We start from the raw sequence: 72,089 nt of genomic DNA, 5'->3' as shown, positions 1-72,089 counted from the left end.
GTGACTCCCTGAGATTACCAAACTCAAATACTGAACAAGGCTTTATCAGTGGTTGAACCTTAAGGGAGTCGACAGGTGGCAGCAGGGCTCAGGGTGTCATGATTTTTGCAGAGTTATCTCAGGCCTGGTAGTGGTGGAAGCCGTCCTCAGTTCACAGCATGGCCTCTCCCACATGTCTCCAACTTTAGCACAGGTGTCAAACAACCGTGGATTGCTTTGTAGCTCCTACCAGGTAGTCCTGGCTGGTCACAGGCAGTGGGTTACCTGGACCTGCACCGAAGCTCCTCCTAAAAGGCACCAGAACCAACATACTTGGAGGTTGACTTCAGACCACAGCAAAGCACTGTCAAATTAGCCCCACAAGTGCACACACAAAGGGTAGCACCAGAGCCTGTTGGGGCAAATCCCACTCAGTGGGGTAAGCCTCCCCCACCCTGGCACAGCAGCCTGTAAGCTTTGGATGTGGCCAAACCCCACAGCCAATCAACCTGAGGGCCAGCGCCACTCACTGATGTGCCAATAGCAATCAAGGCTCAACTATAACAGAAGAGAACACATAACCAACACAAGGGACACTCCTGGAGCACCCAGAGCAGGTGACCATGGAGACTGTGCCAGGGCTCCACAGGGTACCCACTACATAAGGACACCCAGCCAAGACTGGGAGACATAGCAGAGCTACCTAATACATAAAAACAAACACAGAGAGGCAGCCAAAATGGGGAAACAAAGAAATACATCCCAAATGAAAGAATAAGAGAAAAAAGCAGACGGGATTAATAAGTACAAATTGGTTGTTAGAATATAGTCATGGAGATATAAAATACAGTGTAAGGAATATAATCAATAATATTGTAACAACTATGTATGGTGTCAAATGGGTACTAGTTTTATCAGGGGATCACTTCATAAGTTAGATATATCTAATCACTAGGTTATACACCCAAAACTAATTTAATATTGTATGTCAAGTGTAACTGAAAATTTTAGATTTTTTTCTAAATAAATTAATTTAAAAAAACAAAACAAAACAAAGTAACTCCAATCAAAATGCTAGCAATTTTGGGCAATGTAGGGAATGATTATAAAATAGCCAAGATTGGGCGGCCGGATGGCTCACTTGGTTAGAGTGTGACCTCTCAACAACAGGGTTGCCCGTTCGATTCCCACATGGGCCAGTGAGATGCGCCCTCCACAATTTAACAAGCTGCCGCTGAGCTGCCAGAGGGGCAGCCAGGTGGCTCAGTTGGTTAGAGCGCAAGCTCTCAACAACAAGGTTGCCAGTTCAATTCCCACATAGGGTGGTGGGCTGCGCCCCCTGCAACTACAGATTGAAAACGGCGATTGGACTCAGAGTTGAGCTGCACCCTCCACAGCTAGATTGAAGGACAATGACTTGGAGCTGACGGGCCCTGGAGAAACACACTGTTCCCCCAATATTCCCCAATAAAATTAAAAAAATAATAATAAATGTAATGCCTGTCTGTGAGGTCAGAGGGATAGTGGATGGGGGCCAGGGGGTTGACACAGTGTGAGGGATATAAATGATAAACGTCTAACTATTACTTTGTTTTGTGCACCTAAAACTAATAAAAATAAATAAATAAATATAAAAAAAATAAAATAAAATAGCCAAGATCATCTTCAAAGTTGAAGGACTTCACTACCAGATATCAAGATGTATTACAAAGATATAGAAATTAAAATTGGTTATCCATATAAGAATAGACAAATGGGGGGAAAAATTAAGTCCAGAAATAGACCTAGATATTTACAGTCACCTAATTTATAATAAAAATGTCATTGCAATACTGTGGAGAAAGATTGATTATATCAACAAACGGTTCTAGATCAACTGAAGGTAGGAAATGTTGATCTCTACCTCACACCATGTATGTGAACATTCATTCCTAATGAATCACAGACCTAAATGTGAAAGTCAAAGCATTAATCCTCCCAGAAGATTGATTACACAGGAAAATGTCTTCCTGATCTTAAATCAGGCAAAAAATTTTTTCAAAGAAACACAAAAATGTTAAGCATAAAGGGAAAAAAAAACTAAGTATAAGGAAAAGATCAATAAACTAGACTTCACTTAACTTTACAATTTCTCTTAATTAAGAAAGTGAAAAAAAACCCAGCAAATGTGGGAAATAATAATAATTATTATTATTACTATTGCTTTCTCTTTGTGTGTCAGTCTCTATTTCTCATTTTCTACTTTATGCAAATTTCCAGTAGAAGCAAAAACCTAATATTATATACATAAACATAGATATAAAAGTTGTGTATAAAAATCACAAATGTTTTAGAAGACGAAGAGAGAAACCAAAGAAGGCGGGGTCATCAGGGAAAATCTCAACTAAAAGGCAAAATCTGAGCATGAACATTAAACAATGAGTAGGATTTTGATGGACTGAAGAGTAGGCATCCCAATGACAGAACAAACACAAACAAGGGCCCAGAACTTGAAGCCCAGCAAAGAGTGGCCTGACCATAAAGAGGTTAAATGCAAGAAAGGAGTGAGGGCTACAATTAGAAAGAAGGGGTGATTCCAAGTATAGCAATCTTTAAAAGGCATTAAAATAAATATGGATTTGATGTGGGAAAAAGTAGAAAGCCATTGAAAATGTCCCGCTGGAGCCACTTTAGTTGGGAGGTTCAATATGATCAGGTATGTGTAAGTTGAGTAATGGCCCACCGAATAAATTCACCTCCTAATCCCAGGAACCTGAGAATATGTTACCATACAGTGCAAAAGGGACTTTGTAGATGTGATTATGCCAAGGAACCTGAAACAGGGAGATAGATTATCCTGGATTATACAGGTGGGGTTAATGTAATCATAAGGATCGTTATAAGTGAATGAGGGAGACAGGAGAGTCAGAGTCGGAGAAGGAAGTGTGACAATGGAAGCAAAGGTCAGAGTGACGTGGCAATGAGTCAAAGAAGGTGGGCAGCCTCTCCCAACTGGAAAAATTAAGGAATAAATTCTCCCTGGCGCCCAGAAGACAGGCAGCCCTGCTGATACCTTGATGTTAGTCCCATGAGATATATTTCATACCTTCTCACCTCCAGAACAATAAGGTAATAAATTTGTGTTCTTTTAAGTCACTAGGTTTTCGGAAATCTGACACAATAGGAAAAGAATACAGATTTTGATACCTGGAAGTGATGTGCTGCTATAAAAATAAAAAATAAAAAAATGTGGAAGTGATTTTGGAATTGGGCAATGAGGAGAATGATAGAAAAAGCCTAGATTGCCTACAGACTGTTAATAGAAATATGGGTGCCAATGATTCTGCTAGTGAGGACTCAGAAGGAAGAAAACACATATAGTCTCAGAGAATACCTAAATTTTCATGAAGAGACTATTGGTACAAATATGGGCATTAAAGGTGCTGCTGTTGTGGGCTCAGATGGAAATTAGGAACATATTACTGAAGGCTAGAGGAAGAGGGATGCTTCTTATATAATGTCAAAAAACTTAGGTGAATTGTATCCTGCAGTTACGCATATGTAGAAAGCAAACTTACAAAGGAAGGACTAAGCTATGAAGCTGAGATTTCCAAGCAAAGCATTGAAGGTATGGCCTGGTTTCTTCTTGCTGCTTATAGTAAATATTAGAGGAAAAAGATAGATTGAAAGAATTGTTCAGCTAAAGAGAAACTAGGACTTGATGATTTGGGAAATACTTTACCTATCCAGATTTCAAAAGACACTAGAATTAGGAGATTTAAGGTCAGGAAATCATTCTCTGAAGAAAAAGTTGAAGGTGTGGCTAGACAGCTTTTGCTTGAGATTCAGAAGGTTCAGAAGTTCACAACAGTCAGTCACACAGAGAATTCTTTAACAAGATTAGGCTTGGAACTCATGGATCCTCAGCAGAAATCAGGAATAGGAAATAGAGCTTGTATTATCCAGGACTGCAGAGTAGCTTCTTGTCTAATGAAGGAAATCTCCATGACATACATAGGAGATCCACAAGATGCTTGACAATATTAAAGCAACAGAAACACTGCCAGGTTGGACTAAGGGGACAGAGGGAAAATGAAATGAAGGAAGGTTGTCAGATCCCCAAAGTTCCACAGGCAGGAAACAGGCTTATGAAATTACTCATCTGCAAACACAGGCTATCCTTCCCGAACAAGAAGAAAGAATGACTCCAAGGGCAGAGCCCTGAGTCCAGAGGGTGAAGGGACAAACCACAGAGGATTGTTCCCAGGCCTTGAAACCTAATGTTTGCCCAGCCAGATTTCAAAGTTGCTTGGGACTGGTGACTCTTTTATTCTTTCCATTTTCTCCCCTTTTAAACTGGAATGCCTACATCTGTTATCCTATGCCTAGCCCACCATTGTATTTGGGGAGCAGGTAACTTGTTTCTTGAATCACAGATGGAGGTTAATTGTACCTCAGGAGTACCCAGAGCCTCGCCCATACCAGATGAGATTTGGGATTTTTAAGCTGATAAGCTTTTGGACTTTGAGTTGAGGCTGTTATGGGATGATATTTTTGGAGATGTTGGGATGGGGGTGAATGTATTTTCCTTGTAGGATGGAGGGAAATCTTTAGGGGACAAAGAGTGGACTATGGTAGGTGGAATAATGGCCCCCGATGATGTCCACATCCTCGTCCCCAAAACTTGTGAATATGTTATTTTATATGGCAAAAGTGACTTTACAGATATGATGATATTAAGGGTCTTGAGATGTGGGGATTACCTGGATGGACCCATTTTAGGAGTTACAGCAGCAATAAAAACCAATGCAAGTGCCCACCAAAGACACTTTTTATAAAATACCCTCCATCTGCGAGTTTTGTGTTGAATAGGATTATGAGAGCAACTGATTTCTGAATATGAGTGACATTTTTGCATAGAACTAACTTTATTAACAGTAAAGCATTAAAATTTAATGTAACACTCTGAGGACACAGGAATACTTAATAGATTGTATCTGGATAGAGTCTATATGTATACCTGAGAGTGCGTTTTCTTACTCCAAGCCAATTCTTGGCACCTTACCAACACCACACCACCTCTAGAAGGAAGAGAATTACAAAGCTGGACATCTCTACCAAGAGGGTTGAAATTCAACGTCCAAGAGCAAAGGGGAATCAGAAGCCAGTTCAACGTATAATCACTGTCAAGGCCTCCCAGGAAAATAGAACAGCAATTTATCTTCCACCCCAACCAGAATATCAAAGCCATCAAATGAAAGGTGAGAGGAGGGAGAAATGGGGGGTGGGAGGGGAAAGCCTAGTAAAGCAACTGCTTGTTCTTACAGTGCAGGAAAGGAACATGGCATTTGTTTGGATTTTCTTTTCACTCTGAGCCCAAGGTCCTGGCTATAAACATCTGGAAGCTTGTCCACTATAAATTGTTTGGTTTCTTCCCGCCTGTTTCATGAGGCCATGGTGATATTATACTCTTGGAATTCCTCCTTTCATCTGCTTCCTTTCCACTGACAGTTCATAAAGGATGGGCCACACTGGGAATGAAAGTTAAGCAGTTATTTCTTAACATACCAAGAGAATGTAGTCGCTATATACCTATAAGTGGGATACTAGAGACAGAACCTTTTTTCTAAATTATAACAGTTTGTTTCCTGGGGCTGCACCCAAATTCCCTTGTGGTCCTGCAAGACCTGATCTAATAACTTGGGAAGTCCTAGGGAAAAGGTCCAATAACCACATGCAAAAATTACATATGTGGCTTTTTCTGCTTTTGTTATTCTGAATAAAAATGGTTGACATTTACTTGTTTTATACAAAGGGCCAAATTGCCTTTGTGCACTTTCTCTATATATTCTGTTTACCCTCCCCAAAACATTTTAGATATTACTGCCTCTGTTTTATATATAAGAAAATGGAAATTTCAAAAAACAAATTTGTACCTGATCCCTACTAGAAAGATACAGCGGCAGGATTAGAACAATGGCTTATCTAAATCCAGAAACCACATTCGTAACCACTGTTTACCTACTGCTTCCCTAACTTATTTCTGTATGAGAAGCAAGTGGTAAGTTTACATTAAAATTATTCAATATCTATTATTCAATAGATAACATTTTATTATATTAATTGATGACAACACTTCTTCATAATTCCTTAACCCTTGACCCTCCTCTGCATCCAGCACTCTGAAGGACTTTGGGCGTGTTTATGCCATAAGCAATCATTATAGAAGATTATTTGCTAAGACTGCCCACCCGAGCAGACAGAGACACCACAGGCTTCAGGGAGAGATGATGGATATTGTGCTATTTCCTTAAGAAGGGGACGTGTGTATGTCCCTCTGTTCTGAGAATGTCCTGAAGCCCCAGATTTGTAAAGAGATTGGAAAGCAGAAAGTAATTGTGTCTTTGTCCCCAAATAGAGCCTGTGGAGAGGCAAGTGTCCTAAAGAAATCCCTCAGGGCCTTCCATGACAAAGAGTACAGTAGAAATGGCTAAGCAGCCAGGGTAAGGAAGCCAGGAAAACCTCTGGATGTTTTTTTTCCCATTCCAAGAGAGGTTTGGCAATAATGGGGAGAGGCAGATCTGGAGAGGTCTTGCTGATGATTATCAAGCAACGTGGCTGTCACCTGCAGGACAAACTGACAGGAGAGATTGTCTTTCTGTATGTCTGACTACAGAGGCGACAATCCAGGACCTCAACCATCACTACTTCCCACTCACTGGCTTTCGCTCAGCAATTCTACTGGATGTAGACCCTGCAGTGCAGATGGAGGTGGGAAAAGCCAGAATTAACTAACATTATCCTGAGTGAAGTTTTTGACTCAGTGCAATGTGAGATTACTCTTAATTAAATGATATTTAGTTTCTGATTGCTAGTAGAATAGAAACTCAAAATATTAATTAAATAATAGGGTTGTAGGGGTGGAAAATAAATTTTCCCTCAAGCCTTCTGAGTTCTCAGCTGAGACCCCTGTAATAAAAGACAGATTAACAAGAGAAAAACAAACAGAAGTTTATTAACATGAATAACTCATATATACATGAGAGATACCCAGGGAAAAATGAATACTCCTCAAGATAGCTTAGGATGCAGCCTTAAATGCCACTTTAATCGGGAAAGGGAAGGAGGGTGGCAGGCCTCTTAGGGCGGAGTAAATGATTTTTTTAAAAAAAAAGATGAATGGGCCCTTAGAAGAATAGATGGGAGATCTGATAGTGTGTGACAAATTTTGTCTGGGTGCGGTGTAGACGTCTAGTCTCCTCTCCTGTGGTCAGAGTTAATCTTCCCAGGTTGATGAAACTCCTGAGAGGGAATGTATGGCAATTGAGTTCCTTTTAGAGGAACTCAATTTAGGCAGGTAAGGGGACTTGGAGAAAGTGTCTCCCTGCACTTGCTGTTTTTCAAGTTCCTACAGCTCAAAATAATCAATATACCAAAGCTGCATATTTTGGGGTAGAATGTCTTAAACTCCTGCAGTCATATTTTGGAATGGCATATTCTGCCATCCTTCAGGGGAGATTATTCTTTTCTTGTATACCTGAGTTTGTAACCTGAGAAATATACATCAGCCATAAATTATCATAAATTAGACCATCAGTATAAATTGTGAGAAAATAATGTTTGTGCTTTTTTATTTTTACTTTTAATGGAAATTTTCCAACGCCCACAAAAGTAGAACAAGTAATATAATGAACCCTAGTTCCAGCAATTATTGAGATGTCAATCTTGTTTCATCTATTATTTCATACACACATACAGACACACATACTTTATTGTGGAATATTTTATAATGAATTATAGGTATCATAATTTTGTGCAAAAATTCTTCCACATGTATCTTTAATATAATTTAAAAGGAATTTTTTAGCAGTAACAAGATACCATTAGCACACCAAATAAAATTAACAATACTTCCATAAATATAATATTCACTGCCCATTCAACTGTCCCTAGGTGTCCCACAAATCTTTTTAAGGCTGGTTTGTTTGAATCAGGATCCAAACAAGGTCCATAGTTTGTATTTAGATAATAGGTCTCTTAAGACCCTTCTAATGCATAACAGGCTACTCTCTAAATTCTGTGATTTTAAATTTCAAATAGATATGTAATCACATCTGTGGACTGAGATGAGCACTGAATTCGCAAATTTACAAGCTGATCTAAATGTGGGTTAGAGTTGTGCTCCAGATCCAGGACAATAAAAAAAAAAAAAACAAACAAACAAAAAATACTTCACAAAGGGTTCTGGCTCCCTCTAGTGCTTTTCCAAATTGTAACTGTCTTTAATTCTCAAACCAATTAAGAAACAGAAAAATAATCCTGATGTAAATAGTTCCATGCTCCATGACCTTGTAGCTGCATATTTCTTACAACACGCTACTCAGCAATGAGAAAGGAATTATTTTCTTCTTTATTGTAATGAAAGATAAACGACAGTTTGTAAATGCCACGGTCAGAGTCAATTCCTTATGATATTTTCTATAATGGAAGATGTCCTAGTCCATCATTCAAAGCAACATTACTATCCTTTACACTAGAATGTCCTGCTGCCATTTGTAAGATACCCCTATTGTTTCACCAGCCCCTTTATTTCAAACTGCTACTGTTCCATTTTATTCATTACTGTATTTGCAGGGTAAACAGGAGTTTCTCTAAAAGCAATTGGACATCTATAGTTGCTTTTGTCATTGCACAGGATGATGAAAGAACAGGAAAGATGAGATTTTAAAAAAACCATACACGCAGATTATAACAATCCTTAAGACAGAGACATAGCACCAGTCGCAAGAAAAGGGAGGCATAGACACTTAAATATAATCAACATATACTAAATTAATATACTTGAAAATAATAATTGATTATACCAAGTGTTATTGGTATAAAAAAGAAAGCAAGGGCAAGAAAAGATACACATAATCAAACAAGTCTTGTTTACCTTGAATAAATTTCACATCTGTGAGTATATGAATATGCATGTATTTCCTGCTAAAATGTTAAGCTATAAAAATATTTTTGTTTATGTTTTAAGATTGTCATTGCTCTGCCACAAGCCATTTTTTTAAAAATGCATTCCTGGAAGAAGCTGAATTAAAGTGGAAAGGGAGAAGATATACAGCTATTGTACCCCATCTCTTGAAAAGTGAGTGATTGTCCTCAAAGTTCCTCATACATAAATACTCAGCGTAGAATAAGTTAGCAATTCAAGACTGGTCTCTTATACATATGAGAAATCTTTTCAACTATGTCGAGAGAATTCCACATTTAGAACATTGCCACTTTTGCATCCTTTATTAAAAGCTAAGGTTCAGTAACAAATCCAATAGAGTTTGATTAAACATTAATTCAATCTCCAGCCCGGCTCAAACCTGACTTGAGTGTGTGCAGTGTTGATTTACTCCTGGCTCTGCAATAAAGCCTCAGGTTTTATTCTAGGAATAATATGAATAGGACCTCCGGATAACTGTTTTTAGTGTTTAAATCATTCTCTATCAGGGTGACATTGGCTACAACTGGACAGACAGCTCTGATCTTGGGCAATGTACCAGTGTCAGATTGCTTTATTTTTTGCAATTATATGTAGGGGAGATGAGAGCAAGACAGTAAATATTCCCAATAGAAATCACTCTAAGGCCAGAATGAGGAATCTTCTCTATATCTGAGCCCAAAGGAGAGACCAGAGGAGTGGGGCTGGTGGAAGGCTGCCTGAGAGAGGCGAGCTGCACTCACTCCTCCCACCCGTGCCACACCTCCCACCACCCACCCCAGCTAGTGGCAGTGGCAAGGAAGACAGAGCCCCTTCCATGGTACCAGCCCACTGGAGATGTCATGCGGGGCATCAGGCAGGGTCTCTGGTCCCGCTCCCCACACAAGAACACAGGATATGGCTAGGCCAAAAAGGAACACCCACGGAGCCATAGGTAGGGGAGTCATATCACTATGGTCTCACTGGAGGCTGGGTTTACACGACGTGCGACCTGCTGTCCGCTTTGCTGCCAACCGACCGACTCTCCTCCACTCTCCTCCACTCTCCTTCAGTCTCCTCCTCTCTCCTCCTCTCTCCTCGACTTCCCTCCGTAGCCACGGCAGTTATATTAGTGGCCAATGGCTCAATGGTTACAGCTGACGGCCAACCAGCCACAGCTGATGGCTATCTACTACCTGAGCCAGCACCTTTCCTCATGAGGCTGAGAGCCTGGAAACTGCTTTCTGGGGCTCTGTCCCCACAGGAGAACAGCAAGAGGGGCAGGCTGACACTCTGGAAACTAAAAGAGTCTGGTTCTCCCACAAGTCTTCCAGAAGGATAATTTCTGACTCATTCTCCCTGACACTTAGGAAAATGACTGCATTAATGTCAGTTCTCTTTGTTCCAGGTAGTCCTGTCCTATCAAGTTACCAGGAACATTGAACTGGCGGATAATACTGAGCCATCACTCCTAGGAGAAATACAGGGTTAGGTGCCAACAAGCCTCGATCACGACACTTTCATCAACCCATCAATACGTTACCTTGCTTTATGTGTCTTCCTGCTTAATGATGCCCTATTTAATATCTATTGCTGATTCATTAACATTGAACTCATGTCCGACAGCACTGTAACTCACGCCTCACTGACGTGTATCACCACGTGTTTCTCCGTAAAGCTCGTCACAGTCTTCTCACATTTAGGAACACTAGATGGCACTACACTGGGCGGCCATGTTACATGGCAAAATTACCCCTAAAAAAGCACAGAAATGTGAAAAACATGGCACTAAATGCCATGAAAGGACACTTGTTTACGGTGAGAGAGCTGAAATAAGAAGACAGAGGGTCACCTTATTCAGCCCCAGCTGGGAATGTGCTTGTCAGGCCACTCAATTCATTTTTAAGTTTTGAGCGTGTCTGGGCATGGGTGTTACAAATAAATGTTATCAAGTAGGTGAACCCACAAACACAGAATCCACGAATAATGACAACCAACTATAATGTAAGAGGAGAGAGCGCTGTCCCTAAAGATGCATATCACTGGGAACCGGCCTCCCTGGGCATGTAGTGAAGATTGCCCAGGCAGAGTCTTCTTGCCTCACCAGCAGAAACTATTACTATTACCAGATCAGCGATGGTCACAGGTCTTGATCCCCTGGAGGACAACGACCGCACTAATGAAAGGATTTCAACCTGAAATGGAAGCGGAGGATAGGAAATGGAGAATCTCACACATGCGCCCTAAGAAGAACAGAAGGTAAGAACTGAGAAGCTGATTTCCCATAAATGCCTGATTTATAAAAGACCCCGACTTATCTACTGATCGATGAACATCCCAGAAGATTCCCTTCTCATCTTCAAGCCAATGAATTTACTGCTTGGATTCTGGCGAGACTTCCCCCTTTTTGCACTCCTTGTCACAAATACAGCCCTCCCCAAACCTGCAATAGACTCATCTGTAGCTTGCTGGGGCATGCGGTTTTTCAAATTACAGTTCCTCTGCTATTCCCCAATAAACTAAGTTTCTGGTCATTTGAGCTTGCTTCAGTTTACCTCTTTATTTCGGTTAACACGCTGAAATGACAGACCACTAGAGACAACCTGTGAACCGGATGAGTTCTTGTGGCAAGCTGGCAGGCTTCCCAGGTTTTCTTTCCATCAGGCCTTAACGATTCTACTAAGGAAGTATCCCTGGGCTTTTAGAGTTACAGACACTGGAGCCCAGAAAAAAAGAAGGGCCTTCTCACAATGGGGATAAAACGATTGGTATCATTCGTTTAAATATTTTAAAAGAATATAATCTTATTTTATACCCCAAATGATAAAACAACAGATCAGTGAAAGGGATTAAAGCAATTTCCTGACTGTGTGGCATGGTTTACGACATTATGCCAGCTGTGGGAGTCCAGTGCCTTGCCCCCTGCCTCTCAGTGCTAGAAAGAAAGGAAAGAAGGAAGGGAGGGAGGAAGGGAGGGAGGGAGGGAGGGAGGGAGGTAGGGAGGGAGGGAGCGAGGAAGGAAGATCAAAGGGGAAATTTGAAAACTAAGACAATCCGTAAACTGGAGGCAGAAAGTTAGGAGTCAAGTGTGGCTTCACATAATAAAGCCAGAACTCTCCCTCTTAGGAGATTAGGAGGTGGCGGCACCTGTTGCGGACAACCAGGACACAAACCACTCCCTCTTTCCCCAGGCAAGAAAAACATCACGATGTCATTCTGATATTGCCTCTCAAAATAATGCTGGGGACCAATGAACACTGCTTCAGTTACACCTCTGTCCTTAAGGGGAGACCCCTTCCGAGGGCATTCTCTTTCATGAGATCTTTTGTAACATCAAGCGCGGTCTTTCTTACTATGTTCCTTCTATTATAGATAAAGGCCTGAAGCAAAAGCAAATATAAGTGTTAGGTAGAAGTTAGAAAATGTAGGAGGAGGAGGACAGATGGGAGGGAGTCCATAGTGTCTGCAGAAAAAGCCCATAACTAGCTTTGATTAACTGCCTCTAGCCTCATACCTGTTTTTACAACAACAGATGACAAAAGGTGGTCTGGAGCAAGGGAAAGAGCTCAGTCAACAGACCTTCACCCATCTTAGGAGATCACGCCCTCCCATGGAAGAGCATGTACCACTTTTCCCACCGAATCAATAGTAACTCCCTCACCCCACCCAGCAAACTGTAGGTCACCAGGACAAGGGCTGTCACGCTCTATGGCACTTGTGCTCTCTCCCCCTTTATTTCTCTCTCTTCCTCTCTTTTTCCCTCTTTCCGTCTCCCCATCTCTCCTTCTCCCTTACCCCAGGTAGGCCCGTGCTCTGCCCTGAGAATGTATGGCTAATAAACCCTGATTGCATATTAATCAGCTTGCTGACCTCTGATTCTTCACTGCGTAGGAATGAAGAACCAAGACTCCCATAACATAAGAAATACTTTTCAAATCATTGTATTGTATGTACTCTGAACTATGGTTCATTCTTTCCTACAATTCACAGGAATTACAGGAATGGCTTCCATTTGCTCCAAGGAGCCAAGCCCCAGGCTCAGGACTTCATCTTATTATCACAAAATCTGATGAGGCCATAGTTATTATCCCCATTTTATATATATAGAAACTGAAAGAACAAAGTCCCAAGCTAGTAAGTAGCGTTGCTAAAATTCAATCTTACATCTATCAAGCTACAAAAACCATGTTCACAATCTCTGCCACATACGCAGTGTTTTTCTGACAAGAGTGCTGCCTGTAAGTGATACTTACTAGCTCTGGGGGGGAGGAAAAACTTATTCACACTAAAAATTAGACACTAAAGAAACCCAAATATTAGTTAATATATGACAAAATACTTTTATGAGCGTAAGGAATTTGTTCCCATCAGGTAACACATGCTGTAAATGGATAAGAAAGAGAAGATTAAATGTTGCAATGAAATTTCAGGGTAGGACAATTAACACCAGCCGGTCTAAGCCTCCCAAATACCACTCATCATTTTAGACACGTTAGTTAATCTGGTAGTGGTGTATAAGGTGAATGTAGAGCATGGGGGTGGCGAGAGCCGGCCAGTTAGAATATTGCAACAGCTCAGGTAGGAGCTAATTACAGTAGTGTAGAATGCAAATTGGGAGGGTGGGGGCTGCTATTGAACCCACTAACTCAGATAAGAAATGACACAGGCCTAAGGTAGTGGCCATACAAATGGAGAAAAGAGAAAAAAGTCCAGAGCGACTGTTTGTTTTCCGACCTTGAGTACCATATTGGTGCCAGCCCTGAGATAAGGCATTCCACGCACTGGGCGCCTTGGTATTACTGGGGTGTTGGTATTACCAAGTTCTTCAAATAATAACTACTAGGTTTGAATATCTGTTCCTTAACATGATTTCTGAAACTCATAATAACCCTGTGAAATAGGTACTCTTTTCAGGTTACGGCTGAGAACACTGAGGCCAAAGGCGTAAGATTTGGAAGAGGTGAAAGATGAGAGAGATGGGGTCAGTGGAGAATAGGGAAGAGAACTTACTCAAGTGAAAGGGTTACTTTCCTCTGCCAATATTGATGCCAGGAAGTGGTCCAAAAGTAATGAAATCCAGGCGTGAGTGAAGTTCCTTAAATTACTATCTCTTGGAAACTATATATTGTCACGAACAGGGTTTATAAGGAGAAATTCACAAAGCAAATTGGGCATTTCCTTCCCTCCACTCTTCTGTATGTGTGAATCTTCTGAAAAATCAAGGAATCTTGTCCATCAAATAAAAGTTGTAAGAACTAAGCTGTCAAAATTCAACCAGCCCTAAAGTTAGCGTTCATCTACCAAACCAAGCGCTATTTTGCCTTCCTTCCTCATCCCTTCATTGAGCAAACACCCATCCATTGGCTCTCAGCCTCTGGGAAGCTTCTCCTGACCCTTGTTAAAGAAAATTACTCACAACACAGAAATGAGGCAAAAAATAATTATGTGACCTTTTAATGCCATGCTAGACATGCTCTAATAAGCCCACTGTGGGTCATCACTTTGGGGGAATGTCATTTGGTTTCATTTAATAGCAGAATCAATTAGGGCAATGACATTATACAACTCTGTAAAGTCAGAAATTTAAACTCTAGAAAAGACTGATAAAGTGTGATTATTTTCTTTTCTGTCTAGCAGCAAAAATAACCACCCAAATCAGTGTCACAGCATTATAGCAAGGCAGAAGTACTCTAGGAAGTTGACAAACCCCTTCAGCGTACAACATGAGGTACCTCACCGGTTACACAAGTAACAAGAAACCATGTAGCTGGCACCTGTAGCTGGAGAAAAATAAGAAACCAGTTTCATCCAGCAAGGCTAATCCCTATAACTGGGGACCTGACTTAGCTAATTTTAATGTCATTTGCATTGCAGTTACTAAGACTCCCATCATGCATCTCAGGGTCCTGCCCAGGGGGAGGAGACAAACAAATGTATCACTAGGAGGTCACCAAGTCCCACCCTGGGAGGGATAAATACCCCTAATTGGGACTTCCTCTGCGTGACTCATTCTCAGAGTTCGCCAGCCCTTTCTTCTCCTGTGTGTGCTTTCCTTTTCAATAAATTGCCTTCGCTTTCCTGCATCTGTCTCGCTCTTGATCTTGAATTCTTTCTTGCACTGAGACAAGAGCCTGGTCACTGCTGCTCTGGGTTGAGTCCTCTCTTGGATGTCCCCGTGAGGCTCAAGCGACATCAGGACATTGATCAGTTTTGTTCCTAATTTAGCAATCTTTATTAATGCTTTTCCCTAGTGACTTTTTAATTCCCTATCTAGTGTTCTTTTTGAACCAGTTTTGGCATCCTGCTAGTTGACTCCTCAATAATAAGGTAAATAAAACTTGAACACATACTATCTTTTTCTATGAGAATTATGAAATAATATGGAAATGACTAACACATCCCAGGTAAGAACTGACTCCCCCCAACCCTATGCCAAGCACTATTCTATAACAAGCACTATGAAAGCAGTTAATGGTCCGCCTGCCTTCTCTGCCAGACTAGGCATAACTTCTAAGGAGTTGGTGAACATTCTGTCTGATGCCCCACTTGTCTCCAGAAACCAGCCACACAGTTGGCCCAGAGGATGAGCTCTACAAAAATTCCTGAATGAAGGTATCCAAATGCCTCAGAGTCCTTTCTCTGACTCTTCTCCTTTGTCCATCATGATCTTAAATTCCTGCATCTCCTTTTGTAACCTGATAACGGTTCTCCTCACTACCTACAGCCTCTTTGAAAAGTATCAACTTATGACCTAATTAAAGAATAGGTTTTTCTCTCAATGGCAGACATACAACAGGGTTTGGCCTGACTACAAGATGGAATTCACACCATCTGCCTGGGCATCAGTAACCTTCAAAACTAAATTTTAATAAAAATCACTAATACCACTTTTGGGGGAAAAAAGTCAGTTTTTATTAAGAACAGAAATTGGTTACACAGCCAGCGTATTACAAGAAGAGTGCTGTTAAACTCTAAACTGGACAACAAAATGTAGAAAACACCTGAAATACATAATCTTTTCAGAGAAAATGTTATACCTGTATCTTTAAATCAACTAGTCTTCAATTTCTATCACATCATGGAATGAGACTCTTCTGATCCAGCTCTTTGGTGAAAGACTTTTATTGATATTAAATTTGGGGTAATAATGAAAGCCTTGGTACGTATCAAATATAAACTCTGCCAGCTCTCAATTTATTGACTCAGCCTTAAATTCATCTTATGTGCCTAACTCCCTAATAGTTCTGGGCCCTTTAAAAAGGGGCCTGTTTCGTAGCTGACAGGCCGTTAAGCTTTCTCAGTAGAGGGCACTGGAGAGTCACTGCAGGAGAGAAGTCTGTTCCTGCTTCACTGCATTCATTGGGCAGCCTACCCAGAATCCAGCTCCTCAGCCCCGGAGGCTCCCCCAGTACCCAAGTCACAGCGTGGCAGTTTCTCTAGGGGCCAGCCCCTGGCACACAGGCCTCCCCAGCACTCCAGGCCTGCAGTGCACAGTAGCCAGTGTCATCCAGCCACTAGCCGCTCCCCTGTGCAACCCCTTCAGGCATTTCGTAATGGAGTGCCCTGGTGAGGTACCCCTGTGAAGAGATTCCTCCAGCATCCTAGAGGATGGATTTCAAGCAAAGTCTCCTTGCACAAGCCCTCCAGCAAGGACTGGCTCTCAGTCCTGGGAGAGGTGGGGGGCATGGGTGCTCTTCCTTGGGTGCTCTATCTAAGCTGCTCCTTATGTCTGTTATTCCTGTATTTTTTAGAGGTCTCTTTATTTATTGCTAGCCAGTCCCTCTTTATTCCAATCCGTTATAATTAACAATTCTTTATATTACACTTTCCCTGTTCCAATTACTGGGGGGCTTCTCTCTCCTGAGTGGATCCAGACTAAGACAAACAAAGTCCTTGAAGCAAAATAAAAACGAAACCCCTTTTTAACTTAAAGATGCATTATTGGGCGCTTGACATAAATAGCAGTTTCCTGTGATAAAAGTGTGTACTCAAACAGAAATGAAACGTCGTATTTAAAGAAATAGAACTTATTTATATATTTGAGATTTAGATGGCTGAGAAAAATGAAAGCATATAGTGAGATTTTTCTTACACTTTTCTACTGAAACAATTCTAACCATCATAAGCATGTTTGTTTACTTAGAGATATGCACGATGTATACATTTTATTATCCTAGGAGGGTCTCTGCAGTGCCCCATACTTAAAATTGGCTAAACCCAAAGTTAAATTCAGGGGAGTCATAGACAACTGAATGACTTACAAGCTCTGGCTTCCCTTCTTTACTAAAGAATTTTCAAATCCTTCTGCCACCTTTAAGGAAAGACTTCTCAACTGTTTAAGTAGAATTGTGGAATACTAGTTCTATAAAAGGGAGAAGCACAGTACAATAATTAAGAGCACGGATTAAATTACATCAGTGCGCGTCAGTTTCCATATCTAAGCAAATGGGATCAAGACCACCTACCTCATAGGGTTGCTATGAGAATAAAGATATATAAAACACTAAAAATTATGCCTGGCAAATAGCACTTGTAATTATTTTTATCGTCCATACGCTTACCTCTCAAATGTTGTTACTTTAACAACACAATTATAAAAGGGGGAAGAAAGAAAAAAAGACACTACACTTTCCTCATAATTATAACAAGAGAACCAAGATTTTATATAATCACTTAGGTAAATAACCAGCAATAAAAATGTTGTGTATGTCCAGTAGCCTTGTGCCAATGAGATTCACTCAAGTAATGATTTACCTGCATCAGAAATACTTTCCATCTAAGTAACTTCTCAAGTGACTTTTGCCAGCATTCTTTTTCTATTTGGAGTAAACACAAACTTTGTAAATGTTTGAAATTGCCAATGACATAGTCATCATTATCTGAACTTCTTATATGTTAGAAATAAGCTACTTCTTTTTTGAAGAATTTGCCGTTGCAGAGAAAGTGAGATTTCTTCCAAGTGTAGTGAGATGTTTGTCCAAGTTTTATAACTAAGATATTATCTTTGTAATCAGAGACTGGGTTTGACCTCAGCCCCATTCCTTGCATCTGGATAACCCCTAAATCCTACTTTCTTCCCCTATAACATGAGGAAAGCAGTGCCTACGATGAAGGATGGTCTCAAGGATTAAACGAGATAAAGTGGGTAAAGCTGGCGTCATGCATGGCGTCCTCACTGTTTGGTAAAGGAAAGCAGCAGCCATTGCCATCACTATTGCTGAGATTCTATTACCTAACTTTTTGCTTTATTAATTTCATGACCTCTTTTTTAAATGAGTAAGTGTCAGAAGAAGATCCTATAATGTCAATGTGTGTCTTATAAAAATTAGTCAGAACCTTCAGGTACCTCGAACTTAGTTGTTCACATGCCAACTTAATATTTATTTTCTCTCTATTGTCCTTTCCTTCCAAAACAAATGTCTCTTTTCTAAGCTCAAAGTGTAGACTATGAGAATATTTCTCAATGAACTCTTTTACAAGTTTTTCATTGTTTGGCCAAGAACCATCTTGAGCATTTTTTAGGCAAAGTGTGGTAATTTCACCATCCACTCTCTCCTGACACAGAACATGAAATGTTTTCAATGTGTCTTTATAAAACTCGCTCTTCTTTTTCAGGTAAAGAAAAACATCTGTGTCGAGAACAAGCATTTCTCCACTTCTAGTAGTGTCAGGTAAGGAGGACCTGAGTGATTCCAGAGAAGTACTACTTCTCTGTAGGCTCCTTCCGGGGCTCTGTCTATTCCACTTTTCCCCCTCACTGATAAAACTCCTGTTTTTCTCTAAAAGAAGCCTTGCTGTTAATAGCAAAGATTCTTTGAGACTTTTGATAGCCAGAAATGATCCTTGAACAGAGATCCTTCCATTGTGTTCCAAAGGACTGAAGCATAAAGTTGGAATTTTCCTTTGCAGGTCCATTACCAGATTTTCCAGAACAACTTGACTCTGAAAAACGGATAGGTCAAGAATAGCTTTTACAGAGCTGAAGACCTAAAATTAAAGAGAGAGACATTAAAAGAACACTGCCAAGCAGACTACATAAACACATTCCTTTTCTAACACTTTGTCTCTGCTGCAGTTGCCCTAAAACAGGCCCCAACTGCCTACCACAGACTGGCTGCCCACCAAAGGGATCCCACAACCCCATCCGGGCCACAATGTTCAATTTGGGATTCACAGTCCCTCAATGCATTCCCCGAAACAGAGGTGGTCAAATATTTTTTAGAGGCAGAACGGTTTTTTGAAACAAAGTCTTAAGCAACACCCATAGATACATACTGTTCTGGTTCTGCTTTGTGCTTAGGGAGCCCCCTAGAGAGTCCTCCAAGTTTGAAGTTCATCAAATGGCTGCACAGTACCCTGGGTTTCTTAACCAATAAAGTTTTAAACCATTGCTTTGAATTTTAACTATTTCCTCTTATTTAAAACTTTCCTGCATTTTTCAAAGTTTCTTTTTAACGTTCAGCCTAACTGGGTTTTTGTTTTTCCCAAAAGAAGTCCTGCGGTAGATACCTGATTTCATCCATGAGAGCCAAAAAGCTCACTCACTTTAAAAGCATCAGGTGGGACATATAGAAACATGAAAACAGACCAGGTAGTAACCAAAACATGTTAACACACGGATTTGGCCTTTCACACTGACTCAGGTTAGAGAGTTTGCATTTTCTTTCCTAAAAGTCACGGGGTAAGAGTGCTTTGTATCTCTTAAGTAAGGAACACTTTGCAGAAGAAATGGGATCCAGCGTTACCAGCACCACACCTTACCTGTTCACTAAAATGAGAGACTGTGAGTTCCACGGATCCGAACTTCTCTGCAAGACAGTATTTCTTTTCTCTGATGACATTCTCTGCAACTAAGTGGAAACACTGTCATCAGAAGTGTTTGTGGCATAATACACTAACAATTATTTTAAATAAAAGATGTTCAACTCTACTGTTTAAAATGCCTAAGATTTTTTCCTACAGTTTTCCTCTAAATTCAACTTTTAAAAAGTTTTCCCTTCTACTTTAAAACATTAACATTCATTTAATGTGTAAATATGATCCTAATTATACTTTTAAAAACACACATAGTAGGTAGGTAGGGTGTGTGTGTGTGTATGTGTGTGTGTGTATCACCTAAAAGTCAATCCCCCATTTTGTTAATTATCACTATAAGGAGACTTTACCTTCCTGAATCCAGGAGAGCACACTGTCCTGGTTTTCCTCTAGTTCACTGGCTGACCTACTCAGTCTCCTTTGCTAATTCTTCTCTTCCCATTCTCCAGATGTTGGCATGCCCCACGCCTGAGGCCTCAGACCTGTTTGCTAACCTACACCCACTCCCTGGGTGATCAGCAGCTTTTCCCATAGTTACCATTTCTACACGTCTCACTTCCAAAATTCTATCTTCAGCCTCAACCTTTCTCCCTCCTGCCCATGGAAATCTCTGCTGCATTATCCTAACAGGCATCTCAGTGACTGAAATTCAACTCTTGAACTAGGCCCGAACCCCACACTCTCTCCCTCCAGTGTCCCACTTCGCAGCAAATGACACCTAATCCTTCAGCAAATCCTGAAAACCCATCAGTTGTTAATCACCTGCCGTGCTCCCCCCCCAATCAAAACCAGTCCTGACTAGCAGCTCCTAATTCTCCACACAGCTGACAGACTGACCATCCAAGAAAAGGCAGTCACATTTTGTCAGTCCTCCGTTCAAAACACTCCAGTGGCTTTCCCTCTAACCCAGAAAAACATCCAGATACCTTGCCTTGACCTATAAGCTACTTAACATAAACTGGCCCCCAGCTACCCGTCTGACCACATCTTCCATTACTCTCCCCCTCACTCATTCCACTCTAGCCACACAGGCCTCCTTGTTCTTCAAGACGGACCGCATGCTGCCCTCTCAGAGAATTTTTCCCAGTCCTTCCCTTGGCCAAGAATTTTCTATGCCCTTATCTACATGAGTCATTCTCTTACTCGATTCTGGTCTCTGCTCAAATGACACCTAAACAGTATTTCCCTGCCCACTCTATCTAAAGTAGCACTCTCCATCACATTATATCCCTCTACTCCTCTTTATGTTTTTTCATAGCACTCATATTATATATTAATATATATAAACAAATGACAGCATTTCATGTTTTTATGGCCGAGTAATATTCCATTGTGTACATATACCACATCTTCTTTATCCAATCACTACCGAAGGACACTTTGGCTGTTTCCATGTCTTGGCCACTGTGAATAATGCTGCAATGAACATAGGGGTACATACATCTTTACAAATAAGTGTTATCTAATTTTTCGGGTAGATACCCAGAAGAGGGATTGCTGAGTCATATGGAATTCTATTCTTAGTTTTTTGAGATACCTCTCCATACTGGTTTCCATAGTGGCTGCACCACTTCACATTCCCATCAGCCGTGTGTAAGGGTTCCCTTTTCTCCATACCCTCTCCAACACTTCTTATTTCTGGTATTATTGATAATAGTCATTCTAACAGGTGTGAGATGGTATCTCATTGTAGTTTTGATTTGTATTTCCCTTATAGCTAGTGAAGTTGAGCAACCTGGATGGATCTTGAGAGTACTAAGCTAAGTGAAATAAGTCAGACGGAAAAGGACAAAAACCATTATCATTTCACTCATAGCTCAGATGGAACAGGCACTCAATAAATATTCGTGAATTAATAAATGACCCCTCTCTCTCTCTGAGCTACCAACTCAATATACAACTTCTGAAAACACTATAATCCCCTTAGAGAAATAATAAGAAACCCTTCCTGCCATCTCTCACTTGAGCATCCCCATTGAAAAAGAATGACTTAACTAATGACAACAGATAAAGGCACTGAGAATCCTTGGTTTCTTGGATCTCTCTCTCTGAATCTTGTCTTTCCTCAAGCAGAGCAAGTTCTTTTTCTCCTCCTTCTCCTACGTAGTACTTTTACCTCCAAGAGACTTGTATGGACACCCATCTTTCTCTGGCAATTTATGCTGCCAGCCAACTTAGCAGTAAGGAAGGCTGCCCCTCCATGAGGCAGGAGGGGTGAGTACGCTCTAGCAGACCCAACTTCGTCACCTATATCAGGGATGGAGGTGGGAAACAATCACTCACCCTGATCTGAGTTCCAAGCTATATCTCTGCAACCCAACTATACCAGTAATATAGCAGACATTACATTAGACTATCCAGTTGTTGGTTTGAATAAAGAGAAGCAAACAGTATAGTTATATTGCTGAAGCCACCTCAAAATTCCCAAAGTAGTTATCTTGTTTGGGATTATTTTGTGAGATTAGAGATCAGTTTTGTGGGTTTTGTTTATCTTTTTCTGTATTATACAAGTTTTCTACAATAAATTGTATCACTTTTATCCCAACACAGACTATTCAAAATATAGAAAGAAGCCTTCAAGAATTTGCCAGTTACTAGCAACTTTATCACAAGCCATTTTTCCATATATTCTTTCTAGTGCAATAGTGTGCCACTTTTATACTCAGAATAGAACATTTTTTTAAAAAGCTACTTTAAACTTTATCAATCCCTTGAATCATTTTAATGAAATTCAATTTTTAATTTCATTACAGAAGCACTTCTAACATGACAAAAATTTGATTTGAAAATACCTTTTTTTTCTTTGAATATTACATACGCAACTCCCTTGGTTCTTGTTGGATATATCACATCTTCAACACAGCCACCCTTATTCTTAATATCTTGGAAGTGAGTCTTCACTACTGTGGACAGTAACAGATCGTTCCAAACGCCAACAGGAAGACCAGCAACTACAACTGTTCTTTCAGATGCTTTGGATTCACTGACATTCAAAACCGATGCCTGTAATAAAAATAGCAGGATGCTCTTTAAATATGGAAGATTCTACTTAATATACGCAACATCACACACCAGTGGGAGAGCCTATTTTATTCAATAAAGGTACTAGTGCAGCTGATAAGGTACTTTAAAAATATATATAGTAAGGATAGATCCCTGCCTCATACCATATAGCAATATAAACTCTATATGAAATTCAACATTAAATGTAAAAAGTGAACCTCTTTTTCCCCTCTGCTTCCACTTCCCCCCGCCCCCCCACGTCTGGTTCAAGCCGTTGTTTCTCAGTCTAGTTGTGTAGGACACAGCTCCCTGGCCCATGCTGGTATTATGAGCCTTGTGCTCCCCCTGGCTGAGGCAGTCGGTCGCCGGTCCTCGGTTGGCCGCTCACAGCAGCTCACAGCAGGACACAGCAGCCCACGGCAGCTCACGCCAACCTCCGGCTGCTCCCGGTAGCCCAGCTCCAGGGAGCACTGTTGTTCACTATCTTAGCTGTAGAGGGTGCAGCTCACTGGCCCATCTGGGAATCGAACAGACGATTCCTTAGAGTTAGGAACACGGTGCTCCAACCACCTGAGCCAACGGGGCTGGCCCTTCTTTTATAATACATGAAAAACACTGGTTAATATTTGTCTGATTTTAGAAAGGCATAAAAATATTGGAAGTCACAAAGAAAAAGATCAAGAGATATAAATTTTTTAAATTTTTAAAAAGTCAAGCTAACCACAAAATATGGTAGTTTGAAGATGGCTGTACGTTTTCTTAATTGTGGAATCCAGAGTACATAAGCCAATAAGAAACACATCCCCAAACTTTTTATTCAGAATCAGGAAAAAGTGAACATTAAAAAAAAAAAAAAAAAAACACCCTGGCAATGATATTGGGACTGCAGTGGAGTAAATCCTGCCTTCTAGCACATATCTAAGATGGAATTTACCCACTTCGAGTATATGCTATTGCAGACCCTACCATCATGCAGGGCACAAAGTACCAACTGCAAATAAATCTTTCCCTGGGCTCGCTCTCTTTGAACTTCTTGAATTATCCAGTTAAGGGGCTTCTATTTAAATGTTTTAATTTCTTCCCAAGCCCATTAAAAGAAGTGGACCCATATGCTTCTCCCAATGCTTATGCAGGTAGTCCAGCCTGATTGTACCAGAGCTCAGACATAATTTATCCTAAATAATCCCTAGGAAGGACAAATGTCTTATGGGCCCAAGTAATGATTAATAGGTCACAAAGATGTTTTGGGCTATCAGTTGAGAGTATTTTATACTCAGGGAATAGGAAATAGGAAAAAGGAAAACTACTGGGAATAGGAAAACTACTTCTGACCTCCCAGGTTAAGAAGACAGTGTAAGCACCCACACAGTGTCCTGTCCATCCCCAGAGCACCTTAAAATGAAAGTAATAGAATTAAAAAGAGAATAAACCCAGGTAACGGATGCAATCAGCATAGGAGAGATTGCAACTTATTTCTGAAAGACTGAAAATACTTCGAAGTATGTGGAAGAACAAGGCAGAGGAAAGGAGCTAACCCAGAAGGAGGAACTGAGATTGCAGTGGAAAGGTGACAACCTTCATGGCAGAACCTCAGAAATGAAAAAAGGTACCAAAAACAGAAAGATTAGTTGCAAGTCTAGTGGCAAAAAAACTGTTCCAGTGTCTCTCCACATTCTTCACTCATATGTGTACACACACACACACACACACACACACACACGCACACACAGTGAAGGCAGATGGGCAACAACCTTAGAAGAACCTGACCTGCTAAGTATGAGTCCTGGCATCCCTGAGCAAGTAAGTCCCCCCGTTTTCTGGCATTTGAAGGGGCCCCAGCTTAAAGATCATAAGCATACTAAAATGTGCCATGATTTGGAGTAAATTATGTAATACCAGGAGAGTGAGAGAGAATCCATTTGACATAGCTACCAGGAACATTTTTCTGTAAATGGAAAAATGAAAAATACACATGGCATTAAACCAAATATAATAATATATAAATTAGCTAATCAATTAACAAACACAGTATTCATTAAGCATGTGTTCTATGCTTGGCAATATGCTGGGTACCACAGATAACACATACAAAAAAATAACCATATCCCTTGCCTTGAAATTCAGTTCCACCACAAAATTTACTAAGCATTTATTATGTACAGGACTGTGGGACAGGCTTTAGGATTACCAACATTTAAAAAAAAAAAATGACCTTCACCTTATGGATGAGAGAGAGGCAGACACTTATATTAATCATTTCAACAAAGCTTGGTAAGCACACACACAAAAAAGAGATGTATTTCTCTACAAGAGGAAACAGACCAACACCCAACAATTTGAGAAGGCTACAAAACCGTTCACCAGAAAACACCAAAATACCCAATAAATATATGCAAGATTAGTGGGAATTCTTCTAAAGCAGTCAAAGAAGGTTTCATAAAAGAGAGGCTTTGGAAGCTGGGGTCAAATTTTAGTGAATGGTCAAATTTAGTTAAAAGTGCAAGAGTTCACAGCAAAAGCAAAGAATCAAGCATGAAAATGGAGATGAAAATGGCTCATGTTGGGATACATAAAGTAAAGGGCCTGACTCCTGGAAAGGAAACTCAATAACCTATTCACTAATTGTTATGGAAGGTACTTTTAACGCAGGAAAACAGTTTCTTAAAATATTCAAGGACAACTGGATTGCATAGAAAACCATAAAAATATATAAAAGTGTTCCTCCATCCTGGCTGCAAGAGGTAAGATGTAATTATCCCAAAACAAGTCTTCCTAGCAGGGGGGAAAAAACAACAAGAGATTTGTCAGACTTTCAGGGACTTTTACTTCACAGGTTTGTCTTGATTACTACACCTCTGGCTCTAACGGTCCACACCAACTTCAATGGGTAAATGGCTAGTGAATTAACTTTCTTTTTGCTCTTCATCAACGTCAAAGAAAAACTTTCAATCAATTTAAATTCAGAAAATTTCACTCCACTTCTCCCTCATCAATACTAATGCCATATTTCTTTATTCAAGTGTCTACATTTATCTTTGAAAACAAAGGAACTCCTCTCTGATGGCTCTTAATCTCTTTCATCCACGTTTAAGAAAGGGATATCATGGAGATAGCTCTTTCAAGAACTACCACATAGATACAGGATTTTGAAACAAGAGCAGCACTTCAGCCAAGAGGTATTAAGGTGATGGCATTTTCCCTGTACCAATAATAGATTTTAAAACATTTCTGACCATCCTATCAGAAACAAAGATATAAACAAAAACTGAATTTATTTTTGTAACTAAGGGACTACGTAGAGATAATAAGATTCATTGAGTGCATTCGTTTATTTTTTTTTTCTTAAAATCAGTTGTTTATTTTCACTGGCGTTGCCTTTACTGTCACCCAGTAAACAAAATCACACTTGCACCTCACAACTGCTTTGGCATTTCCGGGACCCTAACATTTCTGACCAGGAATTAAAGGCCAAGCCACTGCTTTCAAACGCTTGATGGAAAGAACACGCAAGGCTAACTTTTGAATTTGCTAGCTGTTCTTGCTAGCCAGCAGAGAGGGTGGAAACACAGAGTCCTCAGTGTCTAGAGAAAGAATTAAGGTCGCAACAGAGAATTCCCACTAATGCAGACAAGACATCAGGATGTCTTTCCAACTTGCTTCCTTGGGGTGAATTCTTCTTGCTGGCCCTTTTCAAAAGGAAGTATGGCCTCCATTTCTGGGTAACTCCCTCCTTCCTTGTTCCCTAAGGCGCGAGGGGACAACAGTTAAGCCCTTACGCAGCCTGCGAAGCGCCTCCTCGACGGGAAGCGTCTGCATCCCGGACGATGGGACACTGGGTGCGGGACGTGGGCGCGGCGCTCCGTTCCTCTGGGGCTGCGCCTGTCGCCCAGCCCGCTGTGAATTTCAGGCGCGCTTCGAGCTGCCACACGCGCAGGTGGGCAAGGGCCGAAAGGCAGGGCGACATTTGCCAGCTGGTTGGCCTCCAGGGCAGGCGGCTCTTCGCCCGCCCCGGGCCCCTCCGCGCGCCGCCCGGGTCCGCCCCGCGCCCTATCCCGCCCCCGCATCCTTCTAGGGGACCGTAGCGTGGGACGGGGACGACCCTGCCCAGCAAAATCCAAAGCAAAAGCAACTTGCCATGGCGGAGGAGAGACGCGCCCTCGCCGGTTAGCAGCCCCCGAATGTGGCGGAGCCGGCTGCAGGGCGGGGCCGGAAAGCAGCTTTTGCTTTCGGTTTTTTGTTCCCGCGCGCTAGGACACCACGACAGCACGGGGTGGCCCCCCCCCGGGGTGCCCCCCCCCCCGGGCTGCTCTGCGGCCTGGTCACCCCGCCGTGGGAGCTCCAACACCCACCGGCTCCTGCCAGCGCCTGCCCGGATGCTCTCAGAAGTTTCACAACTTTTGAAACCACGTTGGAGAGAGGCAACCAGAGTTCCCTGGCGGGAATTCGGGGATTTTCCGGGGCTGCGTCTGGCCTATGCTGGATGGCGTCTGGATCATTCCTCCTAACTCCCTCGTTATCTCCACAGCTGTCTTATCATCACACCACACCACATCTGCGCCTCTTCTTTGTCACCTGCCAAGCACAGAGCCCGTAGTGGGCCTCAGCCAGGTGCGCAGGGCACAGGATGGAAAGAGCACGGTCCCTGCCAACTGAGCTCACCATCTTACCACGCCAGACTAGGACTCCTGAGTCGGACACCTGGGGTCCCAGGGAATCTACATACCAAGCTTCAAAATCGAAGTCAAAGAGAGCATGAAGAACAGCAATTGGCTGACAAATATGAAGCTCAATTCCACTCTTAAGTAAATAAAGAGTTTGAAAACATAATGAGATCCCCTTTTCCCCGCGATTAGATAGGTAAAAATTAGTGTGCTAATACCTTATGTTAGCCAGTGTGCGGCATTATCAGTGTGGCTGCAAGCAAAGACAGGTGCAAACATTTCTAAGGATTTGGACCTTTAAATAATGTAAACTGCAAAAAGAAAGTGTGAAAATGTACATATCCTTAGATTAGCAATTCCACTTTCAGGATTGCACTAACGTTAAAGTGCACAGGTGGAACTAAGATACTGTACAGAAATTTAAGTTATGTGTTGCTGGTAATACAGATAATTTATAAAAAAAAAAAAAAGGAAGAAAAAAAAAGATCCACCCAGTTAACCCACAAATAGCGCTATTTATTATATGGCTAATGGCACATATAAAAGGCCTAAGGCTATGAAGATTGTAAAACAGAATGAGGTCTATATGTAATTCCCTAATTTATATTTTCTCTTCAGATTTCTATACCTAAATGCTCCCTTGAAAGTCTAATAAGCATGTGAGATTTAACAAGACCAAGCAGAACTCTCCTTCCTCCCTTTCTACCCCCTCATTAAAGTGTTGCACTACCCTCCTAGGAGCTCAAGCTCATGATTCACTTGCCTTCCTTAATTTCTCTTTTCCTTAGCTCTATTAATACATCCCATAAACCCATCAGCACACTCTCTCCAACTCCACCTCCACCCTCCCCAAATCAAGTCTGAATCCTGCCTTACTCCCCTTCAATTCATTCTGGGTACCGCACCCAGGATGATATTTTTTAAATGCAAATCGGGTTTTTGTCCCTGATTAAACACTTCATTGTTTTCCCATTGAACTTGAAATAAAATTTACATACCTCACCTGCAAAGCAAAATGGCCTTGATCTGTTTTTTCTGGCCAGATCCCGTAGCACTGACCTCACAGCTTCTGTTCCAATCACACAACAAGCATCTCACCTGAGGACTTCTCCTATATATACATACATAGATACAAATTATATGTAATAGTACTCAGCAATAAAAAGGAATGAAATACTGATACATGCTACAACAAGAATGAAGCTCAAAAACATCATGTTATGTGAAAGAAACTGGACACAGAATGTCATATATTGTTTAATTCCATTTAACCAGACAGGACACACGTTGAAAAGACAAAGTCGAAAAGTGGTGCCTTGGGCTGGAGATGGGAACAAAGATTAACTGTAAATGAACATCAGAACCGTAATCCAAGTAGGGTCCTCTCTGGGAAATAGAGCTCTAGTGTTCGAGTCAAGAATGCAAGTGTACCCATCTGTGCCATTGAACTTGACAGAGTAACCCTTAACCTTGTATGTGCCAACTATACCAACTTGTATGTACAGACAGTGATATAAATGATGTTGGATCTGTCGACAATTTCTGGGTGTAGGCCGGGATCGTGTCTCATGAAGCCGAAGAATGGACACACGGACCAGGGAGAGGCAAAAGTTTTAAAAAGAGAATAGCTTATTAGAGGCAGGAGAAGAGGTTGTAGCCCCCGAGCGGGAGGGGGTACCCGAAACTGGAAAGCCCAGTGACTGAGGCAAAAGCTCTTACTTTTATACCTTCCCCTGCCTGCTTGGGGAAGGCGGCTGGAGCTTTCTAATGGAATTCATCTATCAGGTTTGTCCTGCTTCCCCATCCTGAAGGGATTAACGAAATAACCCATTCCTGTCTATCAGATCTGCTCCTTTGTCCGGCCAAAAGGGATTTGAGATAATTTAGTAACCTCAAGGCGTATTCTCATGTCTCTGTCCTGGAGTGAAGGAGACATTCCAGAACCTGGAGTTTCAGGGTATTGCTGCTTTTTGTTTATTCTACCAGGGACCCCCCTCTATACCTAGCAACATGCAAACTAACCTGTCTCAACAGGTTTCGGGAGATGCTAACCCCCAAATATGACAACTTAGTATAGTGAATATTTCAAACTGAAAGAATATGAGAAATGGAATGTGCAAGGACTTTCTGACCTTCCCCCAAAACAAGTCATAAAACCCTCCAATGAGAAATGCCTTCCTTTTATCCTGAGGAAAGGAGCTTCCTTATCTCCAAAGACCAAGGGACAGAGAGAGCAATCTGAAAGAATAGGCCTTGCTAAATTTCCCCCTAGCTCAGTAGCTGATACTCTGTCCTACCATTTTTCCACTTTCTATGACTTTACATACTTCATTGACCCTAGCATGAAAACACTCAGGTTTAACCATTTCTTTAGGTCTTCATTTCCTTATGAAGGCTCACATGTCACATAAAATTTATCTTAAATAAACATGTATGCTTTTCTCCTGCTAATCTGTCTTTGTTGGTTTAAATTTCAGATCTAGCCAAGGACTCTAAGAGGGTTGAGGAAAACGTTTTTCTCCCCTATAGTGCCAAACTGTCCTTGAGGAAGCATGACTCCAAATGTGGCCAAAATAATTCTAGCAGCTTAATACTGAAACTGCATCCAACAAAATATTTTAATCTCTTATGGACCCAATTATAAAGCCTCCTATCTCATTGTACCTGTCTCTGTCTCACAGCTTAAGTAAAATCAAATTGATTGACATTTTCCCAAATGTTTTAAATTTGTAATACTGAAAAACAAAACCCATTCTGGGATGTTTCGCCTGTACTATCTTGATAATTATTTGCTTTCACAGGATATGGCATACACTGTGAAGATTTCTAAAAATAGGATAAAAAGAAAGTTATTTTTAAAGTAGTACTCACTGCTGAAAGGGAGCAATGAAATAGCCCTTTATTGCACTATTAATGAAAGTACAGACCAATGCCTAACTTTCTGGAAAGCAATTGTAGCCACAGGTATCAAGATCCTTAACAGAATTTATATCCTTTAACTTGTCAACCTGGTTGAAATGAGGTCAGGAGAACTGCAGAAAAAGATTTTTATATCGAGATATACAAGGCTTTATGTACATCATAGCTCTTATAAGTGTGAAAACAATTGGAAATAACATTAATGTCCAACAACAGGAAAATAACAACATACGGTATATTCACAAAATGAAATGTGATATGGTTTAAAAAAAAAAAAAGATTGGAGAGGAGAACATAAAATATTTACCATTATATCTGTGGGTGGATTTTTGGTGATTTTTATCTTCATTATACTTTGCATATTTTTCAAGAATAAGCATCTTTTCCTGATGAATACCAACCAAATATCATTAACGCTATTCACTATACAGTTCTGGCTTTCTGCCTTCCAAGCATATGGTAGGATTGAACATCCAAGATCCTTTATGGTTGAGTAGGGCCGCATCCTTACCTCTGGTTCAATTAAACTTTTGTTGTTTTAGATCTCTAAAATTTGGAGATAATTTGTCATACCAGCATCACATAGTCTCTCCAGATTGATACAGAAGTTGGTATTCTGAAAGGGAGTATTGTTACAGCCAAACAAACAAACAAACAAAACACACACACACACACAATCCACAGCATAATATAAAATACACGGCTTTGGCTTAGGGGCCAACTAGCAGGTAATTAGAAAATATTTGTTGGAGATCAGAAGGATGGTGCTCCGCATTACGTAGTAGGAAAACATTTGGTAAAACTCACACATTTTAGCTTGGAAGGCAGATAATGTACCTAATTAGCCTGTAGTATGTTTTAAAAAAGAGTGTGAACATCAAAGTCAGCAGTATGTTTATTATTATTGGGAGCATTTGACAAACTAATATAAGAAAGAGAAGAGCTTTGAATTGAAATGAACCAGTTTGAAAGCAGTAATGAAAGGAAATAGAGAAAGTCCAGAAATATGGGAACTTGTAGGGTTGGAAGTAACACTTCTCATTCTCAAATGATAAAACTGAGAAGACCTTTGAGTAACAAAGGCTGATTAGAACTCCACCTTATCATAGAGATCAAATCAATAATTAAATCAAGGTTTAAATCTCTGAACATATTAAAGTCCCTCAAAGCAAAAATACCAATTAAGTTTGTGGAAGTCAATAAACCCTTTCAACTGGACAAACCGGCTCAGAGCAAAGAAACCAAAAGTGGCCTGATACACCCAAAGTACCTGTAATTTAGTGGAGAGAACAATGGGGTCAAGAAAACAGAGAATTATAGCAAGTAAGTCCAGATAAAAACTGTTAGTGATGCTATTACCACATGTAAGCTGACCAGAATAAAATAGGTAAGAAGCCAAGTAAATTTTTGAATTGTATCAGCTAACTAGTCACCTGGTGGAGTAAAGAGACTATGATAGTTCAAAACTTGAAAAACTTTGGTCTCAAACATTGATTATAGGAAGTGTACTGACTGTGGAAGCTTTTCAGCCTCCAAGAAAGATGTATTTCAAATGTCCATTCTAGGTATGGCCAAGGAAAGTATTGGCAAAAGAAGACTGTCTAGGAGGTATGAGGACAACGAGCTGAGAAGAATTTCCAGGGAGTGGAATCATGGCCTAATCAAAATCCCAGATATGGAACACACATCTACTCAATGGGATTTCAGGATGGCTTTTGGCTCAGTGACTGCTATGTGCCCCTCATTCTGTCCCTTTCTAAATGTGTAGTTTATTCCAGTCATGTTGTTCCAGTTCCATCACTGTATCTTGGGAGTCTCCAGATAAAGAGGAGTAACATTCAGACCTGATATAGAAACTACCACGTGTCACCTAGAGTTCATGTACTTTGAGTTTGCTGCCATGATTGGGGGAATTTTTCGTTTTTCTCCCTTGGGGATGGGGTATATTTTGTATGTGAAAAAGAGTGATCCAAATATTGACGATTAGTAGGACAGGACAGACTATGTTCGTTATTCTTCTGACTCAACTGTATCTGGTTCGCCTCATTTTTACAAGACAGAATTTTCTAGTCCCCTTATGACTATTTCTGGCCAATGAGATGCGAGAGAAACACCACCGGTCACTTCTGGGTCACAGCATTTTATTGCTGGTGCAAGAATCTCCAGGTTTCACTTTTTCCCACCTCCATGATTCTGGAAGAACGCGTCGAGATGGGGCCTTAAGCAACTATGACAAACAGAGTCCCCTCCCAACCTGTGTTGGACGTTCAATGTGAATGAGATTTGGGAGGTAGTTTGTTATGACAGGAAACTTAGTCTGTTGTGACTGATAAATCTCCACACAGCAAGAGGGACTTGTAACTCGACATATCTATCTTTCTTGACATATAGTAACAATGTCTTTTCACACATTAAGTAGAGCTATCTCATCCTGGACACACAATTTAAGTCTTTCTAACTTAAAATACAATGTGTTTAATACAATGTGGTAAATTTTCAAAGACAACTTCCCTCCTGTAAAATCTCTAAACCTCTGTAAATAAGCAGGAAAGCCAATGCTTGGTTTCTGAGATCCAGCCAGATCACACGTGTGGAGCAGTGCAAAGAGGAAAAGTATAATTTTCTAAGATAAGTAACATTTATCAAAAACCATTTTGAAAATTTAGAATTGAATGAAATTATCCACTTTACTGCCTGAAGAAGGTTCCCAAAGGAAACAAAACTGACTTTTTCAAACCTTGTCCTAAATATTAGGAAAAAATTCCTTCTGATTGGCGGTCTGCCCAGACTAAAAATGACACCCCCTGTTCTAGTGAGATTGAACCAGTCGAAATTAAATGAGGTTCTTTAAATTTATCTTCTTATATTCTGGGCAGCTTGACATAATCTTACTATTTCCAAAGAACAATGACAGAATGAGCGAGATTTTTTCCTAAAACAATGAAGATTTATTATAAATGCCCAGTTTTTAGGCATAATCTCTCATTCCAAAGAGAAATGTGGGAGTAATGAGTACTTCTGATGGTAGCATAACAACTTTAACATCTCAACATAAAATGAAGGCAAATGAAGCTTTTTTATTTAAAGCTTTTTCTCTGCATTCAATTTAGATGGCAAACTTTAGACAGGTTTAGAATCTTTTCTAAAAGCAGTTCACTTCTGCCAGCCTTTTAATATGAATTTAATTGTGCTGCTGGCTCTTCACGAAACATACGATATTAGGATAAAAGCGATCCACACGTTCTTTACCAAAGAGAATTTTACCTGCCCCAAGTAGGAACCTTGAATTTTACCATTTCAATTCTCTGCAAGTTAAACCAGTGGGATGCTAATAAACTGGGGATCTCCAACTAAATTTTTAGCTCTTCAAGGGCAAGTGCCTTCAGGCATCCATCCCCCAGCACCTAACATGGTAAGTGATGAGCCAGGAGCTTTGCATTTACTTCTTTTTTCCAAGGTTTTCAATCCCTTAAACTGTTTATTTCTGTTACAAATAAAAAAGAAAGAAAATTCTGGTCTTTACAAGTTCTATTTAGAGAGGGGATGTCTTGGAAGGAATAGGGGTCATTTGGCACACTGGGTGAAGGAAAATTCAAGAAAATAAACAACTTTACTTGGTCCTGAGAAATACCTTTGTTGCTGCAGAGTGAAATACTATGGAAAGCGAGAAATGATTGCTCTTGAAGTCCCTTGAAAATTCAGTAAAGTCTACAGAAATCACAAACTGCTGAATGTAACATTTCTTTGGGGAAATGTTGAGTCAAGTCTGCATATTGGTGCAAAACAGAATTGGCCCACATGACTATGACAGAATAAGCCAGCATGGCAGGGGGACAATTGTATCACTTACGGTTGATTTCAACAGACATGGTACCAATCCAGATAATTTATGAACAAAACTGTTTTTAATACAGTGCGCTTATTGCATTTGTAAATGGAAATGAGAAATTCAAAACAATTAAAATACATTTTGTCTCTAAGAATATACAGACACTAAAGAATTAAAGTTTTCATTTTTTAAGGAAAAAAAATATTCATTTCTGTCAAACATTGACAGTGATTTGGGCACAGAAGCTCTAATTTTCATGTGATTCCATGAGCCTATTCTTGAAAGTACGCTATGTGAGGTTGGCTGAGAGAACATTTGACCACATCTACTTCTCCACCTCCATTCTTCTCTCGTTGAAAGTGAATGTTAACTAAATCCTCTACAGTTTCTTCATCCATCACCTCAACGTTTTGCAATCCGGTCAGAAGCACCGTCCTCTTAGATATTCCTGAAAATACCTAAGAAGGAAAGTAAAAAAAATAGAAAATTATCTAAGAGCTTTGAATTGCAAAACATTACATTTATAATAAGCTCTGCTGAATATTTTGGAGTTACCTCTCTTTGGAGAGACAAGGAGCCTCAGGAAGATTTTTCAAGCAAGAAAATATCAGAGTGAGATCTGAGTTTCAGAAAGACAACGCTGGCGGCATTATGACAAATAGAGGGAAGGAGGGCAACTCTACCAATAGACTAGTTAGAGAGGTAGTCAGAGGTGAATGTGACATGCTTGAGTGACCAAAGGAATGCTCAAGGAGAAGCAAAATGAAGAGTTAAGCAAGAGTTCTAGCTTTCAGGTTGGTGGACTAGGTAGATGGTGGTAACATTTAACACTTGAGTAAGAGCAGAAAAGGAAGCAGGTTTGGGGTAAAGACAATGAGTTCAGAGAAATTGAGCAAAAAAAATATTTTTAATGCCCCATGATAGAAAACACACGAGAGAAATGTAGCTGTGTCGCCACATACAAAAATATTGTGCCATATCTAAGTAGTTTTAGTTTTAAAAAGTATATGGTAAATTAAATATGGTACAGTTTTGCATTAAAATATTATTTTAAAAGACAAACTCATTCACCAAGCAGGTATGAGGAAACTATTTTGATATCCCTCCCTAGTAAGATTCAAACAGTAACAGACTCCCAACTTTTTCTTTATTTTTTGTGGGATGGGGCCAAGCAGTAAATTCCCAAAATGAAAGAAAAGAGATGACTTTACCTGAAACTTTTTCAAGTGTGTTTCTATGTATGAAGAAACAACAACTCTATGGCAGTTTTGATTTATATAAAGAGGATAGTCTTTGTTTTTCAAAATCTTGTCAGCAACTAGAAGTAAATTTTAAAAAATTATTTTATTTATGTCATAAACATTTTTAACCGAAGTTAAAAAAACTTCCTTTAAACAGAACAATATCATAATAAACAGTAAACTGAGTGATTAATTTTTAAGAAATTCTGCAGTTCACTTAAAGACTTCACAGTACATAATTTTGAGAAACATAAGGCCACACAATGAGGTTTAAAGAGAGTCTTCTCTCTTGAACTATCCACTGCAGTCAATCAAAGCACAGAGGTCTGCAATGTCCTCAGATAGACCTACTTTAAGCTATAGAAAATGCAATAACCTTCAGCAAAAAGTAACGCACCCATCCAAACAAGACTGCTTCCCAGTTTCTCACGAATTATAAAGGAAAACTATGATTAAAATAGTATATATATACTATCTATTTATATATATATATAAAACCATGTGTGTGTACACATATATATAATAAATTATTATATTACTATAGTGTGTGTTTATGTGTGTGTGTGTGTGTGCGCGCGCGCGCGTCTGTTAGACCTATAACAAATACAAGGTATTCGATAAACCGATATAATGATGCTAACCAAAGGAGTAGGGAGAGTGTTGGATGTCATCTAGAAAAAGTGAAGGCAAGTAATAAAAATGCATCAGTTTTCTCCAAAACAAAGAATAATCAGATTTATCTTTAGCGGCACTTTTCTCCTAGAGGGAAAAAAAGGTAATGTGCCAAGATAACATAAAATTTAACAGAGGAATTTCTAGTCAATCACTTTGTTTTTTCCCCTCTCTCCAGCCCACCTTGGACTGGCAGTATGGCACAGTGGATAAGAACGTAGGCCCTTGCTGGCAAGGATATGGAGAAATTAAAACATTGGTACACTGCTGGTAGGAATGTGAAATGGTGCAGCCACAGTGGAAACCAATAGGGCAGCTCCTCAAAACATTAAGCACAGGATTACCATCTGATCCAGCAATTCCAGAGAGATCTAAATATAACTACATAGCGGAAGAAAGAGAAGATTAAGAAAATGTTTCAATTTTTACTAAATTAAAGCTCCTCTATATTATTTCAATTTTCTTTAAAAAGCATGGATTACTTTATTATGAACAAACCTAATCAATGTTTTTTAACTGTACAGTTAGATTTATATGTGCAAACCCAGGAGAAGCCCTAAGAACTAGAGCAAGAGGTTTTTATATTAAGCATCACTTGAACATATTAACAGAAGCAGCTGTAGAATCTTCTGTTTTCAATCATAAGAATATAAACCTTCCTCAGATGATTTGGTAAAAGTCCAGTTGTACCTATAAAGGGAACAGATATCTAGCTGTCCTTTCCATTCACCCCTGGTCTTCCCTGGAATCAATTCCTTCCACCTAAGAGAACTTTGTCAATCCTAATAGGTGAGATGGAAGAGATAGTGTTATAAATATATTTACATTTCTCTGCCATACACCCAGTGTGTGATCTTGGGTAAGTTACTCACCCTCCCTAGGCCTCAGTTTCCTCATCAATAACATGAGTCTAACACCCTACATCCACTGCTGTGTGGCACATCAGAGGAGAGAAACGTATAGGACACCTGGCTCCATGCCTGCCACGTGACAAGGATGCACTAAGATTTATGTGCTCGTTATTTGTAATATTATCATTCTCAGTAGCATTCATGAAAATCACTTTCAGGACTCTACCATTTTATAAGGTTGAAAAAAAAAATCCCCTATTATCACATTGTCTAATAAATTCCAGATAAAAGAAGGAGAAAAGGAATGCTTTCAAAAATGGCACAATATAATTTAAATGGCAGGGTATTCTTTAACGGTCTAAAGGGGTGAATACCTCCAGTTTCCACAAAGGTGATGACAGCACTTCCGGCCTGCTTATCATACTCCACGCATTCCACTTCTCCACCTCCATTTCGGGACTTAGAAAAGCTCAGTTCTAGCTTGTCTCTCATCTGACTTTCAGGGAGTTCATCAGGAATTTCAGTAACATTGATCTTCATCTTAGACACTTCTACGTGAACCTGGGAAATTATTTCATATTCAGAAATATAAATGAGAAAAGGTCCATGCTTGACAGAATTCTGAAAATCTTTAATCACCGTGTTACCTGGAATCTGACTCCTAACTTCAATGGAACCGGCTTGGCCATAATCTCCACAAATACATCCTGTATCTGCACATGATGTTTCCCCATTCTGATCACACGTTGGGCAACTAAAAAATAATTTGGGAAGTATTAATTTCCAATATTTCAGTACATTTTTACCCTTTCGGGTTAAGAACAAATTATCCTAAACATTTTCAATTTGCTTTAGGTTTAAAGGATCTGATTTTTAAAATTTCTTAGGATTTCCCAGTGTAATGGTTTTGCCATCAAAGTAGCGTATATTAATGTCAAAATATATCAGCAAAAATCACAATGTAGAAATTCTCATCAAGTTCTAGATTCATTTCTTAAGAGATAAGCCTGATAATTCTTCAGAAATTCCCTTATTATTTCAGCACAGCCACACCCTTCTTTTGCACTGATGACAGAATTACCAGATAATTCCCTTAGAACATTAAAGCACAGCCAGAAATTTCTTCCATGTTGAGTAAGCTGGAAAAACTTGTTGGTCAGTGTCATTCTGACAATCTTATCATTTGTCACTCCTTAAAATGTTACAAACACCACAGAAATAAATATTTACTTTTTCTTCTGTCTTTCCCTTGAATAACATATTAAAGACCTCAGAGGCTTGAATATCCAAGCATAAATCTTTTTTATTTGCCATATTTAATGAGGAATTCTAATTTCACTAAAATGCTTTCGATATCATTCATTAAAAAGTTGACAGCCTTCAAATTGGTAAGGAGGAAGTAAAATTGTCATTATGTGCAGATGACATGATACTATATATATATAGAGAGAGAACCCCAAAGACTCCACCAAAAAACTATTAGAACTGATAAATGAATTTGGTAAAGTAGCAGGAAACAAAATTAATATTCAGAAATCAGTTGCATTTATATACACCAATAATAAAGTATCAAAAGGAGAATTAAGAAAACAGTCCCATTTACAATTGCTTCAAAAGCGATAAAATACTTAGGAATAAATTTAACCAAAGAAGTAAAAGACCTGTACTCAGAAAATTATAAGATACTGAAGGGAGAAATTAAAGAAGATGCAAATAAATAGAAACACATACCATGCTCATGGATAGGAATAATTAATTTAGTTAAAATGTCCATACTGCCTAAGGCAATATACAGATTGAACGCAATTCCTATCAAACTGTCAAGGACATTTTTCACAGAAATAGAATATATAATCCTAAAATTTATATGGAACCATAAAAGACCCCAAATAGCCACAGCAATCTTGAGAAATAAGAACAAAGTGGGAGGTATCACGATATCTGACATCAAATCATACTACAAGGCTGTAGTAATCAAAACAGCATGGTACTGGCATAAAAACAGACACATAGATCAATGGAACAGAATAGAGAGCCCAGAAATAAATCCATACCTATATGGCCATTTAATCTACAAGAATGGAAGAAAGAATTTACACTGGGCTTAAAGACAGTCAATTCAATAAATGGTGCTGGGAAACCTGGAAAGACACATGCAAAAAAAGGAAGCTGGAAAAACCTCCTTACACCGTACACAAGAATAAATTCAAAATGGAGTAAAGACTTAAATGTAAGATCTGAGACCATAAAACTCCAAGAAGAAAATATAGGAAGAAAGTTTGCAGACATTACCCTTAGTAATATTTTTATTGATACATCCCCTCAGGCAAGGGAAGAGAAAAAGTAAACATACAGGATTACATCAAACTAAAAAGTTTTTTCACAGCAAAGGAAACCATCAATAAAACAAAAAGGTATCCTACTGAATGGGAGAAGATATCTGTCCATGATACATCTGATAAAGGGTTAATATCCAAAATTTATAGAAAACTCACTCAACTCAACACCAAAAAAACAAACAACCCAATTAAAAATGGGCAGAGGACATAAAGAGACATTTTTCTAAAGAGGACATACAGATGGCAAACAGACATATGACAAAATGCTTAACCTCACTAATCATTAGAGAAATGCAAATAAAAACCACAATGAGATACCACCTCACTCCAGTCAGAATGGCTATCATCAATAAATCAACAAACTACAAGTGCTGGCGAGGATGTGGAGAAAAGGCAACCCTTGTGCACTGTTGGTGGGATTGCAGATTGGCGCAGCCACTATGGAAATAAGTACGGAGGTATCTCAAAAAACTGGAAATGGAACTACCTTATGATCCAGCAATTCCACTCTTAGGTATCTATCCGGAGAAATCCAAAACGCTAATTCAAAAAAAATTTATGCACCCCTATATTTATTGCAGCGCTATTCACACTAGCCAAGATATGGAAACAATGAAATGCCCTTCGGCAAATGACTAGATTAAGAAACTGTGGTACATTTATACAATGAGTATTACTTGGCCATAAAGAAGAATGAAATCTTACCATTTGCAATGATAGGGATGGACCTAGAGAACACTATGCTAAGTGAAATAAGTCAGTCGGAGAAAGACACATACCATATGATCTCACTTATAATATCAACTATAAGTGAGATGATAACTATACGTGTATGTATATATATGTATGTATGTATGTATATATGCATATGCACAGGATATGGAGTACAGCATAAGGAATAGTCAGTGGAACTATAACAGCTATATACGATGTCAGAGGGATGGCAGATTGGGGGAAAGAGGTTATCACTTTGTGAGGGGTGTAAATGTCTATTACATTGTTTTGTACACCTGAAACTAATAAAAAAAAAGAAAAAAAAGTTGATAACCTTGCTATACTGATCACAAAACGATCACATCTAATTTACCATGCAAATGGAGAAGCTCAGTAACATAATTATGCCAAAAATCATTAGAACTACAAACAGCAACTATATGTCAGTTGTGTGGGTGAGTTTATTTTTAATTGTGTGACATGAGAGTTTATAACACTTCAGTTGTTAATATTTGGAGCTGCTTGTCATGAAAATAAGAGATACCTACACCTGGTCTTATAAACTTCACCTGTGTTTGTGACAATCAGCTAGCACAGCAGAGCTGGAGGGAGAGAGAAACAGGGCTCGAAGGCAGGGCGTTGTCTTGTGCGAATTCCCACTCATTGTACCACGACAGGACTCTATAACTTGAATTATGACTCTTTTTTTGTAAATGACAACAGGCAATAACAGAACATATCAGTGAAGTAATACTTAGATGATGCTCTTTCCCTCCCACTCCCCACACCCAAACCGCCAACATCTGGTGATCGGATGCAGCTGAGAGGAACCACTTGTATTTCAACTTTTGTGATGCTATCAAAAGCCAACTCATTTCATTGTATAAACCCAAAGTTGTCCCGGGGGAGCAGGACCTCAGAGTCATGCCTAGGTGGCGGCGGCTGTTTCTGAAGAAAATCCTATTCCCAGCATTCCCAGGTAACCCCTGTGCTCACTCGCTGCCTCCCAAACCCTCTCTTCCATCTCCACAACCAGTGTCAACTGCCGACATGGCTCATGGTCTCCTCCTCCACCCTCAGCTACAGGGGTGGACCCAGAGTGAACAAACAGTATGTGCATATACTGACCTGCTAGAAGGCTTTTGAAATATTATTATTGAGGTAAAATTGACATACATATTATGTTAGCTTCAGGTGTACAACACTGTAAGTTAATACCTGTATATACTGTGAGGCGATCACCATTAAGTCTAGTTACCATCTGCCACCACCATACAAAGTTACAAAAATGTGTGTGTGTGTGTGTGTGTGTGTGTGTGTGTGTGTGTGTGTATGTTAAGAACTTTAAAGATTTACTGTCTTGGCAACTTTCAAATACAATTTTTCAAATGCAACACAATGTTACTGACCAGAGTCACCGCACTGTACCTTACATCCCCATGACTGATTTATTTTATATCTGGAAGTTTGTTCCTCGGCTCTCTTGAATCCCTTTCTCTCTGGACACTTATTTTCAGGTTATAGTGACGGACCAGACATCAGGAGACATGAGACATAATAATAGGTTCTCAGCATCTGAGCTCTGGAAGGGCTTCTGGAAGACCATCTGGTCCTGCCCCATAACTGGACATATGGTGGCCCGCTCAGAGGAATGCTGGTCCAGTAGAAAGTACATGGGTACTCAGGGGTTGGCTCTCAGCTCTGCAATTTGTTAACTGTATAGACCTTGAGCAAATTCTTTATCTTCTTTGAGTTTCTGTTTCCTAATCTGGAAAATTCCTAACATGTAGCAATAATGACAGCTAACATTTATTGTTTATTATGTGTCGGACACGGTGCTAAGTATTTTATCAACATTTCTCATTTAATACTCAAAGCAGCCCCATGAGGTAGGTACAACCACAAAGCCTACCAATACTTAGCACAGTGTCTGACATATAATAAACAATAAATGTAATAAAGATCTGAGATTTATAAAGAACCCAACCCAAATCACACTTCTAGAAAGGGGCAAAGCTGGCATACAAAGCCAGATTCTCCTCACTAAGGCGCCACCAGCTCTGAACAGAGTCCAACACCATGGCGAACTTAGGAAACATCAGGTTCTATTCCAAATCTCGGATTCCGGGGCTCTTTCCATTCACTGGTTATGTGCCCATAGGTAAATCACTTAATCACCTAAGAATCTGTTTTCTTGGCTATAAAATATAAATAGTAACTCTCCTATCTTATCGCTTTCATAGAATCAAGTGAGTATAAAATGAGATAATGTCAGTGAAAACTCCCTGAGCACTGCGTAGAGCTCTATGTCCTTGAAACATTATTACTAGTATTATTAGAGGTAGCAGGTGGAATAGAAAGATACAGGTATTGGACATCACAATACCTGCGCTGGAGTCCCAGGGCCATTGTGTTCTGAATGAGTGATCATATTCAAGTCACTTAATGTCTTAGAGTCCGTTTTATCATCTATGAAATAGGGGTTATCATACCTGCCTCAGAGTTTCAATATAAAGATTATATGAAATATGTGTAAAAATTGCAAAGCAAAGCCAAATATCTAAGAAAGCTTTTGAAAGTTCAAGCGCTCTCCAAAGGTAAGTTGGTCATATTATTGAACATTAGTCATACCTTCTTCTTTTTCAAAGGTGATAAGCGCTTCTCCTTTTTGCAGCTCATAAGTAAAGTGGGGGCTCACTTGAAATGAACAGCAGGTATTTAAAAACTGGCGGTAATTCTCAGGATTCTCTAAAGATGTAAATTTCAACTTTGTTTCAGGAATATCCTCTTGAACCTAATTCAAACAGAAATGTTAGATTAAAATTGACAAGAAATAACTTCAGTCCTTCCATTGATAATGTGATCATCCAATAATTCATTCACCACTGATTTCAGAACCCCACAGTCTTATTTAATAACTTTAGTATTTGCTTCTGCCAGGTAAGTACTCGGTAATGTAATCAGATGCTGATGATTTAATACCATTTCACAAATGAAATTATAAGTATATAATCTCTCACTTTTTCTAATCAATGTTGAAAAAGGTCAATATTTGATGATGTTCAATTCTAAAACCTACATCACTCCTGTAGATAAGTACCCTTTAAATAACTGTGCCAATAATAGGCTAGCTCACAAGGAAATCGTTAGACAGAATGTTTACTCTTACTGCAAAGAGGTACAACATGAAGTCAGGAGTACACTATAGGTAGTTATTTTCATAGCATGCCCAGATAATTTCATCCAAAAAGAAAGACTCATGAATTATATGATTTAAAATTTATCAAATTTAAATCCCCCCTTACCTAACACCTGCAAATCAACTTTTTAACCATTACCGCAACTTAGGTTTATAAAACTGTGAAGGGACACTATCAACAAGCTTTGTAATCTGGAAGATAAAGTTAAGTGGTTAACACTCAGCTGCTTTAAATCACTGGGATCAACGGACCTATACAACTACACAGAAATGCACAAATGAGTCTGGTGTTTGCATTTCTATTTCCCATAGTTATTTACATGCTGAAATAAAAGCTCTTATCACAAAGAGATTAGAAATATTCAGTTATTTGATCGACTCTTCTGTTCATTTCTATCTTTACATGTAATTTCAGCAGAATTTCTGATTACCATAATTCGGATTTCAAAACAATCTGTAACGTCAAGGAAAAGCAAAGTGTTTCCCAATAATGTGGAGATATTCTGTATACAGGCACTCCTCATTTTATCGTGCTTCATTTTACTGCACTTCACAGATATTGGGTATTTTACAAATTGAAGATAAGACCCTCCATCAGCAAAAAGATTACAATTTGCTGACAACTCAGATGTTGTTTAACATCTTTTAGCAATAAAGTATACTTTAACTAAGATATTACATTTTTTTTCTTTCAACATAATATTGCACACTCAATAGACTACAGTACAATGTAAACATAATTTTTATATGTACTGGGAAACCAAAAGATTTGTGTGGCTCACTTATATTGCAATATTCGCTTTATCGTGGTGGTCTGGAACTCAACCCCAAAATCTCTGCACCTAGAGAAATCGAGACCTTTTGGAGTGAGAGTGAGAGTGCCTGATTCTAGTCCTGAGCACACTTTGGCAGACAGCAATTCCCTTATGCCCTCCCGACCACAGCTAGAGACCTCTGTAATGTGGATCAACTGAGCTGGCCGGTTTTTCAAGGACCTCTGAGATGTAAAACTAAATAAATAATTCTGTCTCCAGTCTGAAAAGTAACCAGAATCTTAATAGAGTCTTCTCTAAGTCTCAAACATGAGAAACCTCACTTCCTGATATTCAATCTTATCCCCCATTTCAGAAACAAAAAGTGACAATGCGTTAAGCATTTAAACATGTAAATAAACTGAATTTTGTTTTAACAATATGAGTTGTTATGAAGAAAAAAGAGGTGAAAGTTATGTCTAATTCAAAGACAGGAAAAACTGTAGGAGAAAATAATGGTAAAGATAGATATCCAATTTTTTTTAACTGAAACACATTTAAATTACTATAGCACCTTGGATGAGGAGAACAAAAAGAATTTAGTGAGACGACCAAGAATTTGATCCAAAAATGATTGATAATGACCATTTTTTTTTGTTTTTGTAAATTTTATTAACCTATACGTAAATAGAAAAAAGGACATTATCATAAGTATACATCAAGATGAAATTTTACAAAATGATCACACATGTGTGACTTTCATGCAGATCAAAAACAAAATGACCAATACCCCAGAAGCCCCTTGGATTTCCTTCTAGTTCCTATCTGCCCCCAAGGGTAATCACCATGCTAATTTCTAATACCCTGCTTTTGTGTTCTAATTAAATGGAAGCACATGAAATGCCTTCTTTTATCTCTTTTGACTCAATACCGTGTTTATGAAATTCACCCATGTTGTTGCATGTAGTTACAGTCTGTTCATTCTCATTGCATGTAGTATTTCATTGTGTGAATACACCCCAATTTATTAATTCACTCTACTATGGACAGATAGTGGGTTGTTTCCACTTTGAGACTCTTACAAATAGTGGTGCTATGGATGACCATAATGTTTTAAAAGTGAATTTTATATAATAAAATAGTTTTTTCTGAAAAATGGTGTCATTAAAAATGTGATACACAGAATAAGTAAAGGGGTTACCTGAGCGGTTTTGGTGGCCTCTTGTAACTCAACTTCAAGCTTTTGGATCTCCTCCTTTAACTGAACATTTTCCTTCACCATTTCATCAATTAATTTCTAAAAAAAAAAAAAAAAAAAAACTCAAATAGCACCAAAAATTTAAACAGCGCATGACCTCATTTTTCTACATGAATCAAAGAAGCTAAATGTCTTTCACCCTGAACAAGGCCAAGAAAGACATGAGACAGCCTCAAAATAAGTATGATCACATGAATAATAAATTTGTTGGATGTTTTATATCATTTCCTACCATTTCCAAATATTGTTATCTCCATTATACAAACAAGGAAACCACCTTTCACATTGATCAAATCACAGAAATTTCTACAGTAAAGCAAGGATTGACACCCTGATCTGAACCTAAGTTCAGTGTTCTGTCAACTCCCTTCCTGGTTATTTGTGACTACAATATGACTTTTAAATTGCACGTATATTACTCTGGGGCAATTTTAAAAATTTGCTTTGATTCGCATAGTACAGCTGCTTTGACAGTCCAGACATGGCCTTGGGTAAATGGTTTAACCTACCTGAGCCTCCCTTCCCTCTTTGGTCTGATCAGATAATTGTTAACTACTGTGTTTCCGAAAATAAGACCTAGCCGGACAATCAGCTCTAATGCGTCTTTTGGAGCAAACATTAATATAAGACCAGGTCTTATATAATAATATAATGTGATGTAATATAATATAATATAATACCAGCAATTATATTAATTTTTGCTCCAAAAGACGCATTAGAGCTGATTATCTGGCTAGGTCTTATTTTCAGGGAAACACAGTAAGCTCTTAACTTCTAGGTACAAATCAAATAAATGAGGGAGTGAAAAAGTAGCTAATGTTGTAAGCCTTGTAAGACAAAGTAGTAATATGATTCTTCTTGTAAGGCTTGAATGATGGAAGTAAAAATAAAATTTGGAAACCCTAATATCCTCCCAAATTCAAGGCAATGTTGGGCAAAGACATAAAAAACATGCTTCACTGTAAAACTAATAGATATAAATTAATTTTAATTTTTCCTTTTTACCTGGTATTGTTCATCTTTCTTAGGTTTGTCATCATGCCAATCCGCCTTAAGAGCTTGTTTTTCCTTGTCTTCACCAGTTGCCATGATTCCCTAATTATCATAACATGTTTAATATTTTAAAAATAGCATATACACATAAACTCAATAAGCAAAAATGACAACCTTTAAAACCCTTTCAGCAAAACATCTCTTCTTTGCTACATCTTTTTTCCTGTCAGCAAAGTCTTTATTATCATGTGGCTTATATGCAAACAAAGTCTATAATTCAATAATTTCACACCTACAAATATATAAAAGGGTTATAAAAAATCCTTTGCTTTTCAACACACCAATAGAATACAATGGGCATTAACATCCCATTGTAGTTAACATCTCAATCGTATTATGATGTTCCCTTTTAAAAGACTATTACTTTAGTCTTCTAGCTTTTTCTAGGACTGAGACAGGAAAAGTACAAGACAAGCATCTTTTGGTGCCAGAAAGCAAGGAAGTGCTCAAAGAATAATGAGGCCATGTCAAAAGGACAAAAGATCCAGCTTGAGGAGGTTGTCACTGGCCAAAATATGGGAATAAATTAATTGTAAGAGTAAATAATGACAGCAATGATTAAATCCACTGAGTGAAATAACTGATGTAAATAAATAAATTGAAATGTTGGTGAGGAAAGGACCATTTAGTTTCAAAATACAAAAAAACTGATTAATTTCAAAGGGGAAAAAAGTAACTTTAAAGTGGAGAAGCCAAGCAGACGCCACTATCATGAAATAATCAAAGTAAATAAGGAGATAAATCATGTGCCATCTGATAGGCTGCACTAAGAACACAGCATGACTTCTATGATATTCCTGCCAAAGATGCATAATCTGAATCTAAACATGAAGAAACATTACACAGACTGGCCTATTCTCTTCAAAAGTGTCAACTTCATAAAAGCCAAGAAAAGACTGAGAAACTGTTCTACACAGAAGGAGACTAAAGAGATCACAACTAAATGCAAGGCATGATTCTGAACTGGGTCCTTTGTTATACAGGATATGATTGGGACAACTGGCAAAATTTGAATTGAATCCAAGAATTAGATGGCAGTAATGTACCAATATTAAATCCCTGATTTTGAACACCTTTCTTGTAGGAAATATATGCTCAAGAATTCTAGGGCAATGGGTCATGAAGTTGGAAATGTATTTTCAAATAATTCACTGGGAAAAAAAGTTGCTTGTATTGTACTTGCAACTTTTCTGTAAGTTTTAGATGGTTTCAAAATAAAAAGATATATGCCTTACACATAGCTCTCTATTCTACCAACAACTGCAGAATCCTTATGATGCCATTCAGCATTCATCCAAGGTTTTACCCGGTCTAACCCAATTTAGTTTCCAGTCTTATTTAGACGATTCCTGGATTAAGTCCCTTAATCACACCGAGCCCTCAAAGGGTGGCTCTTTTCCCTCTGCCTCTCAAAATGTCACATCCTTCTTCTCCTCTTTCCTTAATTTCCATCGAATGAAATCCTAGAGTTCTTCAAGATCCATCCCAAACTTCCCCCCCAAGTTCTTGAAGCCTTTTCTGATTCCCCCAAAGGACGTTACTTCTCCTTCTTTTATCTCCCCAAAAGGAGCTTTAGTTATTTATGTACCTGTGTTATTTTCCAAGGTCACAACCTTGAGGCCAGAGACCAAGTCCACTCCTCCTTATACCCACTCAGAGCACAATACAAGTTTACACACTGAAAACACCCAAAATTTATAAAATTGTGCAGTATCTTGACTCAGGTATTCTGCTCAGGACATCCCAGGCACATGAAGTTCTCTTATTACATTTCCAGAAAGCAGAAACTGCAACATTATTTGTTTTATAAGTCAATATTCGTAAAAGCTTATAATAAAGACTCTCAATATATTTAACTCTATAAATATCCCCCAAACTTCTTATGGCATGTTTAGTATCTGGATACTTTCCCTATTTGCATGAGTGGGATGTACAGTAATAGCCTTCCTTTGATGCTGTCAGATGGGTGGCCCCTTTAAAGATGTCCACATCCTAATCCCCAGAATCTGTGAATATGTTAGGTTACACTATAAAGGAGAATTAAGGTTGTAGATTGAATTGAGGTTGCCAATCACCTGACTTTAAAATACCGAGATCATCTTGGATTATCAGTGTGGCCCAAGGAATCACTAAGGTCCTTTAAAGTGAAAGAGGAAGGCAAGAGACCCCAGTCAGAGTGAGATGTGCTAACAAAAGAATGGTCAGGGAGATGTAATCTTTAATGGCTTTGAAGATGGAGAAAGCACACCACTGAGCCAAGGAAGGTGGACAGCCTAAAGAAGCGGGGAGGGGAGAGGACCGGGAGGCAAGAAAACAGATTTCACCCCAGTCGCCTCCCAGAGGGAAAGCAGCCCTGTAGACAAGTTGATTTTAGCCGAGACTCAGGTAGGTCTTCCAACCTACAGAATTTTAAGATAATAAATGTGGTTTTTAAGCCACTAAATCCTTGGCAATTTGTTATGCCAGCGAATGAAACAAACAAAACAAAAAACAATACAAATCACCTCCACCCATCTACTACCTATTTTTCTGATATACTCATATTATTGTGGTGTCAGCATGATAGAAACGAATTTTCCCATATGCATGCCTGGCAGCAAAAAGAAGGAAACGAGGGAAAGGAAGAAGGTGGTGATTAGTAAAATGGTGATACACATTTATAGTTTTTTAAAACCTTCTGTGCGTCGTACAGACAGGGAAACACCGTCTTCTCCTTTGGATATCTCTTTCAAGACTTTCCCTGCATATTCTTCAAAGTAAGGCACGACTGCCAAACACTGCACCTGCCAAGGAGAGTAAAAATCCCTTAAGGAATCGGTTTTTCTAAGAACTATCTCTAGAGACGCTGCATGAGCAGAGGGGAAACGCAAACCATTTTAAGTTTCCGTTTCCGCAAAGAAGCAAAGCAAACTAAGAAGACTGGGGCAGAGGCCGGCCCGGCCTCGAGAAGGCACAGTGGCCGGGGGGCAGGCGCGCCCCCGCGCCGGCAGTGTCGCCGCAGCGACCCGGGCAGCGGGCAGTGCAGGGGCGCGGGGGGCGCAGAGCCCGTCCTTCCGCGCGCCATTTCCGCCCCCGTGGAACCCAGCTCCCTGCGAACCCCCGGCCTCTAGCCCCGACAACTAGGGGCAGGGATGGCGACCGGGAAACGGGGCCCCACTCACCCGCCTCGGCCCGCCGAGCGCCGCGCCCCGGGGCCCAAAGTGCCCGATCTTCCCGGAAACTTGGTGCGGCCGCGCGCGGGAGGAGCGCCGCCGAGTCGCCCGGAGCCCGGGAGCGGGGCGGGAACGTGCGGGTCCCCGAGGCTGGCGCTGCCTTATCCGGAGTGGGTGTCGCTCAGATGAACAGTTGGGTCCTTAAAAAAGAAAGAGAAAACTCAGCTCAAATGGTGATTCTCTTTAAAACCAACCATTGCTCGGAATACCAGACCTGGTGTCTCCAATGATTAATCGCTAACAAGTTACAGTTTTCACTTTCGATTTTTAAAACGTCGTTGTTTCGTTTTTGTTTTGAGGGTATCTATCCCAAAAGTATTCCTGAAGTTTCCATTAACTCTAATTTTAGGACATGCATTCAAAACCAGTCTTGTGTGTGTGTATGTTACTGGACCTACTGTTGGAAAAGTGGATTGAAACCAAGTCAAAACGGGAGTCTATTCAGATTGTATAACTCTCATTGTAATGTCTTGGTCATTATAACCTTAATCTACAAATGTTTACAGCCAGCACAAGGTCAACTTTTCTGTGTCTTTTGCAATGTCCTCTGGGCCCAGGAGTTGGGAAGCTGTGGTGTTCAGTGGGTTTCTATGACCCATGTCCCTTGAAAGTTTCTTTTAATCTTTTATTTTGTTGTGAAGCTTGTAAATAAATTCTTCACTAGGTGTGATCCTTTCCTTTGAAAATAAAACCATCTGGCTTATTTCAAGAACTGCAGTGTTTCTTAATCCTACACAAAGAACCACCCCACAGCTGCACTTGCTTATACAGGACAGGAAGTAAATGTACCAAATTAATTTCCAGGCATAAATTCTAATTTGTAGAGCTATGTAGTAACCGATATATAGTCATATATAGTAACCGATACAGTGGTCTAAAATAACTGATAAAAGTCAAATTCCTTCATATCAGTAATATTGATGGGAATCTAAAGTGGCTCTTCTAACAAAAAAATCAAGTGGTGTATGATGACTGTTGTGCTCATTAGTCCAGTTAAGTACAAAAACTCCATCTGTTGCAACTTGAGAATTACTTCTCTTCTACCTTAGAATTTCAAAGAGCATGAACTCTAGAAGTTACCTAGTTCAACCTCGTTTCTTCTTTTGTCTTATTTTTGTTTTTTATAAGAAGGATATAAGCAGCAGGACCATGACCAGAACAGGACATATCTAATATTGACTCAGATCCTGTTAAAGGGCGAAGGATGCTGGTAGTAGAGAAAGAAGCCCTTTGGGCCACCTTCATGCTAAAACCAGGCCAGGTGTAACAACAGCCTGAGTTCATCTCACCTTGAGATCCAGTACTCTGCAAAGCGCTGGGATTCTAAAGATGAGTAATAGTCAGCTCCTGGACATTAACAATTATAATCGCTAGCACCTACTGAGAGCTCCTGGGCATCTTGTAAACCTTTTTATTTTGCCAACAACAATATGAGACACAGGTATTACCATACTTTGCAGATAGGGACACTAAGGCTTGAAGAGATGATCCAAAATCAAGCAATTAACATATGATGACATTGGTATCATACTTTACTCTTGACCATGAAATCTGTCTCCACACTGTGTTCTGTGGTGAATAGAGAAGGACATCTATCGCCAGATAGGATTGGGAAACGGTGCATACTGGATTCACTTCTGGGGATTCACAAATGCACATCCGCACATTAAGAGTTTTGAGAAGTATTGTAGGAAAAATCAAGACACATTAAAAAGTTTAACTTTATTCCAACTACTTTGACCGTTAAATCCATTTTTTTTCATGGAGCAGCTATTAAAATCTTGAAGAGTTTCTAATGGGGCAATTTGAGGAACGCTTTATGAATGATGGAGCTCTGGACATGCCACCCCAAAATGTGCCTCTTAGCACATTGAATAATTTAAGCTGAAGGAGTTTGAGAAAACAGGAGAAGAATGTCATTCTGGCCTTTGCCCTACCACTCCCACTCTCCTCTGAAACAGGTCATAAAACCCTCCTGTGAGAGGTACATTCTTACCTCCAAAGACAAATGGACGCTGAGAAGAATTCAAACAAACAAGTCTTGCTGTTTCCCCAGTTTCTACACTCACCTCATACACCTGCACCCATCATGTTTCTCCACGACTGTACACTCTCATCAAACCCAGCATAAAATACTCAGATCTAACTGTTCCTTTGGGTCTTCATTTCCTTATGGAGGCTCCAATATCATGTAAAGCTTACATTAAACATATTTGTATGCTTTTCTCCTATTATCTGTTTTTGTCAGTTTTATTTTCAGACCCAGCCAAGACCCTAAGAAGTTAGAGGGAAACCTTCTCCTACACTACACTATAATATATTATTTCCTAATATAAAAGTTATTATTTACGGAATGTCTGTAACACACTCAATAAATACTATGTTGCACATGAGATGCCTTGACATCTTATGTAAATCTACACTGCCATGACATGAGATATATACATATATGCTACACATTTATCTCCCCTACCCGAAAGCAACGAACTCTCCTCCCAGACTTCCCTATAATTTCACACACACACACACACACACACACACACACACACCAGTGTTTCATACAGTACAATGTATGCTATGAAGAGGTGGGATACCAGCAGTAGCAAAACACAAAGGAGAGAATAGTCCGCTCTCTCTCAGGGAAAGATTCCTCCACAAAAGAGGTGAAGACTGCGTTGAGTCTTAAAGTTAGAGGAAGCAGACTGATGCAAAAGTTCAGGTGAAAAATTGCAAAGGCATGAAACAACTTGAGAGGAATTAAGAGTTTAGTCGGTGTGCAAACCATGAGAAAACGACCTGAAATCCATTGTATTATTGCTCTTTTTTTAAGAAAGTTCTTGGACACTAAGCTTACACTGCCGTTGCTAAGATTTTGGTGATTCCATTGCAGTTCCTCTTGGGGAAGTTGGAACACTTAAAATGTGCCCTGCATTGTAACATCATTCTAGTTTTCAAGACGTTTGCAATGGGAATATATAAAAGTAAAGGAATCTTGCTAATGTTGTAGATCTTAAATGTTCTCACCCCAAAAAAAGAAATGGTAAGTATGTGATGTGATAAAGTTGTTAGCTAACACTGTAGTGGTAATCATTTTGTAATATATAAGTGTATCAAATCAACAAGTTGTACACCTTAAACTTACACAATGTTAAATGCTAATTATATCTCAATAAAACTGGAAAAAATACATAATATAGTAGACAACAGACTTTTTAAAAAGTAAAGGAAAATAGTACTCCATCTCATACTCTGTACCACTCAGTACTACATAGTTAAGAGCATGGTTTTGATATCAGATGGTTTGAATGCCAATTTCAAGTTACCAAAGTTTCCCACCCTCGGCATTCTCATCTGTAAAATGGAGCTGTTGTGACTGAGATCGTGTTATATGTCAAGGGCTAAGCACAGTGCTTTACCCATGGCAAGTGCTCAACAAATGGTAGCTGTTACCATCTTTACATTAGTGAGACACTTTTTCCATTTTTCTCTCTCACACTTCTTCTGCTTTGTCTTCCTACCTAGAGAAGTACTTTGATGACAAAGACAATTTTTTATTTCTTTTGTTTCACCTACAGTTGCAAGTACAGTGACTATACATAGTGGTTAGATACAAGAGTAGGCATCTAATGTGCTGGTCCCAATGGACAGGTTTTGGGGTTTTTAAAAAATGTTGACTTCTTTTTATTATTATTATTAGTTTCAGGTGTACAAAACAATGTAATAGTTAGATAGTTACACCCCTCACAAAGTGATAACCTCCCTCCCCCAATCTATTACCCCTCTGACATTGTATATAGCTGTTACAATTCCACTGACTCCATTCCCTATGCTATACTCCACATCCTGTGACTAGATAGATAGATAGATAGATAGATAGATTTATATATATTAAATTATAGTTCCAATGGACAGGTTTTTACATTAGTGTATACGAATAACTTTGTATAAGTGAATAAAATATGATAGATCAAATATTTAGAAATAGTTCGACCAAATAATAAAAATAAAATGAAAGAATAAAGGATGTTATCTTCTTGAATCTTCTTGAATCTTGAGCCACCGATTTATCATGTAAACATAATTGATCAGTCAGAAAATTCTGTTTTGTTAAAGTGTTTAGAGAACGATGCCACTGCCTTTGACAATGCTAGAAAAGGGACAATTGAGTGTTTTGTTCATGAACAAGAGGTTCAAAAATAAAGATTGATCCTTAATATTCAAGCCTGTAAGATATGAAGCAGTAAACCTCGATATTATATTAAGGAAATTATTTTAAGGAAATCTGAGAATATTGCTGATTTTTTCCTGCTTTCCTTGTCTGATTGCAAACTGAATGCTGTTCCTGACAGAGCTTTTTTTGGATGAAGTGATGATAGGATAAACCTAATTGTTTGGCTTGAACTTTAAAACAATCACAGGAGAGAAAAAGCTCAAAGAGCCTTGAGATTCTCAGAATGCTTAAAGAGAGTGTAGACTTGTAATGTTGGAAAATATTTAATAAAAATATTAAATTCTGGTTCTGTTATCATCAAAAATCCCAAAGGACAAATAATCGGGCAAAGCATCTAACGCACAGTCCTGGCGAATGACTGTGGACTATGGGGAATGGCCTTCTATCCCTAATTTAATGGACCGCTTGACTGTTTGCTTGGGAACACACCACCATGTAGTGGAACTGGCGGATGTTTGCTTTCATGTCTCCACCAGCCGCCATGGAGAATATGTGAGAAAGACTGGCTATGCCCAGAAAGACTGGTGGTACCCTGAGAGGCCCTGGCTGTGCCCAGGAAGTCAGGCTGTGCCCAGAGAGAGTGGCGGTGCCCTGAGTGGCCTTGGCTGAGCCCAGGAAGTCTGGCTGTGCCCAGAGAGAGTGGCAGTGCCCTAAGAGCCCTGTGTCGTACGGGAGACCCTGCTCGCTGCGCCATGTGTCATGCAGGACGGCCTGCGGGGTCTCAGCTCCCGCTCCCCACATAAGAACGCAGGACATGGTGAGGCCAAAAAGGAACACCCACGGAGCCATAGGTAGGGCAGTCACACCACTATATTCTCGCTGGCGGCTGGGTTGGAGACACAGGAACCAGGAGCAACACAATTCTCAACCCTCACTGCGCCGCTTGCAGGCTCAGCCACCATCTCCTTGCTAGCCCCCATTTTCTGCTAGCCTAGCCACGGCAGTTATATTCATGGCTAATGGCTCACTGGTTACAGCTGATGGCCAACTAGCCACAGCTGATGGCCATTTGATCACAGTCGATGGCCATTTACTACCTGAGCCAGCACCTTTCTATGTGAGGCCGAGAGCCTGGAAACTGCTTTTTGGGGCTCCGTCCCCACACCCTGGCTGAGTCCAGGAAGTCTGGCTGTGCCCAGAGAGAGTGGCAGTGCCCTGAGAACACCGGCTGAGCCCAGTAAGTCTGGCTGTGCCCAGAAGCACTGGTGGTGCCCTGAGAAACCCTGGCTGTATCCAGAGAGCCTGGCTGTGTCTAGGATATTGCATTCACCACCAGGCTCCTCGCACAGGTCCCCTCTTGGAAGATGCTAGTCGTGTAGATTGTGAGGCGAGACCCTGTAGGGGTGGAGTGTGGGGACAGAGCCAGGAGTGCAGTTTCCAGGCTCTCGGCCTCACGTGGAAAGGTGCTCACTCAGGTAGTAAATAGCCATCAACTGTGATTGGATGGCCATCAGCTGTGGCTAGTTGGCCGTCAGCTGTAACCAGTGAGCCATTGGCCACTAATATAACTGCTGTGGCTACGCTAGCAGAAAATGGGGGCTAGCAAGCAGATGGTGGCTGAGCTGGCAAGAGCGGATTGCAGAGAGGCGGATGCCGCCAGTGAGAATATAGTGGTAATGACTCCCCCATCTATGGCTCCCTGGGTGTTCCTTTTTGGCCTCACCATATTCTGAGTTCTTATGTGGGGAGCGGGACCAGAGACCCCGCAGGCCGCCCCGCATGACAATAAATCAATGTAACTTCTAGGGAGCTCAGCTGTTAAGAGAACATGCATAAGCCTACTGAACACAGCTAGAGAAATATTAAAAGAAATTTATTTTGCTTGACTATCTTTGTTTTTTGAGTTGCGATTTTGTAGTTTGTTTTTACCTGAAGGACTGTATGAGAAAGAAATGATAGAAATTGCCAAGAAGCAAGATTTGGGTTGGTGCTTGAATAAGTTGTTTCTGATTATTTCTCTGGTTTGAATAGTACTCTACAAGAGGTGTCAAATTGTTGCAGTAAGGAAGTTCACTGATCTACTCAGAGTATTAAAAACATATCAGGCAAAAGAGCTCACCTTTTTGTTCTTAGTTAAGTTTGTTTTCTAGTTGGTCTTAGCCTAGTTGTATGTAGGGACATAATTTCTACTAAGCTATATCTCAGCATAGTATATGATTGCTCTTGATTTCCCTTGCAACGTGTGCCACAGTTACTAGAAAGGGAAAATGTGTTTGTGGACCAAAGGGTGTCTTGTAGGCCAGTGTTTCTCAAACTTTAATGTCCATATGCATCAGCTAGGGCTCTTGTTAACATGGAGATCCTGACTCCACAGGTGTAGGGCAGAGTTTCTGCATTTCAAATATGGTTAGGGGATCCTGATGGTGGTGCTGCTCCTTGGACTGCACTTTCAGTAGAAAGGCTACAGATTAACCAGTTCACTAAAAAAGAGCAAACAGTGACCAGAAATAGTCATCCCAGTGGAAAGGTACTTGTACTGTCCTGGCTCAGTCAGGGAGCACGGGGACTTCCACCCGTGTATGAGCCTGGTGGGTGGGTCCACGGATGTCAAACAAGGCATTTCTAGGTGTCCGGGGTAGAAAGAGCAACAGCTGTTCCTGTCTTCCACACCAGCTGTTCCTGTCTTCCACACCGTCTCCTACAGAGAACAATGGCTTCTTGTCTGCAGCTAGGCTGCCATTATGGCAACTCTGAAATGGAAACGAAGGAATAAACCATGAAGGTAAAGAAGTCAAAATGATGCAAAAATGTGGAAAGAGGAAATAACGAGCAGCTAGAACAAAAGAACAGGACAAATGTATCTGGGAATTTTGAAAGGAATATTTTTTCTTTCATTAATTATTCATTTCACTTTATTTAAATTAGTTTGCCCTAGTATACAATGTAACAAGATAGAATGATCTCACAGACAGCTCTCATTTTAATAACATAATATCTGCATGGGGCAGTTTGATGATATTGGATCCATAAAGCCAAAGGTAATTTATCCCTCTCTGTGCTTAAACTCCTCCAGAGAAATTATAAATAAAAACAGGCTTTGTCCCCAGTAAAAATAAAACAAAACAGTGTCCTTCAGATCTTATTACTTGGCGACTTTATAAATTGGACTGGAAACATTATTGCCTTTTGGGAGGATGACCTCAGCTGTTTTTCAACCACTTGAAGAATAAAAACTCTAGTTTTGGTGCCAATAGTCAAAGCAAAGTTTTCTCAGGTGGGTGAACTATGGCTGGTAGGTTAGCTTGTTGGCATGTCTTGGAAATCGTACCACCTGAAAATCACCAGGACAGCAGGGCCGACTGCTCTGACCCTTACTAGCTCTGTGAACCTGGACATGTGTAATGGGCCTGGCACATAATCGGTGCTCAAAAAATGTGAGTTCCCACCATATTTCTCTTTAACTTTCTGAAGCTCAGTTTCCTCAAATGGAAAAATGAAGATAATAATGTTTACTTCACAATTATAAGGTGCTTTAGGAGGATTAAATGAGCTCATGTACATAATAATGTTTTTTTGAACAGTAAATGTAAAGTAAAATAACATTACTACTAATAATATTGTCTTCTGGTTTTAAGCTCCAATTAGAAGAGTTGATTTTCAGGGGTGATTTAAGATAGGAGACAATAACTAGATAATTTAAATAAAATTTAGGGTCTCATGGGGCCACCAGTGCAAGGCACATAACCATATGGATGTACAATGACTCCTGTTGTTTCCTGAAATTGTGCAGTGCAGGCTGGGGAGAGGTTCTGGGCTGCCAAGACTTGCTTGGTTGTTGGTCTAGAATTGGATGGAACAGGAAAGAACAAGTCAGTCAAATGATAAGTCTAAGATATATTCTCTCTCTCTCTCTCTCTCTCTCTCTCTCTCTCTCTCTCTCTGTCTCTCTTTCTGTCTCTGTCTCTCATTTTTGTCATATTATCTTATGATTTGGTAATTGTTGAGTAGCATCTTTGTAATCTAGCCTCCATGATACTACCCTGAAGCTACTCCAAGCCACAATGCAATTTTCCCTGCCCTTCATAGAGCTCCCTTTTGTGGCCACTAACCTGATCTGCTCTCTTGCTAGGAGTAATGTGACCAGATGGCCCAGGTTTCTTATGACTCCATTTCAAATATTCTACCCAGTTTTATTCATGTGCCACAGCCAGTGCCTCTTTTCCTCCACACCCTCTTGCATTAAAATTCAACATTGATTGTTTCATTTCCACAGACCTTCATGATGGCTAATTTACATCTGGAATTTATCCTGCCAATGATCCCCTCTGTCCTTTAATCCTACACATCCCTGCCAGATTATTCTTTTAAAAGTGCCATTTCATCATATCATTCCATACCTTAAAAGCATTTTCAGATGACGCCTAATATCTACAGCCCAAATTCCCAAATTCTTCCCACAACAGCTGGGAAGCTTCCCACAAACGGTTTCCCACAACTTTATCCTCCATTATGACTCTTCCTTGTATCCAACTAAATTAGTCAGCTATCCCACTCCAGAAGAGTCTTACCAACAAACTCGATTCTTCTCACTCTGACCACTTCCATTTCCTGACGTGTTTTCCTGTCCTTGCTATTATTTCAGTCATATAGTTGTACAAGTGAACTTCCAACAAACACATATCGCACGTTAAAGGCAGTGGTGACATTCAAAATATGAACCGATTGGTGTGGACACTGAACCATCAGAAAGGCTCTAGCTAGTGTTGTAGTGGTGTCCTAGAGAATTCCTTCTGGGCCAGGCATCGACTGCAGGTACTGGGTCCTAGGAAGGTGGTGGTCGGGGGGGGAGGGGTGTGTGGTGGGGAGAAGTGTTGGGAATTCCTGGTGGAGGGACAGATATGGCCATGTCACTGGAAACCCTGGAGTGGGTGTGGGGGAAAACTGTAACCATTTGGCACAAAAACATCTCATTATTTAACATCCGATATGAACACCCAGAGCATACTGGCTGAACACCAGTGTCAGGCTTTGCTGATGTCTCTCCAGGCTCAACTTCAGCTCCTCATCCAACAACAGTGATCCCTCCCCACTCTAATCATTTAGCATGTTTCCCATACCACTTACATTTATAGCCTTGCATTGTTCATTGTTTTGTTGGAGGATTATTGTGCAATTCATCACAAGAAGATGGTAATATTTTTCCAAAACAAGAGTCACTGTATCTTTGTTTCTTCCTAAATGTAAAATATACTGCCTTTCTTCGGTGGTCACTTGTATTTATTCATGAAAGTTGATTAATTGAATAACTAGGAACTATATACATCATAATGTAGTCATTTCAAATCACTTAGAGAGTGAAGGAGTGACATACAGCTTTGAGATGGATAAAAGCTAAGGTATCTCTTCCGAGAAATATTTATAGCTACACAAAATTGTGCATATAATTTCAGGTGTCTCACTTATCCCCTAAGCCATTCATAGAAGCCTGGGAGTCCATGGAACCCAGCTTAAGGACCACGGTTTAAATGGAATTTTATCGAACTAGAATGCTAAGTTAAAGAACTAACTTCTTAATTTTTATACCTTATAGGTAAAAATTAAGTATAAGTGCCTTATAGGTACTTTTATTCCTGCCATGAAGGAAACCGAACTTATACAAGTGTACAGCAATAGTCCATGTTCCCATCTAACAGAACTTTCTTAAAGTTACAGCCCGAATAGCATGTTATCTGATGTGCACTCCAAGTAAAGCTGGTTAATGATGACCATATGCACCCAGGACTCAAAGCTTTCTCAGCACGCTTGATTTTATAAGTAGCGAAGCCCATCAACCCCATTCCTACCCAAATGTCCTGGTAAACTTGAATACAGTAGGACTTTATGGGGCATCCAAACATTTTTAATAAGGCTTTGTAGCATCTCAGTTTAGACCACCCTAAAACCCTACAGCCCACTATTAAAGAGTAACTTTGATGTTACCTAGATATTCCAGTGAGGGATCTACGTTAGGAGAGCTCATCATTTTTCATCCCTTGGATCACAGCATCTAAGTGAGAGTACCAATCTCCTTGCCTCTACTTGGAAGGCAGAAGAGCAGTAGGACCCACGGGCTGGAGGCAGTGGCCCAGACTCCTCTGGGAATGTTGTAATGCTGCCTGAGGGATTCAACTAAAGTACACTCACTACTGGTTATATTCGTAGATGTGAAATAACAAGTGCCAATAACGATCTGGAGTGGAACCATTTTTATTTGGTTGAACTATTTAACAAGTACCACATGCCTACGTATGAAGAGTGTGATTCATATCTAACTGAGGGAGGAAAGGGACAGATGAAAATGCAAGGTCAACTTTGTCTTAGACAGGACTTTGTTCATCAGGGAAAGCAACTTCGTGCGTAATCAGAAGTGTAGACATGAGGTGTAAAACAGTGAGCTCACCGTCACTAAAACTCTGTGCGGAATTGACTCCCACTGAGTTACGCATCATGACTCAAAGAGATGGGACTTCAACTCCCCGTGGTGGTTAAGTATCCTCCTTGTAATAATCTTCTTTCTGGAAGAAAGAAGAGAACTTAATTACAAGGGAAGCTCCCTGCTATGGCAGAGACATAAAAGTTGAGAAAAATTACACTTTCTCATATTTCATACTGATTTGCTTCACTTCTTGGGAAAAAAGTAAAAAATCTTTTATGTACTAATAATCGTTGCATTGGTTTCTATTGTATGGAACTTCTTGGAACCCACTACTATGTCAAAGACATTAGAAATGGATATGAAGAGAACCCCAGAAGAAAATACTAAGGAAAACATAGTTCAATAAATGTTAATTAAAATTAGAGCCAACCTAGGCTTTTCCGGCCATAGCCCAAAGTAGTATTGCTAGGAGACACTACAAAAAGTCACTGTTTTCCAAGAAATCTTTGGAGAAATTACATCAGTTCTCTGGCATATGTAGAAGAGAGGGTGTGCAATTGAGGAGACTGTGACTTATTTTTCACATGCTTTGACAACTGTGATAACAAATGAAAGTGTCTGGAAGTAGAAAATTAATTCTAGGTCATTCCATCTAGGGTGGTGCCTGTACCCCATAGTTCCTTATTGAAAATACCATGATGAAAATGTGAGATTCAGGGGAGCTCATGTGGTCCAGGGAGAAAGGATTTGTCTTCTTGTGGAGCTAATTTACAAGGTGGTCACAAAACCAAGCTACCAGAAGCAGGGAGTTGGGGTGAGGAGGGTGGGGTGGTCGGGAGGCGGGGGAAGCAAAGAGTTACTTGTCCATCTTCTGCTGTTTCTTGATTTGTGGCAACCCCTGTCTGTGAGTGAAAAGCTCACCTTGCCTCCAGTGATGTATCTTGGTCATTGAGCACAGAGCGTAAGTCGTATGAAGCCCACTATTTCAGCACTTAGGTCCACTGTCTCCACCAAATGGACATCAGCCCATGTGGGAAGAGTGGCCACCACAGCAATGAAGGTGGTACATTCTCCACAGGAGTAGCCTGTGAATATTTGTTGAATAAGGCAATCGGAAGCGATTTATGGCCTTGACCTCACTCTTTTTCTATTCACACCGAAGCCTTGGCCCTGAGATGGCTTGCTCCTTGGGAGAACGGCAGCTATGTCTGAGAATAAAAAATGAAAACAAAAGAAAACAACCCTCAAAGAATGCTAGGCTGTCAAGTAAAATCTGGAAATGTTGAGAAACTTTCAAGTAGAACACCAGTAACTTTTCCAGGCTCCAAAAGTAAGACAAGGCCTTAACAGGAGGATGGGTTACAGGAATAGCATTCAAAAAATTTGAATGAGACGAATGGATAAGCAAAATGTAGTACATGCATGCAATGGAATATTATTCAACTTTAAAGAAGAAGTAAAATTTGACATCGGCTTCAACAAGGATGAACCTTGAGGACATTATGTTCAGTGCAATAAGCCAGTCAAAAATGGACAAATATTGTATAATTCTCCTTACATGAGTTACCTGGAGTAGTCAAATTCACAGATACAGAAAGGAGAATTGTGGTTACAAGGGCTGGGGGATGAGGGATAGGGGCAGTTATTGTCTGATGGGTATAGAGTTTCAGTTTGGGAAGATGAAAAGGGTTCTAGAGACGGATGGTGGTAATAGTTGCACAACAATGTCAGTGTACTTAATACCACCAAATTTTACACTTAAAAATGGCTAATGGTAAATTCTACATTATGTGTATTTTACCACAATTAAAAATAAAAATTTTAGGGGCCCGCCTGGTGGCTCAGGCGGTTGGAGCTCCGTGCTCCTGACTCCAAAGGCTGCCGGTTCGATTCCCACATGGGCCAGTGGGCTCTCAACCACAAGGTTGCCGGTTCAACTCCTCAAGTCCCGCAAGGGATGGTGGGCTGCGCTCCCTGCAACTAACAACGGCAACTGGACCTGGAGCTGGGCTGCGCCCTCCACAACTAAAACTGAAAGGACAACAACTTGACTAGGAAAAAAGTCCTGGAAGTACACACTGTTCCCCAATAAAGTCCTGTTCCCCTTCCCCAATAAAATCTTTAAGAAAAATAAAAAATGAAAATAAAATAAAAATTTTAGTGAGTCCTATTTGCATGTGAATCTTTATATAATATTGTAAAATGATGTAGGTAAGATTAGTCACTGTTTTTACAAAGATTTATTATGTTCAGACTGATAGGAAAAGAGAAGACAGAGTTGTATATCTGGCATTGAACTTCCCCTTATTATCTGGGAAGTGAACCCAAGTTGTTTCATATGGGAATTCTAAGAAAGTTGAGAGAATGTGATCATTCCATGTAAAAGTAAAGAAAAGAGGAAAAGAGAAGAGGAAGGAGGAAGAAGAAGAGAAAGAAAAGATTAAAAAAAATACTGACTTTGGCACTCTTATTTTATGAAAATATGCTCCCATAAGTTTCCCCTGACACACTTACATATCCACAGTTTTGGATCCAAGATATAAATGCAACCAGCTTGAAATCTGACTTTCCAGTCTAATTTCCCAAAACTCCCTTACATTAGTCACTTCAGTGTTGGAAAATTGAGAGGTCTTCTAGTCCAACAGTCAGCCAGATGCTTGAATCCTCTCTATACAGTTATTCGAGTTAGCCTGACATCTTACTTAGTTGTGATCTTTCACTCATTTTTTCCAATTGGGCCCATAAAATGATTTTACAGAAAACTACTTTTAGGGAAAAGAGGAAAAGGAAAAAAAAAAAAGAAGAATCACATTCTAATTTAAAACTTAAATTCTTGTCATTTATTAATTCTATTTTAAAACAATACATTAAGTCTAATATGATCCCATATATGGTCCCTCCCAAATATATATGTGTGTGTGTCTGTGTGTGTATGTGTGGTGTATTTCATATGGGAATTATACATAAAGAGAGGGTGCCAAAAAAGTATACACATTGTAAGAAAGGAAGAAACTGTATTAAAATTGTAATACAATGAATTACATTCACTTGATTAACAAGATCTTTTGAGCGAATGTAATTCTACACATTGCTACTGTAATTCAATTCAACTTTGAAAAGTAATACATAGATAACATCTCTTAAAATGTGTACATTTTTTTGGCACCCTTGGTATATATCATCTAATACTAATATTATATTATATTATATTATATTATATTATATTATAATATATTTATATAACATAATATTATATATATGTACATAATATATACATATATATACATTATATATACATATTATGTGTATATAATATAATATACATAATATTATATATATGTATATATAGTTGCTACATAAATATATAGTTTCTTTGAAAGCAAAGTTATGGGTATTGTTTATTTTCTACCTTTGTGTCTATTTGTATTTTCTAACTTTTATTCAATTAAGGTTTACTATTTCTTCAATAAATTAATGAGTTAAATATCTTTGATAGTGCTCATTTCATATTTATTTGAGAATTATGATTGTATTCTTTACAAAAATTATTTTTTTAAATTAAATTTATTGGGGTGACAATGATTAGTAAAATTACATACGTTTCAAGTGTACAATTCTATAATACATCATCTATACGTCATATTGTGTGCTCACCACCCAGAGTCAGTTCTCCTTACATCACCACATATTTGACCCCCTTTACTTTCTTCTACCATTCCCTTTTCCCCTTTCCCCTCTAAACTGTTTTCTGTGTCTCTGAGGTTTTGTTTCTGTCTTGTTCCCTTATTGCTTTCAGTTTTATATCCCACATATGAGTGAAGTCATACAGTTCTTGACTTTTTCTTTCTGACTTATTTGGCTTAGCATAATCATCTCAAGATCCATCCAGGTTGATTGGATGAATCAGTATTTGAATTTTTCTTATGGCAGAGTAGTATTCCATTGTGTATATACCACATCTTCTTTTATCTAATCATCTATCGAAGAACACTTTGTTTGTTTCCATGTCTTGGTCACTGTAAACAAAGTTGTAATGAACATTAGAGTACATACGAGGTCTGACACTTAGGTTCACGAACTCATCCTAGAAAAAGTGCTACATACCTCATTGCTGAATATCACTATGGTCACCTTCAAACTACTCCCCTTGGGAAGCTACGCACTGATGCCAGCGCCTAGTCCACCTTTCAGAGCAATTTTGGAACTCTTTTTCTGGAATGGCCATCAGAGTTGTCATCGTATTACACTTGATGTCCTGAATATCATCAAATGTCTTCCTTTCAATATTTCCTTCATCTTCAGGAAAAGAAAGAAGTCATTGGGGGCCAGATCAGATGAGTAGGGAGGGCGTTCCAATACGTTATTTGTTTACTGGCTAAAAACTCCCTAACAGACAGTGCCGTGTAAGCTGGTGCATTGTCGTGATGCAAGAGTCATGACTTTTTGGTGAAAAGTTCAGGTCATTTTTGTCCAACTTTTTCACGCAGCCTTTCAGCACTTTCAAGTAGTAAACATAGTTAACTGTTTTTCCAGTTGGTACAAATTCATAATGAATAATCCCTCTGATATCAAAAAAGGTTAGCAACATTGTTTTGACTCTTCATTTAGACTGACAGAACATTTTTGGTAGTAGAGAATTGGCTGACTTCCATTGTGCATTTTGACGCTTTGTTTCAGGGTCATAGTGGTACATCCGTGTTTCATAACCAGAGATAAAATGGCCGAAAACATCATCTTGCCTCTCCAAAAGGTCTTGGCAAACTTTGACTCTCCTTCACGTTTGTTCACCGGTGTGCTCCTTTGAGGCCATTTTTGCACACACCCTTCTCATGCCAAGATTTTCAGTTAAGATTTCCCTGTTTCCCTGTTGATGTTTACTTGGTTTGCTATGCTTCTCACAGTCAGCCAACAATTTTGACACACAATTCGACTAATTCAACAATGTTTCTGTCAGTTCTGCTTGTTACTGGCCGCCCTGACCTCTCTTCATCAATGATGTGTTCCTCTCCACTCCAGAAAAACGTTTAATCCATTTGTACACTTCCATTTTCTTCATGGCATTATCCCCATAAACTTGGACTAACATGTCCCTGATTTCACTTCCACTCTTGCCAAGTTTAAGAAGAAATTTAATGTTTGTACATTGCTCTAATTCAAGCTCAGACAATCTTATGACAGCATACAAAAACTCATAACAGTAATGAACGCCACTCAGCAGGACACCACCACACGTCGACATGAACACAGCTGTGAGACACTGATATACCAAGGTTATGAAACCTTACCGAACTCTTTGTACAGTGCTGCCAATGTAAGCACACAGTGGCAAGCTCATGAACTTAATTGTCAGACTGTGTATATCTTTATGAATAAATGTTTTCAGATTTTTTGGGTAGATACCCAAAAGAGGGATTGCTGGTCATGTGGTAATTCTATTCTTAATTTTTTGAGGAACCTCTATTCTGCCTTCCACAGCGGCTGAACCAGTCTGCATTCCCACCAACCGTGTATGAGGGTTCCTTTTCCTCCACAGCCTCTTCAATGCTTGTTATTATTTGTCTTGTTGATGATAGTATAAAAATTAATTTTTAACACAGGTAATCTTTCTCTAGTGTGTTGTTAGTCTGGAATCTTGTACTCTCTCTGGTGCTTCAAGTTGCTCATGGACCACCACTCTGCTGTTATTTTCTGGGTTCTTGGGCATAGGCTTTAAATAGTATGTTATTTCCTCCGCTTGCGCATCAGGTAAATGTGTGATAAACCTCACTTCCACTTACTGCTCTTTTCCTTTATTATTCACAAGACCACCACTCACCATTATAAAAGTTTTTTAGACTTTACTGAAAGATTTGGTAGGCAGCAGATATCTGTCATTTGTGACTAATCAGAATCGTTTGAACCCATTCTTCGTGTTTGGATAATTACCCATGATAGACTTCTTTCCATCTTAATGAAGAATCCAAACACATAATTTCCAACTTCCTAGCTGCTGGGTGAAGATATGTGAGATAAATTATGCCAGTCAGATGCATCACACAAGACTGGCTAACAAATTAGATTACTTGGTAAAAGAGGCCAATCACAGAGCATCCATTTTACTGGCCTAAAACTAAGCAGAGGCAGTGTTGTTGGAAGCTGGCTGCTGTGACCAACTTCTCAGTCATGACAGCTACAGCAATGGCCTGTTATTCAATTATGTTGAACAAAAGTAAGTAGCTCCAAAAGAATATACACTGTATTACTCTATTTATATGAAGCCCAAAACACATCTGTGGTGACAGAAATCAGAACAATGCTTAACTATGGATGTTTGAAGGGTTTTGCTTAGAAAGAAGCATGAGGAACAGTTCTCACGTGATAGAAGTGTCCTGTGTCTTATTTGGTCAAAACTCATTGAATGCAATATGTAAAGTCTGCATTTTATATAAATTATACCTCCATTAAAAAAAAAAAGAAAAAAGAAATCTTTAAAAAAATAATCCAGTCTTATTTCTTTTTCTTTTCTTTTCTTGTCTTTTCTTTCTTTCTTTCTTTCTTTCTCTCTCTCTCTCTCTCTCTTTTTTTTTTTTTTTTTGGTTGGCAGATGAGGGCTATTTTATTGAATGATCGATCTATGTCCTGGACAATGGCTAGAAGAGCTAAGTTTAAGTACAGGTCACTACATACAGGTAAGAGAGGTAAAGCTTTATTTCTTCGTCTCTTCCTCCTTGGACAGAGTCTTGATGATTTCCTTCTTTTGGGCCTGGAGTCACTATTCACAGCACTTGGGTGCTTTCTTGGTTTTAGACCTGCAGGCCTCAGCCTGATCAGCAAGAAGCTTCTTGCGAGCCTTGTCTGCCTTCAGCTTGTAGATGTGTTCCATGAAAATCTGCTTTTTTTTTTTTAACACGTTACCCTTCACTTTTAGATACTGGCTGTGATACATGTCAATCTTCTGAGATTCACGGTCTCTTCTGAGCAGTCAGCAAAGTATTCTCATCCTTCTCGTCTAAGTTACGTTCTCAGGCATTCAAGCATTGGCAGTACCCTTTCGCTTACCTATGCCCATATTACTACCCTTCCTACGGCCAACGTGTTTTTCCAGCATCAAGCTCGGGAATGGACACTCACAGCCTTCCGGATGATCCGCCCATCTTTGATCAGCTTCCGAATCTGCTGATGGGAATTGACATTGGCGATGTCATTGGTCTCATTGGGATCCAACCAGACCTTCTTTGTGCCACAGTGGAGGACATTGGAGGCAAGCCTCTTCTGAAGCCTGAGCATATTCATGGCTGCGGCCAGAGCAGAAAAAGGAAACAACTCCCTCTTCACTCTTATTTCTTAAAAACAAAATGTGTTACATCAACATTCTGAACTCTTTTAGTCAACGTTAAATAAAACATATTAGTCTAACATCATCTTCTTCCAACCCTAGAACCTAGACATGGGAGCAATAAGTGAGAATGATGCTGAATCACCAAAGAAAAGCTATGTTTTCAAAATATAACCAGTTTGCATGATATCATGTCTGACTAAAATGTAGGACTGAAAGAAAGAGTTCCATTTTTCATTAATAATAAAAATAAACCTAAGATTAGTCAACTACCAAGTAGGACATAATGCTATTTTTGGCAACTTTTATATATATATAAAAAAAATCAAAGTTACAAGGTACACAGAAGATCTTTTCAGAAAGGGTTTCAAAAGAAGAATGAGAATTTTTGTACTCTAAATCTGAGAGGAATGTTTTGTTTTAATGAACTATATAATCACTTATAGGAAAAAGTTATTCTCTTTCTTTTTTGTTTTTCATCCTTCATGCTTATGACTGTTCTCATATTCTGACTTCCTTAGCAAAAAAAAAATATATTATTGTTTATTATGTAAGATACTGGTTTGGTGGTAGTAAACCAACCAACCAAATAAATAAAAAGCAATAAGAGAAGTTTGTACAAAATAGAAGTCAAAGTTAATTTCTCTCCCACATTACTTTCCAAGCATAAGGATGTGACAGCTCCACAGAATTCAAGCATCCAGATTTTCTATCTTGTTGCTCTGCTATCTCTAGGGTTCCACCTTCATCCATGTTGTCCATGTCTATGCTCCAGGTAGCAGAATTAGTATTCATCAATCCTTTGTATTCCAATGGCCAGAAATTAATGGGGAACAATTAGCAGACAGCACCACAGTTGTTTCTGATGCCCTAAGAATATAGGTGCTCCATAAGCTTGATCATCTGGAAGCAATTAACATTTATGTTTATACTAGAATGCACAAAGTTCAGACGACCATTCAAATAAGGCAAAGTAAAACATCTGTTTAGCCTCATTGTCATTACTCAAAAGCTCACTGAAATGGTAGTAAATAACTTTTTAAAAGAAAATCTAAAAATTTCACAAGCACAGAGAGAATGAGAGAGGAGATAATAGCGATCAAAAGATGTCAACAGTTCTTGTCAAGATGGCACAGTAAGTAAACGCTATGTATATGTTCTCTCACGACCACTGCAAAATTATAACTAAACTACAAAACAACCATCACTGAGAATCTTCTGAAATCTTACTGAACCGAAGCTCTACAACTAAGGACATGCAGAAGAAGCCACCTTGAGACTGGTGAAAGGGGCAGAAATGCAGAACAGGCTGGTCCCACACCTGCACGTGACCACTAAAAATCAGGAGGGATATCTTGGCTGCATAGGTTTCCCCACATACACACACATACCGGGAGGAGTAAGGGGTCCCAGCCCCTCCCCAGCCGAGGATTCCAGTGCCAGGGAGAAAAATCCCCATAATTTCTGGTTGTGAAAACCAGTGGAGATTATGAATGAGTGAGACAGGGAGCAGCTGGAGTCCCAGCCGTTACTCTTAAAGGGACCGTGACAGACTTACTCACCAACTGAATCACTGACTCTGAGCTCCAGGACTGGGGCAGCAGCTGGAGAGTCGGCAGGGAAATAAGATGAGGAACTGAGTTGTCTGTCTTGGGATGGGAACTGGAGGGACAGTTTTCTCCCACATAGAGGAGTTGGCAGAGGCCATTGTTTCTTTGTTGAGTCATCCCCCTTCCCAGCATGCAGACGCACACAGGCAGCTGCCGTATCTGAGTCTCCATCAGGGTGGCTAATGCCATTTGTTTGCCCCACCCTGGTGATTCGAGACCACTCCCCACCCAACTTTTGGGCACACCCAAGCCTCTTCCAGGGGCTGTTTTATACAAACCACCTGCCTTGGTTCATGCTGCAGACTTTCCTAGGGTCTTTCAAAGGTTCACAGAACCCAGACAAGCAGCATTTGGCTTGAGTGTGTCCTGAACCTCTGGCTGAGCAGCCCTAAGCCCGGCATTAGTGGCGGCCAGATTTGGTTCCCAACTTGGCCTCTCGAAGCACCTCCAAACACAGCATGGGCAGCAGCCATCTTTGTATTTCTTTGTGGCTCCTGTCGGGTGAATCTGGGTGGGGCACGGGCTGTGGCTGAACTTGACCTACAGCAGATCTCCTCCAACATGGTCCTGGGGCTGGCGCCCCCAGTGGCCAGCTTCAAAAAGAGCTGGAGCAACACTCAGTTGCCTCCAAGAAATACATGTCCAAGAGGCAGATTGAGCAGGCACCAGAGCCCTGAGGAGGCAGATCCTGCTCTGTAGGGTCAGTCCCTACACCACATCTTTTCCACTGTAGTCATGGGCAGTCCTCACAACCAATGAGCCCGAGGGTCAGTCCCTCCCATTGATGTGCAAATAGCAACCAAGGCTCAACTACAACAGGAGGATACACACAACATACACAAGGGACATACCTGGAGTGCACAGCTCAAGTGACCAGAAAGACTACACCACTGAGCCCCCACCGCACACCTACTACATAAGGCCACTCTACTAAGACCAGAAGATATAGCAGCCCTACCTAATGTATAGAAACAAACACAGAGAGGCAGCCAAAATGGGGAGACAAAGAAACATGTCCCAAATAAAAGAACAGAACAAAGCTCCAGAAAAAGAACTAAACAAAATATAGACAACCAATCTACCAGACACAGAGTTCCAAACACTGGTTATAAGGATGCTCAATGATCTCAGGGAGAACTTCAACAAAGAGATAGAAAACATAAAAATAGAGATAGAAAACATGAAAAAGAACCAGTCAGAAATAAAGACTACAATAATGGAAATGAAGAATACATGACAGGGAAATCAACAGTAGATTAGATGAAGTAGAGGATCAAACCAGCAGTGTAGAAGATAAGGTAGCAGAAAACTCCCAATCAGAACAGCAAAAAGAAGAAAGAATCCAAAAAATTGAGGAGACTTTAAGGGGGCTCTGGAACAACATCAAACCTACCAACATTCACATTTTAGGGGTACCAGAAGGAGAAGAGAGAGAGCAAGAAATTGAAAATTATTTGAAGAAATAATGACAGAAAACTTCCCTAACCTGGGAAAGGAAATAGATATCCAAGTCCAGGAAGTGCAGAGAGTCCCAAACAAGATAAACCCAAAGAGGCCCACACCAAGGCACATTATAATTAAAATGCCATAGGTAGTCACACAGCAGAAGGCCAGAACATTGAAGGCCAGAGGGATTGGTAGGAAATACTCAAAGTGATGAAAAGCAAGGACCTACCTTCAAGATTACTCTACGCAGCAAAGCTCTTATTTAGAATCAAAGGAGAGATAAAGAGCTTCCCAGACAAGAAAAAGCTAAAGGAATTCATCACCACCAAACCAGTATTACAAAGAATCTTAGAGGGACTTCTTTAAGACGAAAATAAATAAATACATAAATAAATAAATAAATAATATGAATAATAAAATGGCAATAACTACATACCTATTAACAATTACTTTCGATGTAAATGGATTACATGCTCCAATCAAAAGATACGGGGGCTGAATTGATAAGAAAGCAAGACCCTTACATGTGCTGCCTACAAGAGACACATTTCAGATTGAAAGATCCACACAGACTGAAAGTAAAGGGATAGAAAAAGATATTTCATGAAAATGGAAACAAACAAAAGTTGGGGTAGCAATAGTTATAGCAGACAAAATGGACTTTAAGACAAAGATTATAACAAGAGACAAAGAAGGACCCAGTAATCCCACTTCTGGGAATTTATCCTAACAAACCAAAACACTACTTCAAGGGGATGTCCTCATCCATATGTTCACTGCAGCATTATTTACAATAGCCAAGATATTAAGGCAACCAAGGTATTAAGGCAAAAGGTATTAATAGCCAAGGTATTAAGGCAAAAGGGGGAAGGGATGAAGAAGTACAAATTGGTAGTTATAAAATAGTCATGGGGATGTAAAGTAAAGCATAGGGAATGTAGTAAATGATATGGTAATAACTATGTATAGTGCCAGGTGGGTACTAGTCAAGGGGATCACTTCATAAATTATATAAATGTCTAACCACTATGCTGTACACCTGAAATTATTATAAAATAATATTGAATATCAACTCTAATCGAAAAATTTTAAAAGGGGGGAAAGATAAAGAAGAATAAGAGGTTCAAAATTCCCCATATAAAACAAATAAGTCATGGGGATGTAATTACAGCATAGGGAATATGGTCATATTGTGATAGCATGGAACAGTGTCAAATGGTTGCTGGACTTACGGTGATCACTCCTTTAGCATAGGGAATCTAATCAATAATACAGTAATAACTATGTATCGTCCCAGGTGGGTACTGTTGAGTAACTGTGATGTACACCTGAAACTAATGTCATATTGTACATTAGCTATATTTTAATAAAAATCTTAAGGAAAAAAAGACAAAAGGTAAGCGTTGGCGAGATTGTAGAGAAAAGGGAGCCCTCGTGCACTGGTGGGAATGTAAATTGGTGAGGTCACTATGGAAAGCAGTATAGAAGTCCCTAAAAAATTAAAAATAGACCTGTCATATAATCCAGCAATGTCACTCCTGGTTAAATAGCCAGAGGAAATGAAAACAGGATATTAAAGAGATGTCTGTGGTCCCATGTTCACTGCAGCATTATTCACAGTAGCCAAAATATGGAAACAACTTAAGTGTCCATCAATAGATGAAAGAATAAAGATATGATAGGTATATACATAT

The 72,089-nt window shown here is 39.6% G+C and overlaps 2 protein-coding genes and 1 pseudogene across 4 annotated transcripts; all 3 read right to left on the bottom strand.

Moving 5' to 3' along the window:
• Positions 1–15,816: 15,816 nt before the first annotated feature.
• On the bottom strand, positions 15,817–26,974 carry RBM43 (RNA binding motif protein 43). 2 transcript variants are annotated; one of them, XM_033112931.1, is made up of 4 exons: positions 26,873–26,974; positions 22,528–22,738; positions 19,682–19,770; positions 15,817–18,907 (listed from the first exon to the last, which is right to left on the bottom strand). In XM_033112931.1, exons 1-4 carry the CDS (start codon positions 26,873–26,875, stop codon positions 18,149–18,151), a joined length of 1,062 nt encoding a protein of 353 aa, XP_032968822.1. In that variant the 5' UTR covers positions 26,876–26,974; the 3' UTR covers positions 15,817–18,148. The 2 variants fall into 2 exon arrangements, with proteins under 2 accessions (XP_032968822.1, XP_032968821.1); XM_033112930.1 differs by lacking the exon at positions 26,873–26,974 and adding an exon at positions 24,635–24,679.
• Positions 26,975–30,627: 3,653 nt separating this feature from the next.
• On the bottom strand, positions 30,628–49,695 carry NMI (N-myc and STAT interactor). Of its 2 annotated transcripts, none has more exons than XM_033112834.1 (10): positions 49,653–49,695; positions 49,388–49,578; positions 48,917–49,009; positions 46,179–46,268; positions 45,117–45,212; positions 42,596–42,758; positions 37,559–37,665; positions 37,286–37,472; positions 35,359–35,465; positions 30,628–34,605 (listed from the first exon to the last, which is right to left on the bottom strand). In XM_033112834.1, the coding sequence occupies exons 4-10, from the start codon at positions 46,260–46,262 to the stop codon at positions 34,420–34,422; spliced, it is 930 nt and encodes a 309-aa protein (XP_032968725.1). In that variant the 5' UTR covers positions 46,263–46,268; positions 48,917–49,009; positions 49,388–49,578; positions 49,653–49,695; the 3' UTR covers positions 30,628–34,419. The 2 variants fall into 2 exon arrangements, with proteins under 2 accessions (XP_032968725.1, XP_032968724.1); XM_033112833.1 differs by having other exon boundaries at positions 30,629–34,605; positions 48,901–49,009.
• Positions 49,696–66,709: 17,014 nt separating this feature from the next.
• Positions 66,710–67,296, bottom strand: LOC117026099 (60S ribosomal protein L19-like; annotated as a pseudogene).
• Positions 67,297–72,089: the final 4,793 nt, after the last annotated feature.

Source organism: Rhinolophus ferrumequinum, chromosome 8, assembly GCF_004115265.2.
Source record: "Rhinolophus ferrumequinum isolate MPI-CBG mRhiFer1 chromosome 8, mRhiFer1_v1.p, whole genome shotgun sequence".
Lineage (NCBI taxonomy): Eukaryota > Metazoa > Chordata > Mammalia > Chiroptera > Rhinolophidae > Rhinolophus > Rhinolophus ferrumequinum.
The sequence above is the reverse complement of the archived record's forward strand: the minus strand, read 5'-3'. Positions and strand labels throughout refer to the sequence as shown.

Bases quoted from the DNA above. Each gene is read 5' to 3' on its own strand.
- RBM43 (XM_033112930.1), bottom strand. From the start codon at position 24,679: ATGTTCCTGGTAGCTATGTCAAATGGATTCTCTCTCACTCTCCTG. The intron at 19,771-22,527 runs GTATTTTCAAAT...GTTTCCACTTAG, and splicing joins AATATTCAAAGAAAAAAAAG to TTGCAGAGAATGTCATCAGA. The intron at 18,908-19,681 runs GTAAGGTGTGGT...CTTTAATTTTAG, and splicing joins TCTCTCATTTTAGTGAACAG to GTCTTCAGCTCTGTAAAAGC.
- NMI (XM_033112834.1), bottom strand. From the start codon at position 46,262: ATGGCAACTGGTGAAGACAAGGAAAAACAAGCTCTTAAGGCGGATTGG. The intron at 37,473-37,558 runs GTAACACGGTGA...ATAATTTCCCAG, and splicing joins AGTTAGGAGTCAGATTCCAG to GTTCACGTAGAAGTGTCTAA. The intron at 34,606-35,358 runs GTAAAGTCATCT...TTTCCTTCTTAG, and splicing joins CACACTTGAAAAAGTTTCAG to GTATTTTCAGGAATATCTAA.